The 72,089-nt window shown below is 37.8% G+C and overlaps 1 protein-coding gene and 1 pseudogene across 1 annotated transcript; one reads left to right on the forward strand and one right to left on the reverse strand.

Moving 5' to 3' along the window:
- The first annotated feature begins 2,496 nt into the window (after nucleotides 1-2,496).
- LOC123255850 lies at nucleotides 2,497-15,211 on the forward strand (annotated as a pseudogene).
- Nucleotides 15,212-17,108: 1,897 nt separating this feature from the next.
- Nucleotides 17,109-52,747, reverse strand: TOP1MT (DNA topoisomerase I mitochondrial). The gene is made up of 14 exons (XM_044658316.1): nucleotides 52,579-52,747; nucleotides 51,232-51,347; nucleotides 49,298-49,419; nucleotides 42,636-42,758; nucleotides 41,469-41,656; nucleotides 40,947-41,091; nucleotides 37,138-37,281; nucleotides 36,336-36,521; nucleotides 28,251-28,319; nucleotides 27,333-27,447; nucleotides 23,614-23,741; nucleotides 19,448-19,542; nucleotides 17,747-17,896; nucleotides 17,109-17,280 (listed from the first exon to the last, which is right to left on the reverse strand). The coding sequence occupies exons 2-14, from the start codon at nucleotides 51,317-51,319 to the stop codon at nucleotides 17,178-17,180; spliced, it is 1,656 nt and encodes a 551-aa protein (XP_044514251.1). The 5' UTR covers nucleotides 51,320-51,347; nucleotides 52,579-52,747; the 3' UTR covers nucleotides 17,109-17,177.
- Nucleotides 52,748-72,089: the final 19,342 nt, after the last annotated feature.

A 72,089-nucleotide genomic window follows, 5' to 3' on the forward strand; every position in this document is an offset into this window, starting at 1 on the left:
ATAGTCCCACCATGTGTATCTAAGGTCCAGTCCAAAACTAACACTCCATGATTATATATACTTTCATAGAGTGCCCAGCACCCACATTCTTTGATTGAACATTCTCAATTTTGATTTAAATCCCTAATGGCCTCTTAATGCCATCTTTTCTCTAATCTCTTGGAACTTACTCCTGGCAACTTCTCTACCTTCTTTGTTGTGATTTATAAGTTGTACTATTTTGTTACTATATAAAGATTATTTTGTTCATTTTCCTTGAGATTTTGATGACTTGTATTGTAAGAACTGTATTGCTTTTGGGGTGTTTGGAAATAAAAGTTGCCAGCATTTTCTTTGGGATCTCTCTCTATGCATGTGCTATGAGATAACGGGTTCATGATAATAGCTTGGGCAGCAGGATAGAATGCAGTAGTCCCTAATGCCTACCACATTTGAGGTTCTTTGTTTGGGCTACGTTGATGGGGAGGCAGATAAATACAACTGCAATTCCTATATTGGGAGAAGTATTTATGTTCTCAAAGATGATCTTTCACACCACAATGAAACTTGCCCATCCTCTCCATTAAGGGCTCCTTCCAGAAGTTGAGAACAATAGTTTAGCATTCTTTGAGCTCATCTAGTTAATTGGGAAACTCTTCTGATTAGCTCCCTTTGGCATGGAAGTCACCCTGGCTTTTTGAAGGAAAACCCAAGTGTAATACAGTCCTTGGAAGGGCTTAACAAGCTGAAGAGGCTTCAAATTTGGTTCTGGCAATGGACAATGAGTCTCATGCCATGAAGTTAGCAGCTAATAGGTGGAGAGATTTTAATTTGAATTAAGAGAGGCTTTTGTGATGATGAAATGCTTTTGGAATGAGAGCATGAGAGATGCACCAAGTACCATGTGAAGCTTGAGGAAGGAAGAATTATTGTTTGTTGGAGGGTTGGGAGGGGGTGACAAAGATTTCATGGAGAGGTAGCATCTGACCTGGGCAGGAATGGAGGGATAAGAGACAACTAATTCCATCCATTGTATTTTGATTCTTGCTAAAATCAATTTAGAGGAAGAAATTTCTCGACTTTGTCCCCAGATTCAGAATTTATTCTACATGGAGAGCCACGCCCTTGTCTTTGACTACAATGGATTCCATTTTAATAATACTCCTTCATTTGTATATTGTTTTGCTTGGTATAGTGGAAAGAGTGCTATATTTTAAGCAAGGAAACATGGATATTAGTCTTAGTTCTGATGCCAGATGAGTGGCCATGGGAAGTCATTTAAATATTTAAATTTGCATTATCTTTGGGTTTTTTTTTTTGCCATCATCTTCATTTCCAAATCTTTTCCTTTCCTTTCCCTTACCTGAGGAGAGATCCCTTGTAATATGAAAGGGAAAGGAAAAAGTAGGTTAGCAAGATAATTCATTTCATCTGAGTCTGACAGCATATTCTTCCTTCACAGTCCCCCACTTCTTCAAGAAGGGAGGTGTAAGAAGGAAAATTTAGGTATATATATATATATATATATATATATATATATATATATATATTTGTGTGGCCGCCAGGAATCAACAATTCAGGTTGATTCTGTAATTAAATCAGACCCAAGTCAGCATCGGGTTGAGGAGTTTATTTACAATCAGGTAGGTAAAAAGTAGGAATAAGAGAAAGGGAGAGGCTAGTCCAGGCCAAAGGCCTGGATGGAGAGAGAAGGTTAAAAGGCTAAATAAATGAAGCTGTAAGCCACAAGACCCAACAGCCAGATAGGCAGAGTTTAGAATTGGCCCAGCTAGGCCAAGGAAGTCAGCCTAACTTACCCATGTGACAATACAGAGTGTAAGTGTTTTGTGGTCTCAGGAGATGCTTCTGCTCCCAGTTCAAGACGGCAACTGCCCCACAGGAAGTTCACTAACTTACTTAAAGAGATAGTGTCTTTCATCACTTCCTGTGGTCCACCTCTAATTCAAATGGACAAATGGCAGTTTCTACATTGATTTGGACTGCCCTTTATTCTTGATTTGTTACTTATTGTCAGGTGTGGGTAACTCGTCTCCCCTCCCCACTAAGGGAGGTTAGGGTGACATCATTAGCAAGCCTAGGTAGAGTAGAATTTTGACTATTAACGGGATCAAGCTAATTCTATTTACACAGAGGTAAAGAGGTACATTTTTGTTAACTTTGTGTTAACTTGTGAGAGATTCACTTCCTTTGTTGTTCTTTCCATTTACTTTGTCATTGTATATATTTTTTATCTTTGGCTTACTTTACAAAGGCAAATTATTCTTTTAAGTTTTTTTGTAAAATGGGAATAAGGATATTTGCCTCACCTACATAGGAAAGCATTTTTACATGTAAAAATGCTATGTAAATGTGAATTTTTTATTATCTAATGGATCTTGTTAAGCTTTAAAAAATTTTTTTTCTCCAGAAATCAGGTGGCATTTGTGTGTAAGTTTATTTTTTCATTTGTTTGTTTCAGATTATAGATCCAGGACTAAGAAGAGTGGATTCCAAACCATGGCAGTTCCTGAAAGAGAATCCTATCCAGTGATGTCCAGATTTCTAAAAAATCCCCCACAGGGATTGAAATGTCATGAATCTCGCAAAAGTGAGGAAAGTCTAGAGATACAGAAAGATTCCTTGTTTGGGACAGTTTTTGACAAGAAAGTTCCTAAAGAGGAGAAAGAGTTCAGTTCGAGTTCAAATCTTGGTCCACAGCAGAGTACTACAGGACAGCTTCATAAATGTAACACATGTCGCAAAAGCTTCAAATGTTATGCAGATGTTATTAAGCATCAAAGATTTCATACTGCAGAAAAACCCTATGAATGTGGGGAATGTGGGAAAACCTTTAGTCAAAGCTCAGATGTTATCAAACATCATAGGATTCATTCTGGAGAGAAACCTTATGAATGTAGTGACTGTGGGAAGGCTTTTATTCACAGCTCACATGTAGTTAGGCATCAGAGAATTCACAGTGGAGAGAAACCCTATAAATGCAACGAATGTGGCAAAGCCTTCAGCCAGGGTTCAAATCTGATACGTCATAAGAGAATTCATACTGGTGAGAAGCCCTATGAATGTAATGAATGTGGCAAAGCTTTTAATCAGTGTTCATTACTTATTGAACATGAGAGAATTCACACTGGAGAAAAACCATATGAATGTAAGGAATGTGGTAAAACTTTCAGTCGATGCTCAGGTTTTATAACTCATCAGAGGATTCATACTGGTGAGAAACCTTATGAATGTAATGAATGTGGGAAAACTTTCAGTCGAAGCTCAGATATTATTAATCATCAGAGAATTCATACCGGAGAGAAGCCCTATGTATGTAAAGAATGTGGAAAAGCCTTCCGAGGTTGGTCAACCTTTGTTCAGCACCAGAGAATTCATACGGGGGAAAAGCCCTATGAATGCAATGAATGTGGGAAAACCTTTATCCGAAGAACCCAGCTTACGAAACACCAGAGAATTCACACCAGAGATAAATCTCTTAATAATCCTCCCTTTTTATGAAATAGGGATCAAGGAGAGCTTTACATAATAGATTATCTACGTTAGATACATTTCTAAAACATTAGAAGCTGCTAGAGAACAGAAACTTTTTAATTTTTGTAATTCACATTGCACTCTTCCTAGCTTAGTGCCCATATAAAATGCTGGCACTTTTTTCATCAAGAAATATTTGTAGATTACTCAGCACTCTCATATCTAAGTAAAACTTGGAGTGTATAGTGATGTGGATATCTAGAGAGGAAAAAGTTTCAGGAAGAAAGGGATGGGGTTTTTTGGACATCGTGAGAAATGATGAAGGATGACAACTGGAAGAAGTCATTAAATAATCAAGTAATCTTAATCAGGCCTATATTTTATTAACCACAACCCAGGAGCTCAGTAAAGCAAAACAAAGAAAAACAAGATGGGAGTGAATGATGGCTTTAGAATCCAATGTTGGAACCTGTAGGACTCTTGGAGATTGAGTCCAATTCCCTCATTTTACAAATGAGGAACTTGTTCCTTACTCTGCCCCTCCTCATTCCTAACCCTACTCTTCAGGAGCAGAAAATGGTTCCTTAGTGAAGGAACACACAGTGAACTGAATATACTTGATGAATCCAAGTGATCCCCTTTGAAAGTTTTTGGATCTCAAGGACCTACTGACCATTCCCGCATCATCCCAAGAGGTGGCATCCTTTTACTTCAGTGGATGTCAACAGCTGGAGAATTGGTGGAAAATTGAGAATTCCTGTAGAAACATATGGCAGAATCAGATGTGCTTGTCCCTCCATGGTTTGAGAGGGAAGTTCTTGGGCAAGGTTTCTGAAGTCTAACCTCCTTTGCAAAGGGAGGATCTCAATTTTCTGACCAATGTGATCATAGAAACTAGGCTTCTGGTAGAGGGGGAGAATAATGGGTCAGTGTCAGCTTTGGAGGTTGCTTCCAGAGTAATCTCAACTTCGAGAGTTTGGCAATCTGATATCCTAGGGAGAGAAGAAAAGTTCCTGAGCATTGTGTTTCTCTTGGATAGAAAAAGATTACTCATGTAATGGGTAATATAATGAGGTGTAAGAGACTTAAAGCCACAGTAGAGAAGAATGGAAGTCTGGAATTTTGCTCCTGATTTACTGTGAGGAGTTAGGCCAGTAGCAGTTCAGTGAATGTGTTTGTCTTCTAAGGAGGAAATCTAAACAGATTGCTCCTTCCAGTTTGAGGGGTTCTGTGGGAGATGTGAGAAAAGAGGGCTTCTACCAGAAGTTTGTTAACTTCCAAGGGGAGCTTAGAGGTAACTGAGCTCTTTTAAGTATTTTCTGTGTTTGTTTATGGGCTCCTGAAACCTTTGTACTATCTGTATTTTTTGTCAGATAAAGTAAAGGCTATTTTTACCCAATATGAATTTATTTCCTTTAGTGCTTGTAGACCTGGGGACCTTGTCGCTCACATTGTGGAATCCTAGACATAAACATATTTGGAGATTTCCTAAATTCTGTTGTGGGGACATAATAAACCAAAGAAAACATTACCACTCCTTCCTGCCCCCAAATTTGGAGGGCTTAGACCATGAGTTAAATTATAGGAAAGAAAATAATACTAAAAAGCCCTGAGTAAGGATCATTCTTTGACCTGGAAGAGAGGTAATGAATCATAATCTCCTCCTTTAGGAGCTTTATAGATGGGAACTTTGCATAGTCAGTTAGGAGCTACTTCAGTAGATTTTATTTGTTTGACTTGTTACAAAGGAGCTTTTAATGGAAGTAGGGAGGTTGAAGTGGGAGTGTCAATGAATGAATAAAACATTTATTCTATATACCATATGCAAAGCACTGTGCTGAGGACTGGAGACAAAAGACCATCCCTGTTCTCAGGAACCCACACTCTAATGAGAGAAACAACATGTGGAAGGTTTCAGATGCAAGTCAGATGAGAAAGGCCCTTGGGCCTTGGAGTATGTCATTAGGAGTAGTAGGAAATAACTGGTATAAAAATAAAAGTCCTGGATTAAATTTTAAAATAGTGGGGATGGAGGTGAGGGTGGGTGGGTGATCGAGACAATTCTTTAATCAAGTTGAATTCACAGGGAGAGAAGTTTGGGTTTTTTTTAATCCTCAAAAAAAGTATTTTCCATCCCCTTCACTTCTGAATATAACTGTATCCCTTTGAGCCATCCTTTGTAAAAGAATTCTTAAAAGAATCAGCAATTAACAAGTATATGAAGGGGCAGCTGGGTAGTACAGTGGATAGAGCACCAGGCCTGGAGCTGGGAGGTCCTGGGTTCAAATATGACCTCAGATACTTCCTAGCTGTATGATCCTGGGCAAGCCACTTAGCCCCTATTGCTTAGCCCTCACTACTCTTCTGCCTTAGAACTGGTACTGAGATAGAAGGTAAGGGTTAAAAAAAAAACCTAAATATGTAAGATTGCTTCCAAATCCTCAAGAGAAATGTAAGTCAAAACAATTAGAAGGATTCTTACACTTAGCAAATTGGCACAGAGGACAAAAGATGAGAATAGTTATTGTTGGTAGAACTATGAAATGGCCCAATTATTATAGAAAGCAATTTGGAATTATTCTAAGAAAGTGACTAAAATTTTTTATACCTTTTGAACCATATATCTCACTGCTAAGTCAAAGTGACAGTCAGCTGTCATGTAGTGCTAAGTACTTTACAAATATTATCACATTCAATCCTCAATAACTGTTACAATCTTCATTTTATACTTGAAGAAACTGAGGCAAATAGAGATTAAGTGACTTGCCCAAGGTTACCCAGCTAGGAAGTGTCTGAGGTTGGATTTTGAACTGAGATCTTTCTGCTTCCAGGCCCAGATCTCTATCTGCTACAGATTTTGAAGGGCTTAAAAGTCAAACACAGGATTTCATAATTGATCCTGGAAGTGATAGGAAGCCACTGGAGTTGATTGAATAAGAGGATAACATGGTCATGTGTTTCACTTTTGACAGCTGGGTGCCTGGAGAGATGAGGCCTGGAGACCAGTTATTGCTGTACTTAAAGCATCAGGCGCTGAGGGCCCCCTCCAGGGTTGTAGTCATTCTAGAGGAGAGAAAGTTTCAAAGGTAGAATTGACAGACTTTAGCCAGTGATAGTTTATGGAGAGCCAGGAGTCAAGGACAACACCTAAGTTTCAAGCCGGGTGACTGGGAGGAAGAAGGTACCCTTAATAGTAACAGGGAGGTTAGAAATAAGAGAGGGTTTGAGGAAAAGTTCAGTTCCATTTTGGACATGTTGAGTTAAAAGATGCTTCACAAACATCCAGTTCAAGATGGCCAAAGGCAGATGGAGATGAAAGGATGGTAGTCGGGAGAGTGGAAAGGCCCGACGAACCTGATGGTCATCTATAGGTGAATCCACTGGGGCTGATGAGATCATCTAGTGAAATAGGGAAGAGAAGGCCCAGGAGAGAGCCTTGTGGGACACCAAGTAAATGGTTGAATATCTGATCAAGGAAATGGATGAATATCTGTCAAAGGGGATGGAGAAGGAGCCGTCGGGCGATTAGGAAAAGAACAAGGAGAGAGCAGTGTCACCAGAATCTAGAGGAGAGACTATCAAGGAGAGGCATTCAAAGCTGAGTGTCAAAGGTTGCAGAGAGATCAAGAACAGGCCATTAGATTTGATCATTAAGAGATCATTAGTAACTGGAAACCACATAGATCAAAACTCTGGTTTCAGTTGAAAGATGAAGTCGAGAGGCATCTTACGGACCGAGAGGACTGCCTTCTCAAGGAGTTTGTCAGCAGCGTTGTGGGTAGCTGCAAAGAACTGGAAACAAAGTCAATGTTTATCGATTGGGGAACGCTTAAACTGGTGTGTGAATGTATTGGAAAGAAATAATGAATATGAACACTTCTATGATGCATGTGAAGATATAAGAGGATGCAAATAAAGTTCACCTAACCAGGAAAACAACATACACGATGCATAAAGCAATGTAAACAGTGACAAAAACAAAGGCGAACACTATCATTAATAATGTCAGCTGTGGCTAGGGGAAACCACATGGTCCAAGTAGTGCCTGCTACATAGAGAAGGGAGAGAATTGCTTTTTAAAAAAATACACAATTTTAATTTTCCTTTATTTTTAAATATTTTTTTCATGGTTTACATGATTAAGGACATTTCCTGGGCAGTGCCAGACTTGGAGGTACTTCTCTAGGAACTCCCAAATTTGAGAGCTCCTAGACTTCTAGAAGGAGAACTTGAATTCCTGGGTAGTACCAGTCCCTCAGAGAAAAGAGGATCAGTTTGTTTTTCTTCTAAACCAGCTATGATTTGTAGGACTTTAAGACCCGGGGAAGTTGGACTTGCCAGAATAAGATCAGATTGCATTGCTTATGGCCTCCAGAGTCCTTTATTTTAATATTTTATTTTCCCAATTTCATGTAATAATTTTTGACACGTTTTCTGAAATTCCAAGATCCAAATTGTCTTCCTCCATCCCTTTTTCCCCCTCCTCCTTCTCCAGGGCCTTTTTCATGTGTTTTCCACTTTGTTTATAAGTTCCAGTGAGTCCTTCAAATTTTCTGTGGTATGGGATAAAGGTTGCACAGATTGTCAGAGCCCCATAACTGTTTCAGTAGATATGAACTATTTTTCTTTGATACAAGGGAGGATACTTAACATATGCACCATTAGCCTGGGGAGACTGGGACACAAGTTATATGTAACAGGCAAAATTATATTCTGAAATTTCCCAAGATAAAATAGTTGAAGTAATTTGAGCTAAAGAGAGGGATAGTTGGAGGATCAGATCTGAAGGAAGAATAGTTCAGACCTTTCAGACTCTTCATGACCCCATTAGGGGTTTTCTTGGCCAAGATACTTTTACCATAAAATGGTTTGTCATCTTCCTTCTCCAGCTCATTTTACAGATGAGATAAACAGTGTTTAAGTAACTTGTCCAGGGTTACACAGCTAGTGTCTGAGGGCAAATTTGCTCTCAGGACCACACCAGATCCTGCGCCACTAGCATGGACATAGGTTACAAAAATAACAAAGGCTGAATAAGTTATCTCTACATCCTGTGACTGTACAGAAGAGACTTGCAGATCTTCAGTCTCCAATAATGATATATCAAAAAACATTTTTGCAGAAATGATGCAAAGGGAAATTTAATTTTCTTCTCTGTTCCCTCATCCTGTTTCCAAGCTTTGACTCAGAGTCGAGTTGCATGACTTTAGGCACACGCTGTCCCCTGGCCTCAGTTTCCTTTTCTGTAAAATGAGAATAATAATTCTTGCGCTCCCTGCCTCCTCCAAAGAATCTCCCATCCAGTGGTCCTTCCCTCTGGGGCTCGCCTGCCCCTGGCTCCTCTCTTCATCCCCTCCCTTCCCAGGCTTTCAGCTCTGCCGACCCTGCCTCTTTCTCCTTTTCTCCTCTTCCACTCTTCCATCATTCTTTGTTCCTCTCCTAGGGCGTCCCTCTCTGCCCCTCCCCCTCCTTCCCCAGCTGAACCACAACAAAAGAGCCTCCTGCTGTTCTCGGGAAGCCCCCGGAAGTGTTGCGGGAAAGATCGGGGGACCCTAGGCTTAGCAGGTCCCCTAAGGGGGGTGGGTCCACTTCCGGCTGAGGGCTCGGCTCAGACTCGAGGCCTGTGGATGCTTGGTCAGTGTGTGCCACCCTCGGGGTCCGCGGTCCCACCAAAGCGCCTTTGGACCACTGTGGGGGAGCCCCTACCCCGTGTGCCTGGGTGCGTGTCCCCGGGAGACCCCTTTCGGCCGTGTCCTGGGGCCCTTTGGGGAAGGGGCGGCTCCTCGTCCTGCCGAAGGGACAGACAGGACAGAGCACAAGGACCTCCTTCCCTGGGGAGCGCGGGGGGCGAGCATGGGGACTTCTCTGACCTGAGGGAGGGAACCGCCCCGCCCCCCTCCACGGCAGACCTGAGGACGGAGTGTGGGGACATTCTTCGGTTGAGGGGACCACTTAGGGGAGAGACGAGTGAAGCTCGGGCGGGGACACTCCTGATCGGCGGACTGAGCTCCGAGATCCCCAGTCATCTGGGGAACGGACGGAACGGAACGCAGGGACCCCACCTTCCCCCGGAAAGCCCGACCGGAGAAACTCGGGGGCTCTTCTCTCACCGAGGGGCGAGCCATGCTGAGTGCTGGGGCGGCACCTGGGACTCCCTCTTATGTAGGGGGGCGGAGGAGTATGGAGCTGGGGATGAAACAGCCGGACGCCAGCCCTCTCCCGGGGCAGGCGATGGGCCTCCCTCAGCTGGGGGCGGGGGTGGGGGGTGGTTAGCAGCTGGCAGGGCTTCGGGACTTCCCTGACCTGCGGGTGAGGCAGGAGCAGACCCGAGGTGGGCATCTGAGGGCCAGAGCTAGAGGCGAGCCTTTGGCCGGGATTTTCTGGGCAAGCCCCTAAATTATCTGTGCTTCCTTTTACTGTTGTCTGCTAATGTGCCGGAAGGGTTTTCCAATCTCTTCCACTTATTTATCCTCGGAACTTCAGGTGTCTGGGCAGCATTTTTTTTTTTTAAAACCCTTACCTTCTGTCTTGGAAACAATAGTGTGTTCCAAGACCCAAGAGCAATAGAGGCTAAGGGAGGGAGGTTAAGTGACTCGCCCAGGGTCACCCAGCTACAGAGTGTCTGAGGTCACATTTGAACCCAGGACCTCCTGGGTCTCTAGGCCTGGCTCTCAATCCACCTAGCTGGGCAGCTTTTAAATGAGTTTTATCGGTAGTTCTGCCAGACTAGAAGAGAGTGCTCCCAGCTGAGGCCCAGAGAGGCCAGTGGAGCCACTGTAGCAGGAATGGATAGTTCTGGTAGGGACTAGATGATAATAGATAACCCTGGGACCCCCTTTGCTTCTGCCCCTGTTCTTAAATAGGGAAATGATTGGGAAAAAGATGAGAGGCACTCATCATTCCTCAAAGAGAAAAAAGACCTGAGTGTGAAGCCAGTTTTCATATTTTTTTATCCCCAGTGCTGAGTACCTCTTCAGAGTAAACTTAAAATAGGTGTTTGGAGCACTGTGCCATTTACATCAAGAAGATACTTGTTGGGGGCAGCTGGGTGGCTCAGTGAATTGAGAGCCAGGCCCAGAGACCGGAGGTCCTGGGTTCAAATCTGACCTCAGACATTTCCTAGCTGTGTGACCCTGGGCAAGTCACTTAATCCCCATTGCCTAGCCCTTACCACACCTCTACCTTAGAACCAATACCAATAGAACCATTGATTCTAAGACGGAAGGTAAGAGTTTAGAAAAGGGCTTAGAATCTAAGCCTTAGACCAGGGGTCGGCAACCTTTTTGGCCATGAGAGCCATAAATGCCACATTTTTTAAAATGTAATTTCGTGAGAGCCGTACAGTGCTCACAGTGCACTCCTGCAACAGTGCCTGAAAAAAAAATTGACTTCATGGCTCCTGCAGAAAGAGGCATATCTGGCCCTCAAAAGAGCCAGATATGGCTCAAGAGCCATTCGTTGCAGACCCCTGCCTTATACGATGGCTCCATTCATCATCCCTTTGACTTTCTAGGCTTAAACCAATCCCTGCCTCCCATCAGCACTTTCCTCTACAGGTAGTTTCCATTAGAATATAAACTCAAGGGCTGAGTAGGGGTCCTTCCATAACAATACATATATTTATATCCAGGTAGACTACAGGAGGAAGCCGAAAAGAGATTTGGGCTTGCTATAAGGAAACCTAACAAAACTGTGAAATGGACTCGTTAGTGGAAATCTAACCTGGAAAATCCTCTTTCAGAGGAGTCAGAGGGAGATTCCTCTCAAGGCCCTTTCAGGTTTAAGATTCCGTAAATTCTATTCCTCTTGTACTTATTTTCCAGAGGGCTAAGTATCCTAGCCTGAGCCCTTTGGCATTCAGACCTTTCCACCTCTCCACCCAAAATGGCCTCAAACTCCCAGAAGGTGAGGTACCCCAACGCAAGACAGTCTGTTTCCCTTTCCTTGGCTACTTTTGGTCAAGTAGAGAACTTAAGTTGGCCAATAGGTCTGCCAAGCCCTTTAAATACTCTCAGCCTTGTTCAAGATAGGGCCCTGGGGCAGGTAACTAGAGAGAATAACTGTGATATGCTGGTATTTACATGTTAGGACAGGGTCCACCAACCAGTCCAATAAGGCTTTTCCCCTACCAACTCTCCTATCTCTTGTGATGAGACGCGTGGGACACTACGAAGACAGGTCTTGGGCTTAATCACTAGAAGGAGAAGTGGTGGCCTAAGAGCCATCTCACAGACAAATCAACTGAAGGTCTCATTGGTATGGAGAGGAAAATCCCCCAAATTGGGTTTGGGTACATCTGGAGTTCCTGGAGACATATGGTCCAGCGAGAGTCATTGGGCTTACAGACTTGTTGATCTCATCCAAGAAGAGAACAAAGGCAAAGTTTTCAACTTTTGGTCAATCTACCCCAAGCTGAACAGACTGATCCAGATCTCAGAGACAAAAGCGATATACTATCGTTGGCCCCAGAAATGTGTTAGAGGCCAGTGAGTCTAAGCTAAAGGGAGGCTTAATAAAAAACCACTTTAATTATAGGCTGCCCTTGAGTGTTTTCCCCTTTCTTATCTCCCCCTACTGGGTTTCTGCATCAATGCTGGTTTGTAATTTCCTAAACTAGTTTTGGTATAGAATTTGAGCTGGAATTTTTAACCCCCTGATAATCTGATAATTGGGCAAAGTAACTGGCTCATTTCCTTTTTCTCTAAGCTCCAGGGAACAGATTCTATCCATACTTTACTTGGGGTCTTTGGGGATGTTTCTGAACTTTCTGACTTGGGATTTAGGGCAGAAGGGATCTGATCATTTGGTACATCTCCCTCATTTCAGAAACAAAGAAATGGACTCTGAAAGTTGGAATGACTTGTTCAGATTTGGAATTCAGACTGAAGGACTTTTTTTTTTTAAACAATTACTCTTGGAGTTTGGACTTCCATCATAATTTCCCTCTGATCTCTCCTTCTCACTTTACCAGGAAACCAGGAAGATCCTTCTTTCCTCCAGTTCTCTCTGTGAGCAACAAAACGAAGGTTCCTTGGGAATGGCAGCCCTGGACCCAGCAAGTGGGTCACCCACTCCACCTGCCATCCCAGTCTCCTCATCTGGAATACAGCTTGGACCCCACCAATACCAGGCTCAGCTTCACTTCTATCATCATCAACATGGTACTTACTAGTTACTTAGAATGATACTCACTTAGAATGAATGAAAAAACATTGGTTATTTGTTTACTATGGGTCAATCGATGTGCTGTCCACTGGGGATATAAATAAAAATGCAGAGTCCCTGCCAGCAGAGAGTTTCCCTTCTAACAGGGGAAGCTATGACATGTATGGGGAGTAGTGGCAAAGTGGGACAGATTGGTCCAGAAAATTAGAGAAGCCATTGGGAAAAGATTGACAAAGACCTTCCAGGAGCAGCAGCAATGAAAGATGTGGGGGGTACTAGAAAGACAGGACTTTGGCTTTACATATTTTATCACTGGAAGGAGTAGTGACCCTAGACCATTGGCAAGACAAGCCAACTAAGGGTCTCATGGGTATGGCATAGAAGACAAAAAAATCAGACATTCTCTCCTGCACATTCTCAGTGACTCTCGGGTAATAGCAGCCTGTACAGGGGTCCTATCTCAAAAGCCCTCTGCTCCATTCAAGTGTGGGCAAAATTATCTCAAACAGGCCCTAGTCTGTCCCAGAGCATCTGGACTAGTCAATCAATAACCATTAAGCACCTTCTATGTACCAGATAAGTGCTGAGGATACAGAGAAAAGCTCACACAAGCCTAGGGTGGGGAAGAGAATAGCTTACTCAGGTCACTCTAGGTCTGACCACAACATCATGGCTGACAATCTAGTCTTCCCTGACAAGAAAAGAATTTCACTTGTATCTTAGAGGGCTCTCCCTAATTCCAGCATAAGCCAAATATTTCTTCCCTATATATATAGTTTCCAGTCTCTAAACTTGAAATGATCTCACAACTGGAAGGAGGTGAAGAACTATGGAGCCCAGGGCTTCAGGGAGGAAAGCAATAAGAGGATTCAGAAGGTATTCTTACCCAGATAAGGACCAGTCACAGGAGGGGGAGAGCCAGGCCTAGAGACGGGAGGTCCTGGGTTGAATCTGATCTCCCTCTTGGAGAAAGTGAAAAAGACTCCAAGAATGTCTCTCCTTGTTCCAGGTTGTTAGGGAGAATAAAAAGGGAGTCAAAACAGTCTCTGCCATCTAGAAGCTCACATTCTAATGGGGTAAACGGCATGCAAGTAAATCTGCACAGAGGAGACATACTCAGTATAAATGAGAGGTAATCCCTGGGGTTGGAGAGGACAGATAGTTCTAGGAAAGTTTCCTTAGAGATAAGAATTTGAGCTGAGAAGTTTTGAGAAATAAACCAAGAAGGCCAAAAGGTGGCGATGAGGATGGGTCAGAAGCATCCTAGGCATGGCAAACAGCCAGCAAGAAGGCAGAGTCAGGAGATGGAATGTCATATGTTACCAGTGTCATTGGAGAGTTCAGGAAGGCAAGTAAAGAGTCAAAAGACTGCAAAGGGAGGAAGAGAGGGATTGGTTTGTGAAGGTCTTTAAAAATTAAATTGTCAAGGGTTTCAATTTATTAGTCTTCTTTAGTATGATGTCTTTTAGAAATGATTTCCTTCCCCGCTCTCCTCTATTAGATGACATTTGTATTTTGTTTTGTTTTAGAATATGAGACTGGTGTTAAGAAGGAAGAATGGACCATAAAGCAAGAATTCCCCAAGAAAGGAATACATCATGGACAACTGCCATCCTCAGGATTCCTGCATGTCCCTGATGGGCCAGAGATCCATGAATGTTGTAAGTCTGAAAGCAATTCAGAGAGACAGGATTCCTTGTCTGGAAAAATCCCCATAGGAAAGGGAGGCCATGAACAGAATATGTCTGGGGAAAACATCAATCAGAATTCAAACTTTGTTAACTCTCAGGGAAATGCCAAAGAAATGAAGCCCCATAAATGCGAGTTCTGTGGCAAAAAGTTCAAATACCATTCAGATATTATTAAACATTGGAGAATTCACACCAGAGAAAAACCCTTTGAATGTGAGGAATGTGGGAAGACCTTCAGCCAGAGCTCAGATGTGATTAAACACCATAGGATCCATTCTGGAGAAAAACCCTACGAATGCAGTGACTGTGGGAAGACTTTTATTCACAGTTCACATGTAGTTAGACATCAGAGAATTCATAATGGAGAGAAACCTTATGAATGCAAAGAATGTGGCAAAGCTTTTAGCCAGAGTTCAAACCTCATTCGTCACCAGAGAATTCACACTGGAGAGAAACCTTATGAATGTAATGAATGTGGAAAAACTTTCAGTCAGAGTTCTGATGCTATTAAGCACCAGAGAATTCACACTGGAGAGAAACCTTATGAATGTAATGAATGTGGGAAAACTTTCATCCATAGTTCAAATGTTGTTAGACATCAAAGAATACATCATGGAGAGAATCCTTATGAATGTAGAGAATGTGGCAAAGCCTTCAGGCAGAGTTCCAATCTCATTCGGCATCAGAGAATTCACACAGGAGAAAGACCCTACAAGTGCAATGAATGTGGGAAGGCTTTCAATCAGTCTGAATTACTTACTAAACACCAGAGGATTCACACAAGAGTGAAAACAAAAAAGATTAATACAAGTGAGAAAATACTCAGGCTTAACTCTGAAGTCACTAAACACCAGAAGATTCCGAGTGGAGAGATGGTCTTTTGAGTACAACTGTGGGGAAGTCATTAGTCAGAGTTCACACACTCCTCAGCAAAACTTTTTTCATGTGAATATGTAAAGGAAAATTCTTAATTGGATTTTCTGCTTTTTTAAGTTTTCCATTTAAAATGGCCTTAAGGACATGGACCCTATTCAATTGGTTCTGTGTCAGAATAGTCACCTGTAAAAAGGCAATTAATGAATGCTAAATTGATGATTTAGTTGATAGCTGTGTGCAAGCCTTCAGGGCCTTTTCCCTCTTTATTCAGGATAGATCAAAGGAATAAAGAAAAGAATTAGGAGAGCATGGTTTCATGGAAGCAAAGGGCATGGAGAACTAATCATCAAGTTTTAATTCTTCCATCTGTACTTCTTGCTGTCATTTTCTTCTGAGTTGTATCACAATTTTCTTTGGATGACTGCTATCTTTACCTAACCAATTCCCCTATTCTCAATCAGTCCTAACCCCCAACCATTATATTAATCTGACTACTTTTTAATCAGTCTTGCTCAGATTCTCCTAGTGGATTCCCACTGTCTGTAGAACGTGTAAACTAAACTGCTTACATGGTCTTGAAGACCCATGGTCCTTGTGGCCCACCATAGTTGTTTCCTTGTCATTGACATATGTATTTTTTGCTTCCGAGCCATCATTTTTGCCATCTGGAATCCCCTATCCCTTCTTTACTCTTGCCTATGTTAAAGGCCCACCCGAGGTCCTATGTCTTTTAGAAAGTGTTCTCCACCTATTCCAGTATTCAGTAATTTTTAATGTTTCCAAAATTAGTGTTAATACTATGCATTTGAGCATGTAATTATCTTCCTGTTTGTTTGCATGTCTTGTCATCCCTTCCTAGACTGGGAGCTAGTGTTACATGTGTACTATATCCCCTAAAGAACCATAAATATAGCAGTTGTTCAAAAAATATCTGTTGGTTAACTGTTCAGTCAAATATCTCGCCAGAGTAGCAATGTGAAATTTGTGAAAATGAGTCTTCTGAGTGGCCTATATCATCTTTAGGGGTGGGATTGAGTTTCTGATCTGGGCTCTACTTGAGGTCTGAGCCCTTGGGACAAAATGTTTGGAGCATACCACCCAAGAGAGAAATGGGATCTTGGCCTTAAGATACATTTTTTTTTCAGAACCTAGAGGTGTGAAGGGGAGAACTTGCCTTACTTGAGGATGGAGTTGAAAGGATGAAGACTTGAATTTTTAAGAGAAGAGGGAGGGGTCTAGTGTGGAATCAGGCTCACCTTCTGCCTAGATATCAAGAAGCACTTTAGAGGCATGAGAAAAGCTAACAATTTTCACTGCCCCACCTTCTGCCCCTCCAAGTGCTTGAGAGTCTTCTTTTCCTTTAGAGTATTTTCCCAAATGAGAAAATTGGTCGACCTGGTTTTTAAGAGCATAATGACTTAACTTTGCGAATCCATGGACGATGACAAGAGAGAGCTCTGGAATGGGAGCTCTAGTTCCAGTTGATGCATGTCCTTAATGATGAATGAAAGCTATCCATGTTTCTACCTAAGGATGACTAAAATATAAAGTCTCTTCCCTAAGGTAAAGAAATGTAGGACTTTGCAGTTTAGAAAACCTACCAAACTCTATTGAGTAAAAAGGAAATTCACAATGTCTAAAAACTTCCTTCTATATCTATCTTCTATATTTATATCTATCCATTTTTCCCTACAAAGGATTTGGCTTTGGATTTTCCCTTCAATTATTTATCAGTACCAATAAATTTGAGGGACAAATCTTAAAACAGAGATGAACTGGTGTCCCTGAAGCTAGAGAAGTCAAAAGACTGATGAACCTGGGCAGTTCACATTACAAAGGAGATTCCAGTTGTGTTTCAGACGAAGACACAAGAAACAGAATCAGCAATCATTGCAGAACCAAAAACCTCTTTAGTAAAATACTTCATTGTACAAAATTCCTCCCAATGTTCAAAAATAGATACAGAATTATAGCTTAGAATTCAAACTCTTCATCTGCCATATCAATTGCCCAGGCAAACTTCTCCCTCTGAGTCTTATTATAAATCTTCTCCACTGGCACTCCAAACTTCTTACACCTGTGGAAAGGTGCAACATATTGCATAATGAGTACATTATTAATGTTACAAGAAAAAAACGCTACATGAAATTAAAGAGACAAATCATTACAAAAGGTGAAGTAGGAAGGAGAAATTAGAAAAATATCATAAGAGTATTCTTTCCATTAGATTTTAGAGAGGGAAAGAGCTGGAATTAGTTCTAGGGCACAGGGACCTCAATGGCCAATTCTGGTTCTGCAAACACATTTGTAGAAGGTGGAAGCAAGGTCAGGGACTGGAACATGAATATCAAACTGTGATACCATCCTGTGAGCAAAGGTCAGAATAAGCTAAGGATGGTAAGTAAACCCAGTACCACAAATAAGGGCTTGAGTTTAAAAAAAAAATCCTGATTGGGGAAAAGAGGAAGATCAAGCAAAGGTCAAGACCACTATTAGGAACATCTAGAAGAAGGTTCCACCAGGCTTTTCCTGGATTTCCATACCAGGCAATGCTAATCCTGGGATCCAAGTAGTTGAGTTTGGATGTGCCCAGGGCAACTTGCTTGTTTTCTTCTTTGTCTGTGGCTTGGGTGTGCAGCTTCATGAGCTGTTCTTCTAACTTGGCCAGCAGTTTTTTCTTCTTGTCCACATTACTAGGAAAACAAGAATTAAGAACAAACTAAATCACCTTTTTTTACCTAAATGTCTGTCTGCCTCCAACCAGACTGACTCAATGAATAGGAATGGAAGAGTAATGTCTCCTACAACCTTCTGCAGGGGAAGCTGAGAGTGTTATAGTCAGAAGTCTAACAATGAAAAAAAGGATAGGCAACCCACAGAAGGCTTGTCCCAGGTCAGACAGTGCTGGGGTCAGAATTCAGCACACTGTAGGCAGAAAGAATTGGATTCTTGGATTCAATCTTACTGATAAAATAATGTAACAGAAGAATTAAAGAAACTTCCTGGCATCTCTCAATTCCTTTTCTTTTTCAATTGCAGTTCATTGATGGGGATAAAGGTAGGCATCTTTCAACCCAGTAGCAAACCAACAGAGTGAACGGGGCTTTCTTTCCCTTCCTTCACATATGACAGGTGAATAAGGGAACTTGCTAGTCAAAGCTGGGAAATAGGAGATATAATCCAAGCTTACTAGCTCAACACTGGCTGTGGAACCCAAGACTGCTCCATATGTTAACCTGACATACATAAATCTAATGCCTAAAATGTCCAGTGTGGATCTATGACCTCCAACAAACAAGAACAAAGCCTCCTTTTCTCCAGGGGAGGAAAGAGGTTACAATTCAGGAATAAGAACTGAGGGAAAAAAGGATTCTGCCCACCTTCTGGCCCTATATTCTCAGTCATGGAGAGAAAGGAAAGTCAGAGAAGCTATCCACAGGGCTCTATTTTGGCAAAGGATAGGACTGAGACTCTGTGATGTTGCCATTATTGTCTTAAAATTTTTTAAAAACTAATAATAAAAATCAATTTTGTCCCTTCACTCCATCCCAATTATCTGGAGGTCTTCAGTAAAAACTGAGGTACCTGGAAGATCCTGGGCTATATAAAATTATTCCTTTTCTCACCCATCCTTCCAAACTCTGGGCTTTCTGATATGACCAAGTATTGTAGTCTTGGATCCATCCTCTTGCTATTTCCATATCAGTCTCTTGGTTTCTCCGCTAATGCCAGTGTTTCTCTCTGTCTCTTTGCCTATTGGGGTAAGTTTTACATGAAGTTCTTAGAACCACATGAAGGGAGGACAAGATGGTGCTTGTGCCTTTCTGGATTTTCTGATCTAAAGGAAAAGCCTGGTGGGATCCCTACCTATAAAATGTCTTTAAAGAACTGAATCCAAGCCCATTATTCTATCCATGAGGAAACAGACTTGAGAGGGGAAATGACTTGATTTAGGCCACCCAGTAATGACTTCAAAGCCCAGCACTCTTCCTACCAAACCATCATATGTCTCAAAACAGCACCAAGTGATCTTAGACCAATTATTAATCGGTGTAGTGATAAAATACAGACCAGCTAAGACTTAACTGTATTTATTCATGCTTGACTGAATTTGGTACTATTGTCGGAAAACTATTCAAGGAAACATTTTAATTGCAATGAATTAATTCATCGATACTGGCAAATGCTAGATCACAATGGCCCCCAGTAGATGTATCTGTGGAGATTTGATGTGCTGTGCTTACCTCTCAGACTTGACATCCTTTTTCACTTTAGCATCAGCCTTTGCTCTCTTTAGCTCCTGCTTTGCCATGGTTAGCTGCTCCTTTTTAGCATTAATCTTCAAAAGAAAATTCAATTAGATATGCCCTTCCTTGGAGAAACCTAAGAGTTGGATGGTATCTCAAAGAGAGTCCATAAGATTCCTAACCAACAGTTACCCAGCCTCCATTTACAGACATCTGGTAAAGAAAAAATCACAAGCTTTTGAGGGAGTCTAAGTTTTCCTCATAAAAAAATAAAATGTGTAGCCCTGCACTTTTCACCCATCAGGAGCCAAGAAGAACAATGAGTCAAGTGTCCCTTCTCCATTACAACCCTTTAAACACCTGAAGGCCCAGCTGCTATCAATTCAGGAAAGGCCTTTACCTATTGCATTTAAGTCCTCTCTACTTTAAAAATGATCACTTTTTTATCCATTATGTGGGCATCCAATCAGAAAAATGAGAATTCATATATTATGGCATATCAGATGTGCCTTTCCTTGGAAAGATGTTACTGACCTATTATCTTGAATAAATCTGGAATTCTAAAACACTAAAATGTAGTCTAGTAAATCTTAAAAATTAAGTGGGATCTAGAAAAAGAACTATGGGAACAGAAATTCAGAAGAAAACATGATTTATCACTTGTTTATATGGGTATATGATTTGGGGTTTGGGTTTTAAAAGACTATTACAAAAATGAATAATGTGGAAATAGGATTTGAGTGATAATACATATATAACCCAGTGGAATTACTTGTCATTTCTGGGAGGGGGGAAGAAAGGAGAGGGAGACAATAAGAATCATGTAACCATGGAAAAAAATTGTAAGTAGGAATCATGCTCTCAATTAAGAATATTTTATTATGCTTCTGATTAGAGAAATACAAATCAAAACAACTCTGAGGCATCACTTCACACTAAGCAGACTAGCCAATATGACAACTGTGTAAGTGGAATTAGCTCATCCTCATTCATTGTTTAGACTCTAGCCATCAAAAATAATGTCACCCCACCCAATTTGGAATTAAGTGGGGAGGGGAAGGTCTGTTACCCACACATGACAATAAGTAACAAATCAAAAACAAGGGACTGCCCTTTGGGCAGTCCAAAACAGTGTTGAGGCTGCCATTTGTCCACTTGAAATTGGAGGTGGATGCAGGAAGTGACAAAAGATGCTATCTCTTAAATAAGATGGTAACTTCCTGTGGAGGCAGTTGGTGCTTTGAACTTGGTGTAGGAGGATCTCTGGCGAGACCTCAGACTGCTTCCCTCTGAATTGTCATGTGGGTAAGTTAGGCTGGCTTCCTTTCTCCTCCCTTGGCATTTCTGGAGGCTTTACCCTCAAGGAGGCCTCTCTTATTTGAGGAGGCCTTGTGGCTAGAAGCCTTGTTTAATTAACGTCTGTGCTCCTTTGCTGGGGCCTCTAAATTCTTACCTGGTCCAGACCTCTAGTCCAGGCCAGAGTTTCTCTCTCTCAATTTCCCTCCCTTCAACCTTCCTAATTGTAAATAAACTTCCATAAAAGCCATCCTGACTTGGGTCTAATTTAATTTGAAATCTTGTTAATCCGATTTCTGGCGACCATACCTTAAATATCTAGTTTTAACTATTACACAGTAAAGGAAAATAATAAATGCTAGAGGGAATGTGGCAAAATTAGGACACTAATGCATTGCTGGTGGAGTTGTGAATTGATCCAACCATTCTGGAGGGCAATTTGGAATTATGCCCAAAAGGCTTTAAAAGAATGCCTGCCCTTTGATTCCTGTAATACCACTACTAGGTTTGTATCCCAAAGAGATAAAAAAATGGGAAAGGCCCTGTTTGTACAAAAATATTTATATCCTTGCTCTTTGTGGAGCAAAATATTGGAAAATGAGGGGGGTATCCCTTGACTGGGGAATGGCTGAACAAATTGTGGTATCTGATGGTGATAGAATACTACTGAGTTACAAGGAATGATGAACTGCTTGATTTCTATATGAACTGGAAAGACCTCCATGAACTGATGGGGAGTGAAATCAGGAGAACATTACACACAATAATCAAAACATTGTGGGATGATCAAATGTAATTGACTTTGCTACTAATAGCAATGCAATGATCCAGGACAATCCCAAGGGACTTATGAGAAAGAATCTACATTGAGAGAAAGAACTGTTGGGGTAGAAATGCAGAAGGAAAACATTTGACTGATCACTTTTATGTATGGATATATGATTTGGGGTTCAGGTTTTAAAAGATTACTCTATTACAAAAAAACAAATAATATGGAAATAGGTTGTTAGTGATAATATATGTAAAACCCATTGGAATTATTTGTCAACTCTGGGAAGGAGGGATGGACAAGGGGAAGGGAGACAACATAAATCCTGTAACCATGCAAATATATTTTAAATATTAATCAAATTAAAATAAAAAAGAATATTTTATCATGAACATAAAAGCTGTACATTATCTACATTAAACAACAACTTTATAGTTACAAAGAAAATATGGCATTTCATTTGATTTTCTTCTTAGACCTAGATAGTAAGGGCAGGTATGAGTTTCCATTTTAAAGATGAGGAAACTGAGTGAAAGAGAGGTTAAATGATTTGCAAGGTCACAATGCTAGAAAGAATTCTGATGCAGGACTCAAACCCAGATTTTCAAGTCCAGCGCTCTTCCTACTCCAGACTCAGGTTTCTTCACTTAAATTTCCCATTTACAAAGGCACAAATGGTACTTGGTTCACAAAAGAGGGCTAAGGAAGCAGTCAAGCAGAGAAGAAAGTGCACTGGGTTTGGATGCAAAAGGCCTGGGCTGGAATCTCAATTTTTCCCCTTATTCTCTTGGCTCTGTTTCTTTACCTGTACAATGAGGGGGGTTTACATATGATGACCTCTAACCTAATGGCATAATATACCTGAGTTGACCACTTGATAAATATGAAAAATGATAAAGGCTGGTATAAATATATATATTAGTATTTTAATTAAAGCCATGCTGATAGATAAAATCATTAGACCACGCGCTTGTAAGCATTCAAACCTGCCGCCTCCAGAAGCGCCTACTCGCCAAAGAGAGACCACTTCCTCCTAACCCAGGAGATTTAAACCCTTCCCTGCATCAAGACGTAAGCCTTCCCAAGCCCAAAAACCGGAAACGGAAACCCGTTGGACCATGGGAAATGTAGTTTGATACATTTCCCAAATTTCACTTTTACACACTACCGCTTCCAGAAAGATTTCTTCTGGTCAGAAATCAGATTCCAAAGCTCTAAGTCTATCATGGTCAAGAGGGAGAGAGAGAATTTGGGGCTCAAGATTCTTTTTAAAATATTGGAAACTGTTTTTACACATAAGTAGGGGAAATTAAATATTAAATTAAAAGACTGATTAGATATCAATCAACTTTGGAGTGTGTACATTTTATATAAATTTTTGTACCCCTCTTTCCTTCTTAAAAGGAAAGTTTTGAAAATCCATTCTGGTCTCACTCCCACCCTTTGATTGGGATAACAGATACGAAAGGATGCCAGAGGCTTCCTGGATCCCTGGCATCATAGAAGACACTTGCTTCTGGTCCCATGTGACTACTGGCATCTGGAAGACCGGCCTCTGACCCAGACTGAGATCAAATCTGCCCAGCCAGGGAACCCAGAAAAAAGTGACAACTCTGGGATTATAAATTAGGGATTGAGGAAGCATGATGGTCTTTGCTAGAGAACAGAGATGCAAGGTGGGTGGCAAACTAAGATGAGCTAGATGACTGGTCATGTGATTATGTGCTTTTTCTCCAAACTGCTTTTACTATCTAATAAATAATTATAAATTAATATACAGTCTCTAGAGAATTTTAATCCTAACAGGAGAGACTATCCTTAGCTCAATGTGCAGGTACTTGGAAAAAGTCAGTCCCCCACCTACCTTAAAGGGGTAATTGGACATCAGTAGTTAGGTAAAAGAATGCAGAAAAGGAAAGTTTCCCTGAAAAAATAGCTCTATGACTTCTAGAAATCTGGCTCAGAGATGAGGGGAGGGGTATCAGTTACTTCCCATGGGGGCGCACACACACACACACACACATTCAGGACCACATTAGATGTAGAGATGTATTACTACCTCATTCATAATAGATATCAATAATCTTTACCCACTTACCTTTGTCTGGAGATTTTGCATGGACTTCTCAAAAGTCTTAGGTGTTGCCCGCTGATGGTTGCACAGAATGGCTACTGCTCGGTTTGCTCGGTTGTAGGACAAAATTTTTGCTGCTATATTGTCTTCAGCTAGAAGATGCACAGACACATTTATGAGAGCCAAAATACAGTAAAAAACTCTGAAAGGAGTAATAAGGATCCCAGGAGTGAATAGGAAGAATATCCTTGGGGATGTAGCAAATATACACTGATTTCCTTCTCCAATTCTTTGGGTTAATTCCAACCACACTTTCAAAAAGAGCCAGTCAACTGGTTTTTCCCAAAAAGAGGAAAGATCTCTTCTTGTGTAACAATGAAGAGTCTAACCTCCCTTCTCTGGGTCTCAATTTCCAAAAGGAAGGCCTAATCTCTAAAAGAGGGTGAGGAGGGTAAATAGATTGCGATCCAAACCAGTTCTAAAGTTCTATGAATAAAAAAAAAAATGGGCCAAATACTTAAGGCTATATAAATGAATCACTACCACTCATCCTAGAGGTATGGGGGATCAGCAATTGTACCCATTTCTCTGGGACTGGCTTTAGAGGCAGCCTTACCCCAGGAACTAATATCATGTGAGAAGGCACGATCCACCCTACTTGTCAACAAAACTTGGGCGAAAACAATAGTGCTTCAGTCTCTCATAACTATACTATGCACCTAGATGCCATATTTTTGAAGGCCTATGTCTAGGACATGGAACTGAACATCAGTCAAGAGCCCAGCACGTGTTGCAGAGAGGCAGGTTCTCTTCTAGGCATGCTTCGTTATCTCTCCCCACCTCCATGCTAACAGTAAGCAAAATAACTGGCATCAAGAGTTAGATATATTTACTGATCCAAACATCTGATCTGCCTTCATCCCCAATTTTTTGGTATTTGGAGAAAGAATGTAGGCTAGCACCACCGTTTGGGCACAGAGATCCCTTCCCCACAATCATTTTACCTATCCCTGAAATCACTTCACAGTCTCATTCATCCCCAATTGGGTCAGCCCTATATTTCTCTAGTCCCTGGTTCTTCTCTGCTGGGCATCCTATTCTTCTACCCTCTGGAACCTTGGTTCTATCATTAACAAACTCCCCTTCACCATTCTTTATCCTTCCTACCTGGTTTGTTCCAGAAGCTCCTACATCCCAAACTCCCTTCTCTAGTATCAATTATTCTTTTTTCATGCCTGCCAACACACTGAGGACAGAAGAGACATACTAGCCACTTTTGGCTTCTTAATACTTCCAGATCCTCACATTGATGAAGACACTCAGCAACCTTTCCCTTAAGATTTACTCAATGTGTTCTTATCATTTAGTTGAGCCAAGAATTTAGTATCTGAACCTCAGTCTCCATCCTAATCCATGTCCTTGTGATTTCGTATTTCAAAATACATGTATGACATCTTGAAAACCCTGGCCTTCAATTCCTCAGCCTCAGCTTTCTTGAGCTATTCCTTCACTCTACCTCAGTTACTCACAGAAATGATCAAACCTAAGATCTTAGCATCACTACTCATACCTTTATGATATTGGAATCTGGATTCAGTGATTATAACTTCCTGTCCTGTCAATTCTACCTATATCTTAACCTTTTCTATGACTTCTAGTCTCTTATCCTCAATCTTGAGCAATAAGTAGCAGATACAATTATACACAGTCCTCTATCCTCAAATCCCTTTACTTTATGTTTTTACTGTGGTTCTAGCTTTGCTGAATTCTCATTTTCTCTCTCCTATTGATCTATTGACCAATATAAGACAAAACCACACAACTCGGGTCACTACAAATTTGTTTTCTAATTTTAATTAAACCATTAGTGCTGTGTGGCAATCTCTCATGCCCTTAATAGTAGCATTTGCTACTATTTCTATTTTTGGCCTCGACCTACTCTTCCAGACTCATTCATTGGTAAATCTAGAGCAGTGGTTCCCAAACTTTTTTGGCCTACCGCCCCCTTTCCAGAAAAAATATTACTTAGTGCCCCTGGAAATAAATTTTTTTAAATTTTAATAGCAATTAATAGGAAAGATAAATGCACCTGTAGCCATCACTGCCCCACCTGGATTGCTGCAGCACCCACCAGGGGGCGGTGGTGCCCACTTTGGGAATCACTGAACTAGATGGTCAAGGTTATAATTGTTATATATGATTTTTCTTTCAGTAGGTTCCATGATATTACTATTTTCCCTTTAATCTGAATAAGTTATTACGTTGCTCATTTTGTTTGTTTCAGACCCTTGGAATCAATATATAGTATTGATTCTAAGACAGAGAGGTTAAAAAAAAAAACTGACAATGCCACCACCCTGGTATAGGCTGCTATCATCTCATACCTGTCAATTACCTGCTGTGGGTCTGCCTGACTCAAATCTCTCCCTACTCTAGTATATTCTCCACTCAGTTGGCAAACTGATTTTCCTTAAGCACAGGTTTAACCATGTCACTCCTCTATTTAAAAAAAACCCAAAAACTCAAGGCTTTCTATTACCTATAGGATCAAAGATAAAATTCTGTTTTGTGTTCAAAGCCCTTTTTAAACCTGATCCTTTCCTACCTTTTCACTTTTCTTCTTAAAACTTTTACCTTCTGTTTTAGAATCAATACAAATTATTGGTTCCAAGGCAAAAGAGCAACAAAGGCTATGCACCTGGAGTTCAGTGACTTGCCCAAGATCAGACAGCTAGGAAGTGTCTGGGGGCTAGTTTATTGGGGGGGTGGAGCACAGATTTGAACCCGGGACTTCCTATCTCTAGGCCTGACTTCTCTATCCATTGAGTCACCTCCCTGCTGCCTTCCACTTTTAGTCTTCTTACACCTTACTTTACTAGCCCCGCCCCCACCCCGCCCCATGTATTTTGTGATCCAGTAACTGACTTCTATGCTATTTCTTTCACAAGGTAATTCATTTCCTAGCTCAGAACATTTTCACTGGCTGTTCCCCAGGCCTAGAACACTCTCCTCATTGCTATATCTTAGCTTCCCTGGTTTCCTTCAAGTCTCATCTAAAGTTCAACCTCCTAAAAGAAGCCTTTCCTAAACCTCCTTAATCTTAAGTGTTTTCCCTCTGAGATTAAGCCTCATTTATCCACTCTTATCTTTTTCCTATGTAGAATATTTGCATATTGTCTCCCTAATTAAATTTGTGAACTCCTTGAGGGAAGATATATTTTTTTTTGCCTTTTATTGTAAAATCAGAACTTATTAGCACAGTGCCTGGTACATAGTAGGTCCTTAATAAATGCTTACTAACAAAAAACCGCTCCTATCACTAATCTACCAAATCTAAAGCTTTTTTAATTTGTGACAAGTCCACACCCAGTTTACAGTCTTAGGACATAACAAACTCTTCCCTGTTCCTTACCAGTTATTTCTAACCTTATCCAAATTTATATCTTCTCCTTTGTATCTGTTTAGTATACTGCAAAGAGCAGCCACTCAAATGATTATTTAACTGTGGAATATTAATGAGAGCAGTTTGTTGCTAGATCAATTTAACACAAGAGCCTTAGCAGGGCAAGGATCATGATCCCAGTGAAGAGATGAAGCATTAAGGCCCAGAGAGGCAGTGGCAGGACCAACATCCAAACCCAGGCACCACAGTGGTGACACTTAGAAAAGGCTGTTAAATGACACCATTCTTTCCCTCCTGACTGCTAAAAATTGAATTCCTTCTGTGGTGGGAAGCTCATTACCATTGGTCAGTGCTTTCAGTTGTTCCTGAAGTGTGATGGATGCATTATAAGTCCTGAACACCTTGGCTGTCAATCCATCCATCAGGTCCTGAAGATGTTTGTTCAAGGTTGATGTCTGGGGAAAAAAAAAAAGGTCTGAAACATATGTTTTAAACAAGATTTTTATGAAGGCCATAATTGCTTACTTTCTGTTCTCAATTTTTAGCAGATTGGGCTCTCATAAGAGTACATTATAGTAAAAAGAGTAACTGGGAGCCTTCCTCGGTTGGGCAGGCTGCAGACACCTGATTGCATTAAGCTCTTCTACCAGTCCTTGCCAAGAAACCAGCCTCCAATAATAGTTGCAGGGACAGAGTTCAACCTAGCCTGTACATTGTAGACATTTCAAATTAAGATTTTCTGTCCCATCAACCAACACTGATGCAATAACAAAATTCAGTGTATGAAGAATTAAAACATATTGTTTCTTCTCAAGAAACTATTTAATTTAATTAAATTAGTTAATTAGAAAAAATCCTTACCTTCCATCTTAGAATCAAGACAATGTACTGGCTCCTAGGCAGAAGAGTGAGAAGAGGGCTATGCGATGGGGTGTGTGTGTGTGGGGGGGGTGTTAAGTGCTTTGCCCATGGTCACACAGCTAGGAAGTATCTGAGGTCAAATTTGAACCCAGGACCTCCTATCTCTAGGCCTGGCTCTCAATCCACTGAGCCGCCTACATTCTTCCTTTCAAAAGACTATTTAAAAGCTATATTTAATAGACATGAGCCTATTACTTATGTCAATTCTGAAATACTATGCTCTGTCACCATTAGTCAGACCAATATTACATAAAAAATATACTGCAGAAGTATTTTAAACAATCAGTTTGAATTCTGTGACAAAGTTAATAAAATTATTTTTTCTAAAAATGCTTACATTAAGTCTATCAAACAGGTCATCCCCTGGGTCCTTGTTCTCCATGAAGAGCTGCAAATTCTTAAATACCTATAATGCAAAAACAAACCCAGAGCATTTATGAATACTATGGATAATTTCAAAACAGGCTCACAATAAAAAGGAATGTTGGGAGGTGAGGTGGGAGCTAGTGAGCTAAAAATACATTCACCTCCAAGTATATGAAATGGTAATGAGTCTCTCAGAACTTATCTAGATTGGTTTTTGGATGACAGAACTGTTGCCAGGCCCATATTAAAAGGCTTCCCAATTTGGCAGGACTGCCTGAACTTATGTTCTGTTGGCAAAGCCTTCAAGAACCCAGGGTTACCTCCAGAGTACAAAGAAACTGAAGTGTTACTAAGGCAAGAACCTGAAAGCCTTTAAGTAGTTTAGTCACTGCTGTTCAACAAAAAGAAGAGATTCAAAACAGAAAGGAAGACTGGTTAAATGAACAGGTGCTGGGTGTTGGACTTACTTCTGTACCACAGGGTAAAATATAGGAATCATAGGGTCCTGATCAATGACGAAATGTACCTAAAAAGTACTTATGAAAAGGCACTTCTTGAGACTTGTAAATCCAGTCAAAGGGGCTTTGAATTAAAGACAACAGGTTTATAGGAAAAAAAAGGAAAAGGGGCAAGAGAAAGAAGACTTCTTGTTTATGTCAGCTACATACCATGAAGTATAGCTACAACATAGGAAGAAGAAAATAGAAAAGATACTCAAAAATTCACTGAGGAAAATTCAAGAGGGCAGTAACAGATTCCACGGTCTCAGATTTCTATATGGAAATGCACAAAGAACAAGCATGATGAATTAGCTATCACAATGAGGTAAATGTGACCTCAATGACATTTGATGGTATAAGACGCATGATTAAAATATGAATTTGGTAACTACAGACAATATAAAATACTTGGGAATCTACTTGCCAAAACACACACAGGAATTATATGAACAGAATTACATAACATTTTTCACACAAAGTCAGATTTAAACAACTGGAAAAACATTAATTGCTCATGAGTATGCTGAGCTAATATAATAAAAATAACAATCCTACCTAAATATCAATCAAACTACCAAAAAACCATTTTATGAAACTAGAAAAAAATAATAACAAAATTCATCTGAAGAACAAAAGGTCAAGAATATCCAAATTAAAGGGGAAAAAATGTGAAGGATGGTGGCCTAGTGGTACCAGATCTCAAAATGAACTATAAGGCAGTAATCATCAAAATAATCTGGTACTGGCTAAGAAATAGAATGGTAGATCAGTGGAACAGATTGGGGTAAATGACCTCAGCAATCTTGTGTTTGATAAACCCAAAGATCCTAGTTTTTCAGATAAGAACTCAGTATTTGACAAAAACTGCTGGGGGAAACTAGGAAACAATGTAGCAGAAACTCGGTAGAGACCAATATTTCATACAATATTTCACATATATGATTTAGACATAAAAGGTAATGTTAGAAGTAAATTAGGGGGACATAGAGTAGTTTATCTGGTAGATCTATGGAGAAGGGAAGAATTTATGATCAAATGATAAAAAAAGGGGAGAATTTATGACCAAACAAAAGATATAAAATGAATCATTTTGACTACATTACATAAGTTTTTGTATAAACAAAACCAATGTAACCAAGATTAGAAGAGAAACAATTAGAGAAATATTTATAACACATTTCTTTGACAAACATCTAATTTCTCAAATCTATGGAGAACCAAGTCAAATTTATAAGAACATAAGTCATTCCCCAATTGACAAATGGCTAGAAGATATGAGCAGTCTTCAGATGAAGAAATAAAAACTATCAATAATCATATGAAAAAATGTTCCATTCTTGATTAGAGAAATGCAAATTAAAACAACTCTGAGGTCTCATCTCACACTTATCAGATTATCATACTGCCAATATGACAGTAAAGAAAAGTGATAAATGTTGGAGACAATGCAGCAACATTGGGACACTAATGCATTGCTGGTGGAGTTGTGAACTGATCCAACCACTCTGTAGGACAATTTGGAACTATGCCCAAAAGGCTATAAAACAATGCATACTCTTTGATCTAGTAATACCACTACTAGGTCTGTATCCAAGAGATTTAAAAAAAAAAGGTTGGGGGGAACCCATTTGTACAAAAATATTGGAAATTGAGGGGACATACATCAACTGGGGAATGTCTGAACAAACTGTAGAATATACTATAAGAAATGATGAATAGGATGATTTCAGAAAGAGCTAGAAAGCCCTATATGAACAGATGCAGAGTGAAATAAGCAGAACCAGGAGAACATTATATACAATAACAGTAATATCATGGAATGATCAACTGTTGAAAGACTTAGCTACTCTCAGCAATACAATGATCCAGGACAATTCTGAGGGACTTATGACAAATAATGCTATTCACCTGTAGAGAAAGAACTGTAGTAGGAATGCGGATGAATATATATGATTTTTCCTTTGTTTATTTGGATATATGTTTTCGGGTTTTGGTTTTATAAGAAGAGTCACATATAAAAAAACAAATGATATGGAAATATGTTTTGCATGATATGATAATACATCTATAACCCAGACCAAATTGTTTACCAGCTCTGGGAAGGGAGGAGAAAGGGAGAAAGTGAAGGAGATAATTTGAATTATATAAATTACAGAAAACTTATGTGGAAAATTGTTATTACATGTAATTGAGAAAATAAAGTATCTTTGAGAAAATAAAATAGCTTTACAAAAATAAAATATGAATTCTGAAGAGGATATCTTATAAAAAGAAATAGCTTAAGGGAAAAGGAACAGAGTGGAGCATCACTCTACATTAAAAAGTTAATAATCATATGGAGAAATTCAAGAACTTGAGCAAGGAAGCTTGGTAAGAAACATTTAGTTGAAGATCAATGGAGGAAGAAACACTCAATGAGTCAACAATTTATTAAGCACCTACTATGTGCAAAGCACTGTGTAAAAGTGCTGGGTACAAAACTGAGGCAAAAGACATTCTCTGCTCTCAGGGAGCTTATAATCTCATAAGGGAGACAAAACATGCAAATACATATTTATAAAACAAGCTATTAATATACAGGATAAAAAGGAAATAATTAACAGTGGGAAGGTACAGAGATTAAGAGGATTTGGGGAAGGTTTCCTAAAGAAGGTAGAATTTTAACTGGGACTTAAAAAGGAAGCCAGGAAGGTCACTAGTTGGAAGAAAAGAGAAAGACTTCTTCCAGACATAGTGAATATCCACAGAAAATGCCTGGAGTGGAAAGATGGTGTTATCTTGTTCATGGAAAAAGCTAGAAGGCTAGTTTTACTGGATCAAAGAATATCTGCTAGGAAGTAAGGTATATAAAGACTAGAAAGGTAGGAGGGGGCTAATGATGGGAAGCTCTGAATACCAAAAAGAGCATTTCATATTTAATTTTGGAGGCAACAGGGGAGCCACTGTAGTTTTTACTGAGGAAGGGGGTGGCACGACTGGACTAGTGCTTTAGGAAAATCAAGCAGCTGAATGGAAGATGGAGTGGGGAAAAACTTGAGGTAGGCTATTGTAATAAGGGCTTGCACCAGGATGATGGTGGTGTCAGAAGAGAGAAGGAGCATGTATAAAAGATGCTGCAATACTAAAACTGATAAGCCTTAGGAACAGATTGAATATAAAGAGGACAACAGTGAGGAATCCAGGATGACTTCTAGATTATTATTTTTTTAAACCCTTATCTTCCATCTTGGAATTAATACTGTGTATTGGGTTCCAAGGCAGAAGAGTGGTAAACGGTAGACAGTGGAGATTAAATTACTTATTCAGGATCATACAGTTAGGGTGAGGCCAAATTTGAAACCAGGACCTTTTCTATTCAGTGATGGGCAAACTATTCCCCACGGGCCAGATCCAGGCTACAGTTTGTCCATCACTGCCTTAAGCAATTCCCTAATCACTACGCCTCCAAATCCAGATGACTCCCAGGTTATGAGCTTAAGGGACTGGGAAGACAGTTTCTAAAGTAACAAGGAAAGCAGAAGGGAGGGGAGGGTTTAGGAATAAAGATAATGAGTTCTGTTTTGGATATATTATGTTTAAGATGCCTACTAGACATGAAGTTAAGATTAAAAGGAGGCTGCAGATGCAAGACTGAAAGAGTAGAGAAATTGGAGCAGAATAGGTAGATTTGAGAATCATCAGCATGGAGATGATAATTAAATCCATGGGAGCTGATGAGATCACCAAGTGCAGTAATTTAGAGGAAGACAAGAAGAGGGCCCAGAACAGAACCTTGAGGGACACATCTACGGTGGAAAAGTGACTTAAAAGAGAATCTGGCAAAAAAGAAAGAGAAGGAACAGTATGACAGACAGGAGGAAAACCAGGAGAGTGGTGCTCCAAAAACTTAAGAGCGAAAACAATTTCAAGGAGGAGAGAGTTGGTCAACAGTATCAGAAGCTACAGAAAGGTAAAGGAAAATGAGGATTTCTATTGGATTTGGCAATTAGGAAATCATTAGAAACTTTAGAGAGAGGAGTTCAAGATTGTAAGGTGCTAAGAACAGCAAGAGGAGAGAAAGTGGAGGCATTTTCTAGGCTTTTTTGAATTCAGCTACAAAGAATAGAAGAGATATAGGATGACAGCAAAGATGGAAAGACCAAGTGATAGTCTTTTTAGGATGGGGAGGCATAGACATGTTTGTAGGCAGTAGGGAAATAAGCCTATAGATAGACTGAAAATAAGTGACAGAGTGGGGATGACAGAGGGGACAGTCTGTTGGAAGAAATGGGATGGAATGGAACCTTTTTAGCAAGTATAGGGATTAGTCTTGGTAAGGAGTAAGTCCAGTTTATCATGTGAAACAGGGGTGAAGGAGGAGAGAGTAGCAGAAGGCACCCTAGTGATATAAGAATGAGGGGAGAAGATGGAGCTGACAAAAAATTGCCTCCATTTTCCCCCTATAAAATGAGACAAGGTTTTCCACTGAGAGTACTAAAGAGGAGGGAAGGCCATGGGAAATTTGAGGAGGGATGAAAATTTTGGAAGAGTCATTGTGGCGTTTGGGACAGGAGTTGATATGGGAAATATAGAATGACTGCCTAGTAGCAATTGCCCAGTTGAGGTTATGTAAAATAAATTTTTAGTGGACCTAGTCACAATGGTTGTGTGATTTTCTCCATTTTTGTTTAGCAGCAGATGTGTAGAAGTGAAGGTGATGAGTGATGGAAATAAGCCTTGGCTGTGGCTTAGTGGGGTGTAATCAGTGATACATGATAAAGGGGCTGTAGGGACTTAAGAAAGGAGGACATTGTAGAGTTAATTGGTTCATCAAGGGGTCAAGATGGAGAGAAGAGGAGAGTGCAGTAATGATAGCTTGGAAGAAAACTGAGGGGTCAAAGGATCACAAAGGTCATTATAAGGATAAAGAATAGGATTTTGTAAGGGAAGGCAGGAAAGGAGAAAAGCCAATAGATTATGGTCAGATAAGGGGAAAATCTTGAATAGAGAGGTTGGTGCATTTTTAAGTGATAGTAAAATCAAGGGTATGACCATCTTTGTGTGTATGTCTATGACAAAGTAGATGTTTTCCTATTGGAAAGGGGGCTAGATATAAGGAAGTTTCAGAACTAATTTACTGTTCAAACTCAAATAGATTAATGGATTGCTGCCAACTTTGGGGCTCTGGTAGTTGAGTGCTCAATAACTTCGTGCTTGGTCTTGTACTATTTAACATTTTTATTAAAGTATGTTTGCTAAAGGCATCTGACACCAAGATGGAGATCCAATGCAAAGTGGAAGTGGAAGAGGGATTCTCTCTGGATAGTGGGGTCCTCCAGAAACTCCTGTTTGCAGATGACTTTGTGCTAACTGCACCAAATCCCAGAACTCTGAAGAATCTTCTACAAGAGATTACAATTACTAAATTATGTTCACGTATGTATAGGGTGTACTAAAAAAGTCTTTGTTGTTGTTTAACAATGTCTGACTTTTCATGACCCAGTTTGAGATTTTCTTGGCAAAAATACTAAAATGGCCTGCCATTTTCTTCTCCAACTCATTTCACAGATGAGGAAATGGAGACAAATAAGGCTAAGTGACTTGTCCAAGGTCACACAGCTAGTTAAGTGACTGAGGCCAGATTTAAACTCAGGAAAAAAAGCCTTCCTGACTCCAAGCCTGGTGCTCTATCCATTGCACCACCTAGCTGCAAGTCACATAGCAGTTTGAAATTTTAATAGCTTTATGATATTATTTATTCTATATGACAATACAGATGGGAAAATTGGGCCCTGAGTTGAACCAGAGGAAGATAACAGGATAGACTGCTTTTTAGAAACTATGAAGCTCTTTAATAAACCCAGACATCCCCCAGAATCAAAGACCTAGCTTTCCAATTTTAACACACTGCCACTGTTTCTGAATGGTGTCAAGTTGTGGAATATAGTTTCTAAAGAATTAAAAATTACTATCACACAAATAGCAATGGAGTAAGTGTGAAGAGGCTAAAGGAGAGAAATAAAAGATGTCCCTAAGAAACTGTATAAGAAGAGAAAATGAATGGCTCAGTCACATAAGGAAAATGGATGACAGGAAGATGGCTATAGTCAGTGATGGTGAACCTTTTAGAAATTGAGTGCTGGGCCCTGCCTTCACCCCACCTACCCCCAGACTAAGTGCCAGGTACACACTGTTTCCCCACTTATTCCATACAGGGGAGGAGGAGTAAGCGCTCCCATTGGGCTGCTGCAGAGGAGCAGGTGATGTGAAAAAATGTCATCAGGTGTGGTAGAGAGGGGGAAGGGAGCATCTCTGAGTCCTCAGCCTTTCTAGTAACAAACCTGGGGGGGAGGGGGGGGAGGCAGGGAACAGCAGCTACATGACCACAGAGAACAATCTGCGTGCTATCTTTGGCACCCATGCTATATAGATTTGCCATCACTGGTTACAGCACATCACTTATGATATCGAGAAAATGAGAAACACTTCTAGGACACAAGTGAATTCCTTACTGGCAGAACTATGCAATAAGCCTTAAGACAAGAATCACACATGATGGGCAGGCATAAATGTGATGTAATCAGCATCACTGGAGGGATCACTCAAATCACTGCCATCACAAATCAATCTGAATATTTTGAGTACTAATAACTTGTGATAAACTATACTTATAGAATCAGAAGATAGAACGATGTGAGGAAAATGGAAGAGAAACTTAAGATTCAAAAACATCTTGGCAAGCTAAACCAGTAACAGGAAATAAAATTTAATAGTAAGAAATGTAAAGTTTTAGAATAGTATTTTTAAAAAAAGTTTCATAAGTATGAGATGGAGAAGACTAGATAGCACTTTGAAAAAGATTTGCCATTTTATTGAATTTGAAAGCCTGATGAGTTACCACTTCAAACATCAGGGCAATGTAGCAGTGAAAAAGTCAATGTAATCTTAAAGTACATTAGGAGAAGAATAGTGCACTGAAAAAGAGAAGGGAATAGTTCCATTGTTTTCTGCCTTCATTAGACTACTTATAGAATGTTAGATTTAGTTCCAGGCATATTTTAGGAAGGCCACTGATATGATAGAGAGAATATTAATTAGAGGGTAATGAGGTATCTATAAGGATGGACTTAAGAATACAGAGATCAGTTGAAGGAACCAAGGGTATTCAATTTAAAGAACAAAGAAAACTTCAAATATTTAAGGGTTATCAATTAGAAAAGGAATTCGATTTGTTCAATTTAGTACCAAAAGGCAGAACTCAAGAGCAATGTCTTGAAAGTTATAACAAGAATAGACATGAGAGCTTATTTTGTGGGTTATTCCTCACTCAAAGAAGACTCCACACAAAAGGCCTGAGGATCCCTGCTGGGATTGTCACAGGGGTTTCATGGTCAGGTTTAGGTAAACTTAGATGACGGTATCTGAAATCCCATCCAATTTGAGATTCTCTGAATTCTATAATGGAAGATGGGGCGGGGCAGAGCTGCCAGTTTCTATTTTCACTGTGACATGTCTTAACAAAAATTCAAGAAAATACCTCAAAAGTCTCACATTCTGAGAGTGCAACAGATACTCACTGGTTTTTCAACAGGTACTTTGTTGTAGTATCGGATAGAGTCCTTTCCAAGGAAGTCAAATTCGACAACATGTTCCTGCCCATCCAACTCATGGTGTAGTTGTATGTGTTCAACACGAAGAGAACAGCAGCCAACAGTGTCTGCTGTCTCTCCTTCTTCTTTCTCATTTCCAGCTCTCAGGGCCAGCTAGCAATGAATTAAAGAAGGAGACTTAGACTGAATGACTCAAACACATTTTGTACCACAGGCAACCCCATGTCCAAGTATTACCAATAATGGTCAAATATGCTCTTCCTCTATTCTAATAGTGAAATACTATCAACAAACACACAAAACTTTATGGCAACAAAAAACTTTACCATAATATTGCCTCTTTGGACCCTCTCAACCACTGAGGATGTATTATAGTTTGACAGAGTACAAAGACCACTAGACTTGGGAGTCAAAAGATGTGAGTTTGAATCCTACCCCTGATACATGCTAGCTATGAGATCATAGTTAATTCTTCTGATTCAATCTCCTCATTTCTAAAATGAGGATAATAATACTTATACTACCTTCTTTACAAGATTATGGTAAGGAAAAAGCATTGTAATCCTTCAAATACTATAAAAATGGGAGTTATTATTCCTACTTTACCTAGCACAAAGCTTCAATGTAAATGAAATAGTTAGATACCCAAGGAATGATTGAAGCAGTCTTCTAACAAATTCAATGGATTTCAGAATGTGGTGTTAATGATGAAAAAAAAAAGTATTTTTGTCTGATAGTAAATTCTACTAAAGACTCTAAAAAAACTTACCTTATCAATGAAATAAAGGGCAACAGCTCTTTGTCGTTTTTTCATTTCCCTTGATTTCCAGTCAAAGCGGTACTGAAAACGGATTTTATCTACAACTCCCTTGAGGCGTCGAGCAACTTCATATTTCTGCCAATCCTTCTCCCCCTGGATAAAATAATTTTTAAGAATCCTCATACTTCCTTTTGATCTTTACTTCAGATAATGGTTTGTAGTAAAAGGAGAAGAGGAAATCTTCAATTGCGTAAGGACCGCATTAATTCTAAATTTTTTGTATTAGACCAGTGATTTTATTGAAATAGGGAACATGTGGAGAGGAAACTCCCTCTCCAATGTAAATAGGCAGTTGCTCTGCAACTCATGCCTTAAAACAGGGGTTGGTAACGTATGGCTCTTTCTGCAGGAGCCAGATATGGCTTTCTACAGGAGCCATAAAGTCAATTTTTTTTTCAGGCTCTGTTGCAGGAGCGCGCACTGTAAGCACTATACGGCTCTCACGAAATTACATTTTAAAAAATGTGGTGTTTATGGCTCTCACAGCCAAAAAGGTTGCCGACCCCTGCCTTAGAAAATGGTCTGGTCAGTTTTCAAAGGAAGAAAGTCAAGCTATCAAAAGTCATATGGGGTGGGGTGGGGGGGAAGCGGGCCCGCTGGGTAACTCAGTGGATTGAGAACCAGGCCTAGGGACAGGAGGTCTTAGGTTCAAATCTGGCCTCAGACACTTCCTAGCTGTGTGACCCTGGGCAAGTACTTGACCCTCACTGCCTAGCCCTTACCACTCTTCTGCCTTGGAGCCAATACACAGTATTTACTCCAAGACGGAAGTTAAGGGTTTAAAAAAAAAGTCATATAAAAAAAACCTTCAAATAACTAATAATTATAGAAACAAAAATTTAATCAGCTCTGAAATTCCACCATATCTCCTCAGATTGACAAAAAAGGAAGATGACAAATGCTGGAGGAATTATGAGAAAACAGGGTACATTAATGCATTGTTGATAGAATTGTAAACTGTCCTAGCTGACTTAGAAAACAATTTAAAACTATGTCTCAAAAGTCACTAAACTGTATATATAACCTTTGGCTCAGTAATACTAATTTAAGGCCTCTATTCCAGAGATCAAAGAAAGAAGAAAAAGACTCATATGCACAAAAATATATGTTAAAAAATTTTTTTTGTAGTGGCAAAGAACTGGATAAAAAAGGGATACCCATCAACTGGGGGATGGATGAACAAATTACACCATATGAAAATAATGGAATATAACTATTCTATGAGAAATAACGAAAGAAATGGTTTCAATGAAACCTGGGAAGATTTGTATGAATTGATGCAGAGTGAAACGAGCAGAATAAGAAGAAAAAATTATACAATAACATCACTGCAAACACAACTTGGAAAGTCTTAAGATCTCTGATCAATGCAGTGACAAAAAAATTTCAGAGTAACCATGAAGTGGTACTTCCTGATAGAGAAATGATGGAGCCAGGGCATAGAATGAGACAATGTATTTTCTGGACATGACCAATGAGGTAATTTATTTTGCTTGACTATGCCTATTTGTTATAAATTTTGGTTTTCCTTTTTTTTTTCACCCAATGATAGGGGTGGAAGAGAAAGAGAATTGATGTTTGTTCAAAAACAAAAATAAAATTTAATTTCAAATTTTCTTTAGTGGAGATTTACCATCCTCCAGACCTCATCTAAAAAAAAAAAAATTCAATCAAGTGTGGAAATTGGGATTTTTGTTGTGTTAGGCATATCTAATCTGCACTACTATACCATCTTTCTAACAAAGGTAGACACTGTTGTGGGGAAGGAAGGGCACTTACTCTAAAATATCAAACCATTCAAGTTAGGTGAGCCCTGGATTTAGAACAAGGAATAGAAAAAAGTAATTCAAAACAGGAGGACTAAGCTCATAGTGTTAACAGGAAGCAGTTTTGGATAGGATAATAATTTGCAACAGTCTAAGACCCAATTTTTAGAAAAATATCTTGAGGTAATTTTATAGTACACTACCATGAGTTCTTGAAAAATGTACAGCTTCAGAACAACAGGATGGTCCCCTGGGTATCAGATGAGAAGTTGAAATAACAACCTGCAGGGTCAAGAGATTTCCAGAAGGGGAATACACTGGAACTCAAAGATGATTTCTTTAATTCTGCTGCCATTCAGTTCCCCTCTTTTTATTGCCCTCGTGTAAATATATATGCCCATCCTTGACTTCTACATTCCCCGCTTTTGAAGTTTTACTACTTACTATAGCAATACTAGAATCTCCAGGGTAACACTTAGTTATCTAACAACTTGATATGTATCTAAAATTGGTGGCATGTATAATCTACATGCCATTATATGAATACCATGTGTCTGAACAGACACCATTTGTCATTTTCAGATCCTCCGATAGGCAGGGAATATGGGATAATAGAACCAAAATAGGACTGGTCAGGAGACTGGAATTCAAAATCTGGATCACCTACCTATAAAGTATAACTTTAGGCCAGGGGTTGGCAACGTATGGCTCTTTCTGCAGGAGCCATAAAGTCAATTTTTTTTCAGATGCTATTACAGGAGCGCGCACTGTGAGCACTGTACAGCTCTCACGAAATTACACGTTAAAAAAGGTGGCATTTATGGCTCTCACGGCCAAAAAAGTTGCCGACCCCTGCTTTAGGAGATAATTTAACTTTCTCATATCCCATTTTCTTCATCTATAAGATGGGGAAGATAATAACACTTGTATACTAACAAATCTACAAAACTGTTGTGGATGAAATTTTTTATAAAACCAAAAATATTCCATTAAGTGATTTATCATTATTTTTAAAAAATTTTATTATTTGTTGCCCTAATATACTAAGTGACTTACCCAGGGTCATATAGCATGCATATGGCAGAAGTGAAAATTGAACCCAAGTTTCTTTGATGCCCAAATTGGCCTTCCATCTACTATATCATGTTGCCTCAAAGATCCTATGCTAAAAATCTTTTAATAAATGATGACAAAGAAATAGCATCTGATCTGAGTTACAAATTCAATTTTTTTTTGGTGGGGAGAGGACAAGACAGAAGGCACAATGAAGAATTTCAACTAACTGAAGGCCAAAGAACACTTACAAAGTGGTTGACAATTTCAATATGCCACTAAAATTATTTCCTAAAATTTTAACAGACTATTATCACTATTATTGGAATCATAACTTTATTTGTCCCAATTTTAATAGTTCCCTCATTGCAAATAACAATCCTTGCACAGGAATACAGTTGAACATAAGCCCCTAAGGCTGAAAATTCATCACCTAGCAGTCAATGTGGTTGATAAACCTCTTGAAGAGTCTGGTTCTTAAATAAAAGTCTTTTCTTTTTTGAAAAATTAACTGGTAAATTTTTAAACCCATACTTTCTAAGAAAGGCAAAAGAATGGTAAAGATTAGGCAACTGAGATTAAATGACCTGCCCAAGGTCACAGAGTAGAAATGTCTAGCTACATTTTAACCCAGGTCCCCCCAAATTCAGACTTGGGACTCTATCCACTGTGCTACCTAACTGACTCCTTCGAAGAAAACTTGAACATAAAACACAGAAAAATGTTGAAATCTATCTCTATTCCTGCACAAGGTCTAGTCTCCTTCTCTCCAGAACAGGAATATCTAGATAGGTACTTGTCAGTCAAATGAATAGATATAATTTATTGTTTGTTTATCTCAGACCTTAAGGTCATGTCCTTAGATTTCTAAAAACGATTGGCTTATAAAAGGGAAAGGTCTACACTTCAAGTACTCTCAATATACTATCATATACTGACCTTAAGCTTTGAACTAGGATTCAACATGATGTATTTAATGGAATTCTGGATGTTCTCAGTCCATGATGCCAGCCAAGTGACTGTGTTGTCAAAGCGTACTTCTTTCCACTTATGACCTGGAGGTGGCTCTGGTATTTTAGAGTCCCTGAAAGGAAAAAGCCACATCAAATCTCAGAGCATTACTTGTCTATACTACATATTCCAAATCTTGATGATATTCTGCTTGGTATCATTGTCTAATTTTTCATGTATGCTGCTGATTTTCTCTCTTTTATCTCAAAAGTCTTTAAGCTCAAACCCTAGAAAAGGAATAATTTTTTAAAATGATCTTCATATTTTAAGTCAGAAAAACAATCTTAGTCAAGAATCAACTCAATTTATAGTACTTAAATTTTACCATCTACTCTTAACGGAAGGGAACATCCCTTTGGATTTCCTCCTCATATCCTCCTATCTCTAATTTGAAACATCCTTTATGTTAATGATAGTAAACAGAAAAGTTTCATTTAACTAAAAACTTACTTGCTGCAATTTATGATTACATCTTCTGGCATTATTCTTTTCTTCAACATCCCCATTTTTGGATGATCCCCACGACCACGAAACAACCCTGGTGGTTCAGTCTTGAAATTGCCTATTTTCTCTCTGTGGCCATCTAATATGCAGTAGCCAAATTCTTCCTGAAGTCTTTCTGCCTCTTCTTTTAGTTTCTGAGATTATAAAACATTTTATACATTGTGGCGAGTAGATTAGGACAAGTTTTAAGTTTCTTAAATTGGAGTAAGTCCCCCTTTTAATTAGCCTAAACTGAATTCTTTACTTATGCCTAACTTTCCACCAGAAAGGGTCTCAAGATATCCAAAGTTTAAAGAAACCAACAAGTTAGAGTGATGTACAATTACTGGAGGATACAAGAAGAACTAAAATAAAATCCATAATTATCTCATCTCCAGTCATGTTAGAATGCCAATGAAAATAGAATTTTTCAAACTAAATTTAATTAAGCTAAAAAAGTCTATTTTTTTAAAGTTATGAGTTAAACTTTAGCCATCAATGCAACGATCGTTTAAAAACTCCCTTATCCAACTCTATTCAAAGCTATTTGTTTATGATAAGGAAAAGAATTATCGATCCTAAGGCACTTCTGTGAATTTCAAACAAACCAAATAAAATTATGGTAGATTTTTCTCAAAGGTTTGAAAGAATATTTATATAAAACATGCAAAAAATGAAAGCCATATTTCACAGTAGCCCAAATTATGTACAGCATTAATATTACCTTTTATTAATTTGTCCCACCCTTTAAAGAAGAAATGAAAAAATGTTACCAACCACATTACTCCCATTAAAGGTGGACCTAGTTTTAAGCAGTAAATGTGTTTCCAAATGTGTTCCAAATTCCAAGTATTTAAAACATCATAGCGGAATTTACTAATTTAAAAGAACCTTATCCTTTTATAAAAATGACAGTCAATAAAGTAAATCATCATTCTCTAATTTTATTTTTAAAATAAAGAAGTGCATGCAATTAAGTCTGCTTAAAGTACCCCATCTACACGAAATATGATTAGGAGATATTTTAAGTATACAGATTGTTTATGCCTTCTACCTCCAATTTTATATTGATAGTCTTGCTATGAAAATGAGTATACAAATGAACAACTATAACATTTTAGAATGCATCCTGACCTGTTTCTCCTCTTTGGGCAAAGCTTTTCGGGCTTCATTCTTATTAACAAAATACTTGTGAATCTCTGTGAAGTCACACTTGTCCAGGTGCTTGATTATCTTTTTCTCTTCTACTGTCATTTCCTGTGCCAAAAGTCAGAGTAACAGAGCCTTTCTTACTCATCAACTCCCAAATTTTATGATTTTATCATATGGGTATTCCAACCACTAATGCAGATACTCTAGCAAACACTCTTCCTAAAACTCATTATCTTATGAGTTGGGTGAAGAGGTCCTCCCAACAAGCTTAGCAAGCCAGCTGCTCAAAAAGAAACAGAGTTTATCACCAGTTCCATACTTTAGGCTTTTCTAGCTTGTTAGAATCTGCTAGAAGTATGCACCCCAATAGTATGGAACAAATCCAAAGCATAATGAATCATCAGAATAGACCACCTCTTGAATTCCATGTGAACTGGAAAGACCTCCAGGAATTGATGCAGAGTGAAAGGAGCAGAACCAGGAGAACCTTATACACAGAGATGAATATATTGTGACATAATCAAATGTAATGGACTTCTCTGCTAGCAGCAATGCAATGATCCAGGACAATCCAGAGGAACTTATGAGAAAGAATGCTATCCACATCCAGAGAAAGAACTGTGGGAGCAGAAACACAGAAGAAAAACATGACTGATGATGTGGTTTGATGGGGATATGATTAGAGTTTTGTTGTTAAAAGGAATAGGAATAACATGGAAATAAGTTTTGAACAATGATACACATATAACCCAGTGGAATTGCTTGTCAGCTGCAGGAGGGGGGAGGGAAGGGGGTAGAATCATGAATCATGGAACCATGGAAAAATATTCTAAATTTTAAAAAATTGTTAAAAAAAAAACAAAAACAGACTACTCTTATCTATAACTAAAAGGGCCAAAAAAAAAGCTGTGTTCCAATGAACAGGACACAAACTTGTTTATTGAGAGGAATGAAGGAATCATTTTTTCCAAAAAAGTAAGTGTAAGTATTTCTGAGAGACTAGAAAATAAGGGTGTATTAGATGACACCAAGGGCTAATAATTATTAGTGATGATCAAGTACATAAAAATATTAGTATCATCTAAACTTCATAATAAAGAATTAAGGTAAAAAACCAAGGCTGTTCTTTTTAGGGCCTTATACTCTAGGACCCATAGGCCAGTAATTTAGATAAGTAATGTAAGTGGAAGGGAATCATGTATTTAATGCCTATTGAAAGATTATAAGCTCCCACATTATGATCAAAGCAAAAACAACTGTTTTGAGATTACACTAATACATCAATGATTATTTCACTAGATTATAGTCATTTTTTAAATTTAAGTCTTTGAATGAGAAAGGTTAAGCGACTTGTTCAAAGTAAGCAACAGAAATAGGATCTTTAGATCATTCAGGCCTTCCTGACTTTCAACTTTAGTATTCTATACACTATATTATGCTGACTCTTAATATTTTATTAATTTTTTAAAAAGTTAACTCTAATACAATTGTCTTGCAAATGGCAGTTGTCAACAACAACAATAATAAACATTTATATAGCATTTTAAAGTTTGCAAAATGCTTTACACATATCATTTTCTTCGTAACAACCCTGTCACCATCCACAAGTGCCTACACTTACTCTTCTCTCTCTTAACTCTCCTCTCAGTTCCTCAGACTTACAACCTAAGTGTCATCCTCAAATCTTCACTATCTTTTACCACCTATATCCAATCTGTTCCCAAGACCTGTTGATTTTATTAATATCTCTTTTTTAAATTTATTTAGAATATTTTCCCATGGTTACATGATTCATGATATCCCCCTTCCCTCCCTCCTCCCAGAGCTGACAAGCAATGCCACTGGGTTATACATGTATCATTGTTCAAAACTTAATTTCCATGTTATCCATATTTGCAATAGAGTGACCTTTTAAGATTAAAACCCTAATCATATCCCCATCAAACCATGTGATTGATCATGTTTTTCTTCTGTGTTTCTGCTCCCATAGTTCTGGATGTGGATAGCATTCTTTCTCCTAAGTTCCTCAAGATTGTCCTGGGTCATTGCACTGCTGCTAATAGGAAAGTTTATTACATTTGATTGTGCCATAATGTATCAGTCTCTGTGTACAATGTTCTCCTTGTAATATCTCTTGATCACACTCCCTTCTAATTCCTCTAATACTGTCACAACCTGGATGAAGGCCCTCATTTCTTAATACCAAGACTACTGCAAGAGCTGGATGGTTGGTCATCTTGCCTCAAGTTTCTCCCTACTCAAATCTTATCTTCCACTCAGTTGCCAAAGTGATTTTCCTAAAGCATGGGGCCAAACCATGTTTCTTCAGCAGCTCCCTTTCAACTCTAGAATTATATAACATCTTCTGACTGAAATTCAAAACATTTCATAATCCATCCCTCTCACCTCCTTTCCCATTTTCTATTATCAGTAGTAAATGGAGACCTGGAAAGAAAAAACCTAACTACTGAGATTATGGCTAGAATAGATAGAAAAACACTATGGGATCTGTGAATTGGGTTTTGAATATCTACATGGCCTGTTAATAATCATTAAAAATCATTTAATTGTGCTGACAAGGTGGATGATTTCAGAAAAACCTGGGAAGACCTATATTAATTGGATTGATACATGGTGAAATAAGCAGAATCAGGAGATCATTGTACACAGTAACAGCAATATTGTAATGATGATTGAACTGTGAAAGATTAGCTACTCTTCTCAATACAATTATCCAAGACTATGAGGAAGGATTCATGATGAAAACTGCTATCCACCTCCAGAAAAAGAAGTGATGATCTCTGAGTGCAGATTGAAACATACTTTATGTTGTTTGCTTTTGCTGAGATATTGCTAAAATGGAAATAGCTTTTGCATGACTTCACATGTAAAATGGGCATGATATTGATTGCCTTCTTAGTGTGCGTGAGGGTCTGGAATGAAGGACAGAATCTGGAATTACAATTTTTTTTTAAATATTAAAACTTCAGACTTGATTTGGTCAGCTGCATGCATGTTGATGGAATAGTTTAGGAAATAATCCATTGGGGGGGAGAAGGGGGAGAGAATGAAAACAGATAGTCTTTTGTTTTCTTTCCAGGACCTGGTTTCATCCATACTTTTCCAGATATCTTTTCCGACCTTATTTTTCCATGACCATATAGTACCAAGTGTACCATTTTGTAAAGTGCTTTGGGAAATGGAACATTTTTTGAAATGGTACTCAGTCCCTTTTTGATATGAAAAACTCATTAATTAGAGTAGTAACTCTTCCATCTTCAGAGATACCATATAGAATTCTTCAGAAGTCCTGTCAGGAAGATTCAGTACAATACTATTAAGTAAGTAGGACCTAGCATAGGTCCACATAAAGTATTGGGAGAGACTATGACTTGTTGGGGATATGTGGTCTAGAGACTGTTCCACAAAACATCTCCTTGAAATTAATGTTTCTATAAGAAGAAGTCTGTTTTAACACTTCTACGCCCGGCTCTCACCCTAAATGATTCATATCTGGCTGCTACTTAACCTGTATGACTGTAGGCATGCCAATTAATTCTATAGGTTATAGTTCCCCACAGTCAAAGTGAAATGAAGAGGGGGAGAGAAAAAGATAGGATGTTTAGGGAGTCTATTCTAACTGTAATACTACAAAGAAAATTTTTCTTTACTGTCCTCCTACTTTCCTTTTGTTGTTACAAATTTTTAAAAAACATTTATTAATATCTTAATTTTATATCACAATCATTTCTGGAAATAAACCTCAGGGCCCTGAAATTCAACTATCCCTTGTTAAAAAAAAAAAGTTAAAGCAAAAACTCCTGGTAGAATGACTATCTGCTCTAGTAGCTCTTCATTTCTCTGCCAAGAAAGAAGGAATATTTCATTATCTGCTCTCCAGGACTAGTCTTGGTTTTTCAGTTACTCAAGAGTTAGGTTTTCTTTTAATTGATCTTTTAATTTGTTCTTTTATTTCTTCTTATTTCACTCTGTCAGTTGATAAAAATTTTTCTCCATGATTTTCTGAATACTTGTATAATTTCTTATTGCATAATATTTGATCGCCTTCATGTATCAATTTGTTTAGTCATTTCCCAAATGATGAGCATTCATCCTGCATCTATTTTGTTCCTGCAAAAGGTTTTTATTCATATTTCCTACTTTGTTTTCTTTATCACTTCTATCCCTTGTTTGGTCAAGAATTTTTCTCCATGACAGAATTTTTAAAATTCTTTCTATTCTCCTCTAAATTTTTAATGTGACTTTTAGTATTCAGATAGTGTATCCATTTGAAACTTATTATAGAATATGCTAGTCTAAATCTATTTTCAGTCAAAATGCATCCCAGTTTTTCTAGTACCTCATGTGATTGCTCCTGGTTTTTGCTTATTATGTTCTACTAAGTCACTTTTCTACTTTTCACTAATACAAATAGTTATTTTTAAAGCCCTTATTTTCTGTCTTAGTATCAATTTTAAGATTGAAGAGCTGCAAGGGCTAGGTAATTGGGGTTATGTGACTTGTAAAGGTCACAAGCTAGGAAGTGTCTGAGGACAGATCTGAAGCTAGGACTCTTGTCTCCAATTTGATGCTCTATCCACTTTGCTATCTAGTTAACCTAGTACCAAATAGTTTTAATGCTTATTGCTTTATAACATAGTTTGAGGACTAATAATGCTATATGATGTGACCTTCATTCTTACTTTTTTCATTATTTTAGAATTTTCAATCTTTTAAAGTTCTTTCAAGAAAGTTTTTTTTCCTCCAAATGAATTTTGTTATTATTTTTGTCTACTTCTATATAAAGTACCTCTTATTGGTATAGCACAAAAACAACTTAGGTAATATTACAATTGTCCAACATGAGGCTACTTCCCTTATGTTCACTCTATATCACTAACTCTTCTTACCCCAGAGAGGCTTATCCCATAATGCATTATGTAAATATAAATTATTGCCATTATAACATACATTATCATAATTTCAACCTTCCCTCACTTAAACTATTCTCAAGGTTTAAATTAATTTATGTCTCCGACTACATTTTGGTGAGGAACTAATGAACAGTAAAGAAAGAAGGCCCCACATGGTTTGGAAGGTGAGAAAGAGCAAAAAAGGTGCATAATACAGAAAACGGACGTGCAGTTTAGAATAAATGGAAGTATTCCATGATGTGAAAAGGCATTTAGGACCAGTTTATAAAATAGGAAACAAATTGTAAGTCATCACTTAAAATGTTTCAGTGATCTAATGATCAAAGGAATGGAGACAACTTTGAGCCACTAGCTCATATCCATCAAAATGGCAAAAATAACAAAACTTGTTGTATGAATACCTGGGGAACAGGAATGCTATTAAATTGCTATTGAAACTACAAACTTTTTTGGGGAGGGAATGATCTGATAATATTAAAAATGAGTTTTAACTGATGGCACTATCTGAATTTGTAATTTTATGTTATAATAAAAGACCGAAGCTTTTGGACCACGTGATTTTGGGAAAAGTACTATTTCTCAAAGGGACTTAGTTTCCTCATCTATAATATGAGATTGTAGTAGTTGATTTTTAAAGTCACTTTCAGATTGAAATACTATGATCTCTGACTAAAAATATGAAAAACATTTTTTCATCTGGATCTATGATTTCATTAATACTTGAATTCCTTCCAACAATACTGATCACCAACTCAATCAGAGTTACCTGGGGTACTTGTAAGTTAAGTAACTTGCTACACAGCTAGCATATGTCATTCCAGTTCTTCCCAATTCCAAGACCAGTCATCTATTTATTATACCAGACTGCACATATCAAATATTCATAGCTACCTCAATTATCATAGTAAAAATCTGAAAAAATTTGTAGCTAACTGTTTCAGAACGGTTGAACAAGCTGTGAGAGATTGTCAATTCGATTCAATAAACATTTATTAAGCATCTACTATGTACCAATTTTAACCCATCAACATAGCTTAAAGGGGAACTCCACCTAGATGTCATATACTTCAGTGAATAGTCCCATGATATATTAAGAGCCTTCCACTCTATCACTTCTTCCTCATAACCCATAACTAGCAGGCCTAGATAAGAGGCTTGACCTAATACCAAATCATATCAGTTTAGGGACCATCACTAGGATGCCCAGGGCACTTTGCTAAGAGTAGATGTCTAGAGGATAGATAGTAGATGGGCTGGTTGCTATATGTCCAGCAGCAACATGATCAAGGGGCATGTCAAGAATTTGGAGTCCACCAATGAGATAACACACTGATGTCTGGACTAACCAGGCATATAGGATAGAGCTGGGCAATGAAAGGAATAAAAGCTATACTCTAAGAGAAGGTTCATGAGCTTCAGATCATGAGGAAGATCTGGGATCCTATTTGTTGGAGGGAGACAGGTTCCTCTAAAAAATATTTGCTCAGAGTTCTGCCTCAGTTGTTTTATGGCGGATTGGATGAATTTCTGAGGTTACATATTTTATGACCTACATTAGGTATATTCATATTGGGATCTGCATTACTGTGTCTGTTTTTTTTTAATAAAAAGTTGTTTATAATGAATTTACTAAAATGGAAAAAAAGACAATTTGGTACAAGATCTTTTAAAATTCATCAATCATATACATACACACTGAAGAGAAAGTACCTTTCGCCAGTCACTGAAGAAGTTATTTTGAAAAACTTCCTTTGTCGTATATTCATGATCCAACATTTTCCCATAAAACGTAGCAATCTCTTCAGTTGCTAAACTCAACTTCATAGCTTTTCCTGTGGAAATTAAAAGGCCAGGTTCACTTGGCATGTCTGCTGCTTATTCTGGGCACATTTCCAATGTCAATGATCCCAACATTGTTACTTATGTGTTCACTTTATCTCAGTATCAAGAAGTTTGTATTGTGTATCGAGTGGGGGAAGGGGGGGAAACCTATTTAATTTTAATTTAATAAGACTTAACATTTGAAGAATAATTTATAAATGTTCATCTGTAGAGAATGAACTGAAAAGTGGAAATATGAAAGACATAATCTATGTATTTTGTCAGATAATGCATTCTGTGGTGTGGAGAGAGGAGGAATAGGCTAAATAAATAAATTTTAAAATAAAAAATGGTAGAATAAATATATTTTTTAAAAAGGCATAGTCTTATACATATCAAATGCTCAATAGATACTTGCTGAATTTAATGGTCAAAACCATGAATCTTGATTTAAGAATATCTGAACTTTCTGGTTTCACTAGTTACATTTACAAAGCTAGATTTAAGACTTCAGAGCAGGGAAGAAATATATATATATGGCCAATTGAAAGGTCTAAAAAAAAAAAGCCCATATGAAATAAAATAGCAATGAGATAAAAGCAACAATACTTCTAAAAACAACTGAATCTTCAAAAGTATGTTTAGAAATAAAAAGGATATTCCAGGTTCTAAGAAACAACATAGCTTAATGGACAAGCAATATGAATTGTTATGGGCAGTGATCCCAAACCACTCAACATTTTGGTGCCTTGGTTTTACCCTCCTGAAAACAGGTATTCTAAATGAATAGCAGCTCAAAAGAAGCTATTTTGGCTCCTTAAAGATAGAAACCAAGTCTTATTCATTTTTTATTCATTTCTATTGCTCATCACAATAAACCCCTATGTATAAAAAGTATTCAATAAATGTCTGTTGAGTCAATATTGTTGTTGGACTGAATTATCAACCAAAAAAAGCACTTACTATCTGTACTAACAGAGGTAAGGGCAGAAAGAATACTATCTAAAATAGCCAGAATTCAATTGGCAATACAGAAGGAAAATAATACAAAATAAAAAAAACACACATTCAATCTTTAGTGAGGACAGTAAGAGGTTGCAGAATGAATGGAAAAGAATGAAGACATGCATAACACAGGAGAAACTTTCCTCAGATATTCCTGCTGCTAGAAAGAGCAGATACGGCAAACAGAAACTGTGTAGGATCTTTCATGTCTGCTTAGGGATGCCAGAAAGTGGAAAAAAAGCTGATGTTCAGGAATTGGAGGTATGAATCAGTTATTATAAAGTGTATAAGGTAGATGACCTATAAAACCTGAACCTTAAAGATGGTGGTAGTACCCAGAGCTTTTGGTCCTAGATTCTCTCATCTTGTGTCATCGCTGTGATATTTGTGGGTGTATACAGGTATTTGTCAGTTGGGGTTATGTGGTATATAGCTACTGAGCACACAAAAGTATCTGCCAGGATCATTCCTGAGATAAACATTTTTTTGTGATAGCCAAGGAAATACAAAAACTGGATCACAAAGCATGGTTTTCAGCCTCTGGAACCTAACTAAGATAGCTATGTGACTTTGGGAAAGTAACTTCACTTTGGATAATGTAATTTACTGTCTCACTCCTGACATGATCTAATGGCTGATACATGTACTTTATAACAAAGTTAGCTATTATTTTGGAAGAAGAGACACGCTAAAGGAAAAAGCATTGGACTTGGGAGTCAGAAGAACCAGGTTTAAGCCCAGCTGTGCTAACTCACATGATTACAAAGGAATGTTTGAGACACTATATAGATGTGGGATGTTATAATTTATTATCTTACCATCATAATAGAAGTGAACTTCATCTGGAAGTGGTTCATATAAGGGTGCAAAGTATGGTCCCTTATGTTCCAATTGTTTCCATTTCATGCCATCTTCACTCTTTTCCTCTTGCCACCTAAAGGTAGGTCACACAAATAAATTCACTCTTTCATGGAGACAATCCTTTGCAGTCAAAAGTATATGATGTGGGAACCAGCTTACCTCAGGTTTCATCCTGGCTCTCCCCCAAGTAGCAAAAGAGCTAAGAACACACCTATCTTTGGCCTCAATTTCATCCACTGTTAAATTAGGAAGTTGAACTAAATGATCTCTAGGTCTAAGGTTCTAAAGATAACGGATTTAGAGACATAATTAAAAGGCTCTTTGACTATAGAAACAGTCATGGCTGCTGTTTTTAATGGTGAAAAACTAGAAACAACATATATCTCATATGTAGAATTAGGGAACAGCTGACCAAGTGGATTACTAATGTGACACAATACTACTATGTCACTTTCAAAGGCCAGAAAAATTAGGAAGAAGTTATTACTATAAGCAAAGGCTGTTAAAACCCTAGTATTGCCCTATTTATATTTATCAAATGCTCTCCCATCATGTAAGAACTAGTATTAGGCAGAAAGTATTGTTTTCACTATAATCTTATCACATTTAAAGACTATCTATTAAGGAACCTAGAAAAATTCTCTTCTGTTTAGAAATGTATGGGTAAGCAGATCTATGATTCTTCTGGATTTCATTACGACCTAAATTGTCTAAAACAATTACTTCATAATTAATATTGTTGTATAGCTCAAATATATGTACTACTTTATATAGACATATATAACAATGCATCAAAGGATTTTCTTAGAGATATAAGAAACATGAGTTATAAACTAGTAAAATTCCCCATTTTTACAAAGAACAATGAAGTGGAGGGAAAATGACATGCCCAAAGTCGTCATAAAACCTCTGGATCTCAAATCTATTCCCCTATCACCATGGTCACATTACCTCCTAAACAATTTGCTAAATCTTTTCCATTTCTTGATCCTGTAAATTCTGAAGTAACAAGTATTATTATAAAACACAAAAATTGCAAGGGATCCTACAGAGCAACAAGCCCAACCTGTTCATTTGACAAATGAAGCATCTGGAAACAAAAGAGAGTAAAGAACTTTGAGCAAGTCATAGTTACTTAAGGGCAGCACCAAAACTAGAACTCAGGTTCTATGTCATGTAAGTAACTAGGGGCTCAGAAAATATGGACTGAATCCATAATGTGTGTGTGTTTCCAGAAAGCAGCCTCAAAATGGGCTTGTCCCAAAGAGTAAAAAAGGACCAGAAAAATCTCAATCAACACTTACCTAGATCTTTCAGATCCCTCCCTTCTCCATGCTGCCCCCAACCCCAGGCACTGCCTTCTCCAGGTGTTCCAGGGAAAACTAGTTTTAGTGCCATAGCACAGGCTGGGGGCTACTATTTTAAAACACACTATACTTCCAATACTATCTGCATCCCAGAGTGTCACAGCAGAGAAACCATGCTACTTTAATCAGAGGCCATATTGGAAAACAATAAGATATCTGCAAATGCCAGTTGGTGTTGACCTTTCTCCCGGAAGAGATCTGAATTCCTACAGACACATCCCCTTTGGCATCCCTTGTGCATGTAGAATATGGCATTCTGGGAAATGTAGTCCTAAGCCTGAAGGCCACACATGCTGTATCTTTATCTACAAAGCCTTTCCACAGCTTTTCCTGATGCCAACACTATAGGTTCTCACTTTTTTGTGTATCAGAGAACCTTAGAATTAGAACTGACAATCCCTAAAGGCTGTTTCCAACCCCTTGAAGGAGAAAAAAAAAAGAGAAACAGGGTACATGACCTGTGCAAGGACACATAGGTAGTAAAGTGACAAGGCAGGATTTGCACCCAAGTCCTCTGATTCCAAAACCAGTGTTTTCTCTATTTTATGAGGTCTCTCCTAATCTTAGGTTCCATTTGATTCCTAAATAATATATTAAGTGCTGCTAGAAAAGGTGTCTCAAGCTACCTCAGAGAAGACAGTAGACAGAATCATTATAGGACTTTTAATCAATAGCCTGGCCCTCCCAGTTACTTATATGACATTAATCAAGTTTCTTCCCCTCTCTGGTCTTAGTCTCTTCTCCTATAAAATGTGGAGATTGCCTAAGTGTGCCATTCTCTGGTTCCTTTCATTACTAATTGTGCAATCATCAGTTAATCATTTAAACTCTGAGCCATTTTTTTAATCTTTAAAATGGGAATAAAAATACTTGCTTATCTACCACAAGGCTACTAGGTATATAAGAATATTATTACATAAACTGCCTTTTAGGATCAGATCAACTAACAAAATAGATTTTAAAATCACTGTTCTAATTTATTCAATGATCAAGGGTCATAGCTAATTGAAATTTTAAGTTTTCCATATAGAAATTACTCATTCAGTTTATTCTTAGTTTATCCTGACACCTAGTGGCTAAAAAGCATTGGCACACAGTCAATTCAGCTAGAGAAATTTGTTTTTTCCCAGGCCTTCCATGACTATTTTTGGCTATCATCAGTACCTTTGAATGATGGAACACCAGACCTAACTTTTTAAATGCAGGTAACGTATGTGATTCTATATTAACTTGCAAAATTAATTAGAGAGATTTTAAGCTATTAAATCCAGGACTTCAAAGTTTGAAAAGTTCTCAGAGGCCACCTAGCCATGGTCTATATCTGACACAGATCCCACATCACAAAGCATCTATTCTAGACACCCCCATTCCTCCTCTTGCCCTGGGAGCTGTAATCAAACAAAATAAATATTACCACTGCTTCTGGAAAAAGTAATGGTCATCAACTGCCCAATAGTCCCACTCACAATTCCCCACATAAGCCCCTAACTGACCACTATATCTCTATTAGTAAGTTTTCTGAGGACAATGACTGTCTCAGTTTGTTTTGTATCAGTTTCCTCCCCAAAAGAGTAGGTACTTAATGCTTTTTTCATTCAATCATTCATTATCAAGTCATATGCTCAAATTTACAGCTGAGGAACTATTCACCTGATCATCATTCCTTCTACCCTCAATTCTTCTCAGGCCATCCTCGGCTATGCTCTCCTTCCTTTCCTATCTCATCTTATTTCATTTAGCTATCTTCCCCCACTATCTCCTCTTTCATTTGGTTCATCCTTGGTCCCCTACTCTCATTCTCCCCATATTATCCAATTTATTGTCAAGTCTTACTGTTTCTCCCTTTACAATATTTCTCATAAAGATCCCATCTCTCCACTCAACAAAGGAGATATCATAGTTCAGACTCTCATTACCTCTTGCCTGGAATACTACAATCATTTTCTAGTTCATATATATGCCTCAAATCTTTCCATTATAAGACATTATCTACTAATTTACCAAAATATTTTTTCTACTCTCCTACTCTCCTAGATCAATAAACTCTAGTAGGGAAGGGAATGAGCATTTATTAAGCACCAACTCTGTGGCTGGCACTGTGCTAAATGCTTTATAAATATTATCCTATTTGATAATAACTCAGCTGGGGGGGTGGTGCTACTGTTATCTCTATTTTGCATTTGAAGAACCAGAGGCAGACAAAAGTTAAATGACTTGTCCCCAGACACACAAATCTAAGTCGCTGAGGCTGGATTTGAACTCAGTTTACTGACTCAAAGTTCAATGCTCTATCCATTGTGCCATACTACTACTTTTTATCCAGAGTCAAATATACAGTCTACCACCATTTAGAGCTCCTCCCTATATTTCTAAAATTCTATACTATATTACCTTTACTTCTTTTCCCCATTCTACATTCCAGCAATATTGGTCTACTCATGGTTCCCTGAAAACTCCATTTCCCATCTTCCTCTCTGTACTAGCTATCCTCCATGCCTGGAATATTCTCCTTTCTTACTTCCCTAAGTTTCCTTGGCCTTAAGCTCAGCTCAAATCCTACCATCTGCAGGCTTTCTCCAGTCCAACTACTGCTAGACCCCAGTTTGTGAAAATAAATGAATGTCTTGAAAGGGTTACATTATTTGAATTCTCAAAACACATTTCTATTGGGCAGGAATCAACTGTCTTGTTTTACATAATTATAACTTCTAATAGTATGAATTCAAATACATGGAACTACTTCAAGGATTTCTTTTTTCATATTAATTAGGACCTAGTTATATTACCTGCCCTCTGAGATTATCTTTTCATCTACTCTGTACAAATTTTATGGCCTAGTTATTTAGTTTGCCCCATTTATCATGTAAGCTTCTTCAGGGCTGGGACTCTTTTTACTTTTCTTTGTTATAAACCCCTGTGCTAGGTAGAAATCCTGGGACATAGTAAATACTTAATAAATAATTGCCAATCAGTTGGCTCAGTTTCTAGATGACCTCTAAAGTCTTCTAGTTCTAAATCCTATGATCCTTTGAGTTTTCTAAAACATCCACAAATGTATAGAGGTGCTTCCCCCCCCCCCCCAAACCCTTACCTTCCATCTTAGAAACAATACTATGTATTGGTTCCAAGGCAGAAGAGTGGTAAGGGCTAAACAATGGGGGTTAAGTGACTTGCCCAGGGTCACACAGCTAGGAAGTGACTGAGGTTAGATTTGAACCCTAAGGCCTCCTGTCTCTAGGCCTGACTCTCAATCCACCACTGAGCCACCCAGCTGCACCCTGTAGGGGTGCTATTAAATTTTTGCTTATATTATTGAAGATTCTGGAGTTTTCTTAGAAACCATAAAGTCAGATATTATTGGGTACTCTTGCATATCTATAATAGACTTAATGATGACCCTCAGGCTATTAAGATTCTGAAGCTGTTTATGTTTAAAACTATACTATAGGGGGCAGCTGGGTAGCTCAGTGGATTGAGAGCCAGGCCTAGAGATAGGAGGTCCTAGGTTCAAATCCGGCCTCAGACACTTCCCAGCTGTGTGACCCTGGGCAAAGTCACTTGACCCCTATTGCCTACCCTTACCAATCTTCCACCTATAAGTCAATACACACAGAAGTTAAGGGTTTAAAATTAAAACAAACAAAAAAAAAACAAAAAAAAACTATACTATATTCTGTTAAACGAAATTTTAGTGTTAAATAATCTTGTTATATGCCCTAAACATGGCAAGCCACAGACAGATATAGCCAATCTATTCAGCGGACTACTGGATTAACCTGAACATCCCAATTCCCAGCCAAGGTGGGAAATGTTGAGTTACCACCTGCATTAATGAGCTTCTTTTAAAAAGCTACACTGATTTTACGTAATATTTTCTGCTACAAGATCCAATATAGAAAGTCAGTTGTACTTTCATTTTCAAACACAAAAATATTGCTTTTGTTTGAAATCTGTTCATAAGAATTTCAGTCCTATGGATTTTAAAGGTCAAACCTATAGTCAAGTGAAACATACCATTTCCATTTATTTTCTTCCTCTTGCTTTTTCTTTTTTCCCTTTTCATTTTCTGCCTTTGGAGTTTTATTCATTTCCTTGTCTTTTCTCTTTCTCTTGGAACACTGTTCATTAACTAATAACTCTTCCTTTTTCACTTTATCTTTTGTCCCACTCTTTTTAACCAGGAATTTATTTTTAGCTTCTTTCTTGCCTTTTAGATCCTTTTCTCCTATGGATTTATTCCTATCTTTTAATTTTCCTTGTCTTTTTTCCCTTCCATCATCATGGCTGCCTCTCAGCTTTTCTTCCTGTGTCTGTCCACCTTCCTCACTTTCAGTCTTTATATCTCTTCCTTTCTCTCTTTGTCCTTTTTCCTCGAGGTCCCAGTGTTCTATCTTTCTTTCCTTTAGCTTGTGCACACTTTCCTCTTCTTCCTTGTCTTTCTTCCTTTTCTTTTCTTTTTTAGAAATCAAAGTTTCTGATTTAATCTTATTCACCTGTAGCTTCCTCTTCTTTGCTTTCATGGTGCCATCTTGTGTTGATGCTTCATTCTCTTCCTTAATTTTTTCAACCCTCAGTTCTTTTTTCTCTTTATTTTCATTGTTTTGCATATGTTTTCCTTCAAAAGAAATTTGTCCTTTGGGGTTTTCAATTATCTGATTTTTCCTGTCAGTGTCCACTTCCACAGCAACCATTTTGTTATCCTCTTTTTTGCTCTCCAGTCCTTTCTCATGATCTCCTCCCATTCTGCTGAGATAATCATGTTTTATTTTATTTGTGTTTTCCTTTTTCTCAAATTCTTTTATGTTCTCTTTTGCATTGCTGTTTTCCTTTTCAGTCTTTCCTTTCAGGGCATCTGGAGCATCACCATGGTTTCTCTCAATCATTTCAAATCTTCCTACCTTTTCTTTTACTACCTTGTATTCACTGATGAGACCTTCCTCTACTGGCTTCCCTGCCTCCTGAGATTTCTCAGTGTGTTTTTGCTTATAAGGTTTTTCTTCTCTTTTTTTGGAGTCCTTTCCTTTAAGAATTTCTTGCTTATTTTTACCAGTCACTTCTTTTACCTGGTTGCTTACTATTTGTTTGTTTGCTTCTGCCATGGTTCTCCAATGTAGAATGCTCACATATTTCCCAATTCTCTTTTTTCTCACAATGGCACCTTTATTTAAGGTCTCTTTACTTGCTGAATACTTTCCATCTTCAGAGATTTCCTGATTTCCACAATGAGGAACTTCCATCTTGCTTTCATGAACTTCTTTTAGCTTTGTAATCTTACCAAGAAAAAACACACAAAAACCAAAAGGAAACGTTAGATGGCACTGGTAACATAAGACATTTTTAAGTGTTCAATTCAAATCCATATTCATTTACTAAGAACCTACTATGTGCAATGTACTGAAGTTCATATAAAGTTTAGAAAAGACACTATTACCCTTTCCTCTCATGAAGCTTACAGTGTAGCAGAGAAAAAAGACATCAACATATATTATTATAACTACCCATTATTATAAGTACATTTAAAAGGTACAAAACAAAGTACTATATGATACTCAAAGAAGGATACTATTTATAAAAAAGAAGGAAGGAAGAATTTGTGATCAAAGGGACATCTGAGGTATGTTTTTGGAAAACACTATTTCAGGGATCGGGAATCAGGTGAGCAATGGCAAAGGTCAATTGAAGGGTTTAAGTACATGGTTCAGAATAGGTGAAATTAAGGCTAGAAAGACAGGGAAATAATGATTATTTAGGGTTGTAAATGCCAGACTAAGGAACTTAAATTTTACTCAGCAGGTAGTAGCCACTGAAGGATTCTGAGTATTAGCACTAAACAGAAGAGAGATTAGTTTGGAACTAATAATAAGGATGATTTGCAGGTGAATAAGTGCAGTAGGAAAGGGGATGCAAAAAGACGTGTTAGGAAACTATTTTAATAGATTAGGATGGTAGTAAAGAAGGCTATACTAAAGAAATTGGCATTGAAATAAAGAAAAGGGTTTGGACAAGAGAAATAGAAGAGAAATTCAACTAGTAGCACAGAATAACAATTAGCTGGATATAAAATGAGAAAGAAACAAAGTATTGATAGAATCACAGAATCTAACTTAGAATTAACTTCAACAGTTGATTTAGTCCAATCCAAATGCCAAAAAGAAGTCTTTCTACAACATACCCAAGTGGTCATTCAGGGTTTGCTTGAAGACTTCCAATGAAGTAAAACACTTCACTTCCTGAGACAGTCAATTACTGTATAGCTTTAAATCCTAGGAAAGTTTTCATGATATCAAACCTATGTTTGCTTCTTAACAATTTTCACACTTTGCCCCAGATTTTATTCCTTAGACAAAGAGAACAAAGCTAATCCCTTTCCCATATTACCCTTCAAATACTTGAATAAAACTATAATGTATCCCCCCCCTAAGTATTTCTTCTCTAGACTAAATATCCTTAATTCCTTCAACTAATCTTCACAGGACATAACCATTCTCCTTTCAGCTTATCGACACTGTTTTTGTAATGTGGTACACCAATAATTACAAAAAATCATTAATAACTTAGGAAAGAGTAGTTTCAGTTATGACTGATTAGGCTGAAAGACAGATGCAAAGTGCTGAGAAACAAGAGACAAGAAATAGCATCTTCTAGAAATTTGGCAGTGAATGGGACAAGAAAGATAGAATCATCACTTGAGGGGACAGTCTAGTGGAAGCTTTTAGAAAATATAGAAGAATCAAGAATGTTTGTAGACAGGAGAGGAGAAACCAGTAGTAGTAGAGGAGAGAATGCAGCCCTTATATGTGGTCTGGCCAGGGCAGAAGACTCAAAAAAATCAACAGTTCTTTATTCCCAAAAACTCTGCCTCTGGGAATCCTACAGAGAAAGTAATTTTCTTCATTGCTGCCAACTGAAGAGAAGGAATGGGGAGGGAAATTAATATCCAACTAAAGTGGTGTTTGATAATAGGAAAGATGGACTCCTGGCCAAGCAATCAATTAACAAACAATTATTAAGCTCTTGATGAAATGAAATGAAATGATGAAAGCTGGTAAAAATAATATACCTATAATTTTGCCAATATGATCATAAAGATTTTAAACTGAAGATGGAGAGATTAGGAGGAAACTACTATTGTGTCTGTCATACACAGAATAGTAGATAACAATATATAAGAAAAATAATGGACCAATAATTCAAGAAGACAATATTAAGAAGAAAGACAACGATAAAACCCATGGCTTCTTATGCCTTCATGCTATTATACCACTATAATAAGCAATGAGGTAAATCTGATCTCTTAGGATACTCAGTTGTTGAAATGGCGCTAGAAAATGGATCAAGAAAGCTATGCTTCTTCAAAGAATCAGGAAAAAAAGGCTGGTAGAGTGGAAATGTATCAAGAAGACATATCCAGGAAAGTGACAAGATGGTCAATTTTTCATCCTTCCTCAAACTTTCAACATGATATTCTCTATGCCACCCCTCAATCAGATAAGAAAATCACCTCCCACTTTACTGAGAAAACAGAGATCATTTGCTGTGAGTTCCTTTTTCTCCCATTCTCTACATTTCAATACTTCTCGAAATCCTCTCCCATTCATTCTCTTTTCTTTTACTCCAGTATTTTGTGAAGCCACATTTTTCCAATACCAAAGCAATGTCATATAGACTATCCTCACAAGTATCTTGTCTCTTTCTAATCTCCAATCTCTCCTGATCAACTACTGGTTCTTCCTCTCCTGTCTACAAACATTCTCAATTCTTCTATGTTTTTTAAAAGCCCCTACTAGACTATCTCCTCAAGCGATGATCCTATATTTCTTTTCCCTTTCACTGCCAAACTTCTGGAAAATACTATTTACTGTCTCCACTTCTTGTGTTTCTCAACATTTTGAAATCTGTCTTTCAGTCTAATCAATCACAACTGAAATAAATCTTTCCAAAGTTATTAATGATTTTTCTTAATTGTCAAATTCTATGGAAAAAGTTAACAGAACAGTTAAGTAGAAGGGAATTAAGGATCCAAACAAAATTATAAAGACTAAATAAAATAAATAAGGATACCAAGTATACCTGGTTTTCTATCACTGCATGAAATTTTTACAGAAAGTGGCCAGAGGTACAAACTTGAAATTATAGGATATGGACTCAAATCAAACCTCCATTCTTAATACCTGTGTGACCTCAAGCAAGTAATTCAACTTTTGAAGGCCTCAGTCTCATTTGCAAAAGAAGAGAGATAGAAAGGATAAACTCTGAAATTCTTTTGAGTTCTAAATTAAGATCCTATGATTACACATTATATAGTAATAGCTCAAATGAAAACAGAATGACAAATATTAAATGTGCCACAGACCATAAGATGATAAAAACTAATTAAGGAAGGAAATATGAACAAAGTATGGAGACTAAATAATATTATCCTAAAGAATGAAACAAAGGATAAATCATAGAAATATGTGATTCTATTAAAAAGAAAGTCAATTACTAGACAGTATATCAAAATTTAATGGAATGCAGCTAAAATGGTTCCTAGGTAGAAAATATTATCTCTAGACATGTATGTAAATGAAAGAAAGTAGGAGGTAGCTAGGTGGTTCGGTGGATTGAAAGTCAGGCTTAGAGATGAGAGATCCTGGGTTTCTAACTGTGTGACCCTGGCCAAGTCACTTAACCCCCAATGCCTAGTTCTTACCACTTTTCTGCCTTAGAACCAATACACAGTACTGATTCTAAGACAAAAGGTAAGGGTTTAAAAAAAATAACAACCACAAGAGAATACCAAGGAACTGATCATATAGCTAAACCCTACCCCCCAACTGAGAATATGAACAAATTAATAGTTCTTTCAAACAAACACCAAAGTAGAAATCTTAAAAACTGAAGAGATAAAAAACTGAAAATAAAGACTTTTAAGTATCTAACTAAAAGATATTTTAATAGTTCCAAAAAAAGATAATAGATTTAGCTCTTTGAAGAAAAAAAAATGGAACTGCAAAAATTAAAAAACACAGCACTGCTCTTTGTGGTGGCAAAAAATTGGAAAATGGGGGGTGTCCATCGATTGGGGAATGACTGAACAAATTGTGGTATATGTTGGTGATGGAATATTATTGTGCTGAAAGGAATGATGAACTGGAGGAATTCCATATGAATTGGAAAGACCTCCAGGAATTGATGCAGAGAGAAAGGAGCAGAACCAGGAAAACATTGTACACAGAGACTGATACATTATGGCATAATCAAATGTAATAGACTTCTCTACTAGCAGCAATGCAGTCATGACCCAGGACAATCCAGAGGAACTCATGAGAAAGAATGCTATCCACATCCAGAGAAAGAACTGTGGGAGCAGAAATGCAGAAGAAAAACATATAATCAATGACGTTGTTTGATGGGGAAATTATTAGGGTTTTAATGTTAAAAGATCACTCTACTGCAAATATGATTAACATGGAAATAGGTTTTGAACAATGATACATGTATAACCCAGTGACATTGTTTGTCAGCTCTGGGAGGAGGGAGGGAAGGGGGAGATCGTGAATCATGTAACCATGGAAAAATATTCTAAAGAAAAAAGCGTAGTCATAACAAATGGAGAGAAAAAACTTAAAAATCTGAAACTTTGGATTTAAGTTATGATATTCTTGGGAAATTTCATTTGGGGACTGCATTCAGGAGGTGACCAGAATATTCTTTCTATTTCCACTTAGCTCTTCAATTCTAAGGTATCTGGGAAGTGATGACTTTCAGGTAGTCCAGTGGTTCTCAATTTTCTTCTCTCCTCAATCTGTATTCCAGATAGGTTATTTCTTGCTATGAGGTACCTTATATTTTCCTCCATTTTTTTCAGGTCTTGACTATGCTTTAAAACATTTTTTTTTTTTGCCTCATGAAATCATTAGCTTTTATTCTAATTTTCAGGGAGTTTACTGCTTGGGCATGGTTTCATACCTTGTGTCAAAGCTATTTTTTTCCTCCTATATCTCATTTCTTTTCCTATTTTCTTCCTCTAGAGCTCTCATTTCATTTATAAAAGCACTTGAAAATTCTTTTAAAACTATTGCTTCATCTTTTCTAGGAATTCTAGTTGAATTTGTGTCCAAGCTGGGTTTTGATTTGAGGCTTTGCTTGCAGATGTTTTGTAGCCAGGAAGGGGAGAGGATCAAAGAGGGAAAGACATCCTTCCCTTGTGGGCTTAAAAAAAAAAAAAAGCATATCCATATGGAAAAATATAGGAACTCTATGGGAAAATGTAGCAGAAGATTCTTAGGTAAAGATTAACAGAAGAAATAGAAGCAATCTTGTCATGGAATTATACTGCAAACATGCCTGACAGAAGAAGGAATTACAAAAGGAATTTAAAAAATAGATCACAAGGCAGGGAAGTGTGATACTATAGTATGAAACATTTCCAAACATCTCCTAGAATTTTTTTCACTTAAAGCAGAGCAACTGATAAAACTCAACTTGCCTTGGTGACTTCATTTTTTTCAAAGGATATATAAACAATAAGGGGGAGGTGGCTATATTCTTGATCTGGTTCTGACCAAAAAACAAAAATTGCTAAAGTAGAATTGACAGGAATTTGGGACAAATGATTATTCCAAGAGAGTTTGTGATTGCAGAGCCAGACAGTCTGGCTACATGTTAAATTTTTTGAGAAATGAATTTAAAGAGTTCACAGAAGAAACAGGTATCCAGAATTGGTTTTTTCACTACCAGAGTTAACTTGGCATTCTTGCTATACCTGAAACCAAAAGACAAAAGGAATTTGCAGCTAAATGAAAAGGATGATAGTTGGTTAAGTTATAAGTGGATAGCACTTACTTGGCATCAGTTAAAACCTAATTCCAAGCCTGCCTCAGACATCTGCTGGTTGTAAGGCCCTGGGAAAGTCATTTTGCTTTTCTCAGCCTTAGGTTTCTCAAGTGTAAAGGGGGGGGGGGGGAATACCATAGCACTTCCCCTTCCAGGACTATTGTGAGGATCAAAGGAGATCAATCTCTCTCTTTCCCTTTCCCTCTCCCTCTCTCACACAGTTTTACAAACTTTTAAAGCACTATGTAATTGATAGTTATTAACAACAACAAATTTTATCACAGATTACCAACATTTCCTTTAAAAAGTATAAGTAAATTACAACCAGTCAGCAAACACTGATCTCTTTATTTCCTTGCCAAGAGGAGAAAACATATTCAAGGTCAACAATGATTCAAAATACAACATTGTTTGCAAAATATTAGAGGAAAACTGTTGAAAGCTTAAAAACAGCACCACTTAAAAAATGATTAGTGGGTAACAAAAAAACAACAGTTTATGGAAAGCTTGGTGAAAAACTGAATTAAGTTCGATCATTCCAAGATCATTTTGTGATAATGAGATTAAATCTACCCTGCCCTTGCTTAGATTTAATCACCAAAGATGTAAACACCACCATTTAATTGGGAGGTCTGTGACCCACATGTGCTAGAGTGATGAATCAGAATTGACTGACTGCCCCCTAGGCAGTCCTAAGAAAAGCATCTGTTGTGATTGGACACATAAACTAAGAGGAAGGCACAGGAAGTGATGAAAAAAATGGCCTGGATAAATTAAGAGGACTTCCGGGGCTCAGCCCTTTTTGGCTTTTTCTTGTTTGTGACTTGGACCTGGAGGAGCTCTGGCTCATATACATATATAAAAAGTGGCCCTCCGACCCCTGCTTGAAGGTCACTAAGGGGAGAGGACCCACTACTTCACAACACAATCCATACTGTTAGGAAGTGTTTTCATACTTCTTTGATACTATCATACCTCTTTGCAACTTCCACTCAACTGGTTCTGACCTCTGAGGTTAAAGAAAGCAAGTCTAAACCCTTCCTTCCATATAACAACCTTCTTGATATTTAGAGACAATAACTATCATTTCCCCTCCTAAGACCTCTTCTCCATGCTAAACAGTCCCCTAATCTTCAACCAATCCTCATATATTATGGACACAAGGTCCTTTCACCATTCTAGATACTTCCTCTGTATTCTTCCCTGCTTAACAATGTCCTTTTTAAATTTTTCTTTTTTTAGTCTTTACCTTCTGTCCTAGTAACAGCTCTATGACAGAAGGGTACAGGCTAGGCAAACGAGGTTAAGTGACTTGCCCCAGGTCATACAGCTAGGAAATGTCCAATGCCAGATGTGAACTCAGGTTGTCCCAACTTAGGCCTGGCATTCTATCTACTGGGCCACCTAGCTTCCTTCCATCCTCCTTAAATTATGGTTCTTGGAGCCATATCCCAGACAAGGTCTGATGAAGTCAAAGTATAATGGAGACTTACACTTCCATACTTCTGGAAACTAAGCCTCTTAAAAGATCTCAAAACATAGCATTAGTTTTTTTGGCTGCCACACTATTCTTCAGATTCATATTATTCAACTTGCAGTCTACTAAAACACCCACTTTTTTTTTCTAAAGCAACTGCTATCTAACCATTTTCCCCCCATTTTGTATGAGTGAAATTGATATTTTTTATATCTAAGAGTGAAATAAACAGAACCAAGAGAACATTATCTGCAGCTACAGATTTAATACTTTTAAGAATAACCTGTGGATAGCACATCCAAAGAATGAACTGAAAAATGGAAACGAAAAAGATATACTCTATATATACATATCTGTTTGCCATATGATGCAGAGAGAAGGGGCTGAGATTCTTTGTTAATATAAATTTAAAAACTAGATAATTTCAACAAGGAAAATGACAATGAAAGAATACATTCAAATTTTCAGGATGCATCCAAAGCAATATGAAGGGGAAAATTTTTTATATCTAATGATGTTTATTAATAAAAGATACAATGAAAGGATAAATGAATTGAGCATTTAACTAAAAAAAAACAAAAACCTTCAACTGTACACCAAAACAGAACTCTAAAATTAAGAGATCATGAAATTGAAAGCAAACGAGCCATTTAGTTTCTAAATAAAACTAGGAATCATTTCCTTCTAAATTGTTCAAATTGTTTTAAAAAAGAAAAATTAAAATAAATTACCAGCATTCAAAAGGAAAAAGGAAGAATTCACAACAAAGGAGGAACTTTTCAGAAATTATTTTCCCTAACATGCTAACAAAAGTTATAACTTAGATAAAATAGACACTTGTAAAAATAAAAAATACCTAAATTAACAAAACAAGAAAGATAATTTAAATAATTCCATTTCAGATAAAAGAAATTGTACAAAGAAAAATGAACCCTACACCTCACGAAAAGGCACTGTACCAGGTGATTTTACAAATGAATCCCAACAAAAAACAATTTGAATACTATATAAACTGTAAAAATAAAAAAGAGATCCTGTCAAATTTCTTCAATGATTTAATTATATCTAAATTTGAGGGACAGAAATCAGAGAAAGGAAAAAAAAACCAAACCAGTAGCCCTAATATATACTAGCACAAAAATTTAAATTAGATACTAGCACAGAAGTTAAAACAACTTATTAGAATATTCTATTCTATGAGCAGATTGGTTTTATGCCAGGGTTTTTTCCCTAACATAAAGAAAACTATAAACATAATATTAATTTAAAAAAATTTTAATCACATGATCATATCGCAAGATGAAGAGAATACTCTGGATAAAATACATCCAATTTCTATTAAAAAGAAATAAAATTTAAAAGTATAGAAATAAATGAACCACCTTAATGTGGTAAAACAGTTCCATCTCAAACTAAGAGCCAACCTTATGTATGAGAAACTTTTTAGAAGCCTTTTCAGTAAGGATTGTGGACAGGATATCCATTAGGACCACTATTATTTGCTATAGTGCTAGAAACGAGAAGTATATAAAATAGGATGAGAAAAAGAAATTAAAATAAGCAAAGAAACCAAAAAGTCAAACTTTTTAGATGACGCTACAGTCTATGTAGAGAACTCTAAAGAATCAGCTAAAAATTAACTGGGGGGGTGGGGGGGCAGCTGGGTAGCTCAGTGGATTGAGAGCCAGGCCTAGAGATTGGAGGTCCTAGGTTCAAATCTGACCTCAGACACTTCCTGGCTGTGTGATCCTGGACAAGTCACTTGACCCCCCATTGCCTACCCTTACCACTCTTCTGCCTTAGAGTCAATACACAGTATTGACTCCAAGACAGAAGGTAAGGGTTTAAAAAAAAAAATTTTTAACTGAGGGATAGCTAGGTGGCTCAGTGGATAGAACACCAAATCTAGAGACAGGAGGTCTTGAGTTCAAACCTGACCTCATACTTCCTAGCTGTGTGACTTTGGGCAAATCATTTAACCCCACTTGCCTATAGTTCTTAGCACTCTTCTGTACTGGAATATATACTTAGTACTGATTCCAAGACAGAAGTTAAAGACTTAAAAAATGGAGAAAATAGCGTTAGCAATTAGCAGGATATAAAGTAAACTCTATATAAATATATCATTTGCTTTTTGTATATAATTAACAAAATTTAGCCATAAGAGAGGCAAAGAGTCATTTAATTTAAAATAACTACAGAACTGAATAAATTATTTGCGAATCTGCCTATCAAGGCAGACAGGAACTAAATAAATACAACTACAAAATACTTTTTACAGAAACAGAGATCTACCTAAGTAATTGGAAAAATATTAATTGTTTATAGCTTGGGCCATGACAATATGATAAAAAAGACAATACAACCTATTTTACTTATTGAATGCCATATCAATTAAACTGCTAAAACTTAAACTTTTAAAGTTAGATGGAAGGGGACATTGCAGTACCATATATCAAACTATACTAAAACCAGTTATGAACATTACTTGATATTGGTTAAAAAATTGAAAAGCTGGGGGCAGCTGGGTAGCTCAATGGATTGAGAGCCAGGCCTAGAGACAGGAGGTCCTACGTTCAAATCTGACCTCAGACACTTCCCAGTTGTGTGACCCTGGACAAGTCACTTGACCCCATTGCCTACCCTTACCACTCTTCTGCCTTGGAGCCAATACACAGTATTGACTCCAAGACGGAAGGTAAGAGTTTAAAAAAAAAATTGAAAAGCTAATCAGTGGAACAGATTAGGTATGTAAGATAAAGAAGTATATAATTAAAGTAATACAGTATTTGATTAACTCCAATATCCCAAACCACTGGAGCAAGGATTCACTACTCAACAAAAACTTTTAGATAACAGGAAAGCAATATACTAGTTTAGACAAACATTTCACAACAAATAGCACAATATAGATACTGGACATATAAGGTCATATCAAAGTCAAATCAGAATAGCAATAGCAATACCACCTTTCAAAACTATGGCTATGAGAAGAATTTTTTACCAAACAAGGTAAAGATAAAGATCATAGAAGATAAAATAGACAGTTTATTCACATAACCAAAAGTTTCTGCATAATCAAAACCAATGCAGGAAACAGTCAACTCTGAAAAAATATTTTGCAATAAAAGTTTCTCTCATAAAGGCCCAATAGCCAAGTTATATAGAAAACTGATTTAAATATATATATGAACAAGGACCATTCTCCGACAGACAAATATTCGAAGGACAGGAAAATGTAGGTCTCAAAAGGAGATGGCAAGTTATAATTAATATAAGACATGATACTCCAAAATCACCAATAACAACAGAAATACAAATGTATACAATTTTGAGGTTCTTCCTCACACCCATCAAACTGACAAAGATGACGAAAAGGGAAAGTTATACAATTGTTTTAAGGATTACGGGAGGATAGGCACTAATGTATCACTGGTAGAGTTATCATACAATCCAACCATTCTGGAGACCAATTTAGAATTATACTCCCAAAAGACACTAAATTTTGGTTGGTTGTTATCCTCTGGACTTGAAAAGGATCAAAACGACATCGCTGGTCATGACATCTTTTGACTTGCACATAAAATGGATTTAAGTGAAGCAGAGTTGTAAGACATTAGCCTTACTCTCTCTACCAGAATCATCTAAGTTCAGTGGTAAGACAAAACTCAAGACTATTAATGATGGTCCAGGATGCAGTGGATGGCTTTGGCTCTACTGATGTCTGACCAAGTATAAGCACTCCACAGCATCTGATTCAGCTCACTTCATGGCTATTGGAACAAACTATTCTTTTTTTTTAATTAAATTAAATTATTATTTTTTTTTTAAAACCCTTACCTTCCATCAAGCCAGAAGAGTGGTAAGGGCTAGGCAATGGGGGTCAAGTGACTTGCCCAGGGTCACACAACTGGGAAGTGTCTGAGGCCAGATTTGAACCTAGGACCTCCCCTCTCTAGGTCTGGCTCTCAATCCACTGAGCTACCCAGCTGCCCCCTAAACTATTCTCTTCTACTACTTCTGCCAGAGCAAATCTTCACATGCTTGGAGCAGACATATCACTAAATCACCAATGGGTTTGAGGTCTGTTGGTTACTCTTAACCTGGTTTAGATTGTCCGCTGAGATGATTTACCAGTGTATAGCCACTGCAAATACTATAGCTCAGTGAGGGCAAACACAGCACCAAGATGGCATGCAAAGCACTTTCCGTGGGCGCTTCATGAAGGATTTCAGTAATGACAAATCATGAAGGTATTAAAGGTATACTGCTGATGCCAATGAGCAAGGTGTTCTTGGATCAGACTTATCTGGATATATTTTTAATATTTCACACAGTTGATATATAATGGAGCTATATATTCCATTCACTCCATATAATGGAATATATAATTCAATTGGATTGGGGTATAATTTTTGGACTTAAAAATTAAGCTTCAGCTGAAATCTGCAGCTGGCAGACAGGCTGAAAAGATCGTTTTCAATTTCTAAGGCTTACCTTTAACATCTGAATCAGTTTTGACCAGGATTTCCAGGAAGAGAAAGGTGTGACTTAAGTCAGGAAGGACTTCCAAATAAGCTTCTTCCTTGCCACCTGACTGAATTACTGTTTTATTATCTTTGTAATTGGACTTGTAATATTATGTAAAAACTTCTGGCATTTCCTTTGTTTGAAGTATACCCCAAAACCCTCAATGATGTGAACAATATAATAAATCGGTCAGAGACAAGCACACTCTCTCTCTGTCTCTCTGTCTCTGTCTCTCTCAGATTTGTCTACCTGACTGACAACATGCTGGATCTTTCTGTCTTTTTTGTCTTATGTTCTATATGTATTTATTTCCCCTGCCATAAGCCCCTTTCCCATCTGTTTTCCCAATCTTTGGTTTCCCTCTTAGGTGATTAGAATCCATGCTCAGATTTTTGGAGGGGCTGGACCTCTTCACTACGCCACTCTCCCTTCCCACCCCCAAGGGTTCATTACTAGAAAGGCAGAGGGACTCAAGCAGAGGTTCTCCCCTCCCCCTCTCCACTGTGTCTGATGACATTTTTCCCCATCCCCTACCCCTCTTCCCAGCAGCCCAATGGGAGTGCACTGGGGTAAGGTGGGCAGCTCATAAGCAGCAGAGTTGGAGGGGAGCAGAGCGCTCAGGGAGCTCTCCTCCCCTTCTCTACACTCACTGAGGACATTCCTCACTTCACCCCCCCACGCCCCGGGGGGGGGGGGGGAGAGAAAGGCAGGGTATATTTAGCACATGGGGGTGGGTGGGTGTAAGGGCCTGGCTCTCCATATCTAAAAGGTTCGCCATTGCTGCTAGAGCTTTTTGGAGCCACAGTGAGAGCTGGGTGGCAGGTGAACACCAAAGAAAGCAGTCCTGAAAAGGGCTCAGCAAGCCTTCATACCAGAGGTACTAGTTTTCCCTGAACACCCCATACACACCTCACTAAACTTTATATAACTTTGATATAGTTATAATACTATTAAGTTTATACTTGGCTAAAAAAAAACAAAGGAAAAAGATATATAAATGTATAAAAATATTAAAGTAGCACTTTTTGTTGTAGTAAGGAATTGGAAAATAAAGGAATATCCACCAAATAGGGAATGGTTGAAAAAATTATGGTATGTAAAAGTAATGGAATATTACTATGCCATGATAAAATTATGAAAATAAATTCAGAGAATCTTGGGAAGACTTGCATGAACTGATGCAGTGTATTAAATGAGAACTGAGAGAACAATTTATACAGTGACTATCACATTGTTAAAAAAAAGCAATTTTGAAAGATTTAAGAATAAAGATAAATGCAATGACCAATCATAAGTTCTGAGAAACAATGGTTAAGTAAGCTCTCTGCTTCCTATAAAAAAGGTAATGGATCAGATATAGAATGATACACATTTACAGACAATGTGAAAATCTGTTCTGCTTTAGTAAGCTTATTTGATGCAAAAAAAGGATTCTTTTTTAAAACTGGGAGAAATTGAAGGAGATCGGAATGAGTGATACTGGTACTAATGTACAAAAATGATATTCTATCAAGCATAGAACAAAAAAAATTTTTTTTAATGTCAAAAAAAGAATAACAATTCAGAACTGGAGATCACATAAGCCCCTTGCCATATTAGTTCTCCAGGAAACTAATATCAAGAACTATAAGCAACAACCTGTATAATATGACTGCCTTAGTCATATGACTTTATCTTTGATTAAAGTGCAAGCTTTAGAGGGTTAATGGGGTTTGAAGAATATTTCTCCATCCTCTAAGTTATAATTGAGAATCAAGTATTCTCTAAAACAATGTAAAAATAAAGAAAAAAAGGGGTATGAGTGAGTAAAAAAGGATCCTGACCTATGTCAGAAGACTGAAGGATAGAAGAATGTCACATAGAGAAATAGCAGAAGGATTACTGAACTTAAATAACAGATGTTGAGGCTCTTCCAGAAAAGGAATGGACTAATCCCACTGAAGATGAAGCAATTGCTTGTACTCCAGGAATGATACATATCCAAAGGTATTATTAGGTGAGTGATCATGCAATGATCATGGTCATGGGAAGTTCCTGGCTTCTGTAGCTACTTCCAATTCTGTGAGCTTATAAATGGTGTCCTAAAAGTCTTAGTGTGATTTTTAAGCTAATTAAAGCTTAAAATTGCACTAGGGGTTTTGGGACATCCTCCAAATCTAAACCACTTTCCAAATAAAGCACTATACAAATGTGAGTTATTGTATCTTCCAAGAATTAAAGTTATATCTGATAAGAGTGTAAGTTGCAAATGAATATATCCATAATTTAAAAATACTTACTTTGCCACTTTTTTTCTTTGATAGTTTCTCATCATTTTCAGGTTTCCTCTCTGGAATCACCTGTTCTGACCTAGAATATAAAATTTTATAAATTTCTATTCAACTGTATCCACAGTAATACATTAAATTTTACTGACACACAAGACAGGCTACTAGCACGAAGAAAATAAAAAGGGAGAGAATGGGACAACAATGATCTAACAATTCAGAGTGACCACCCTCCTGACCTTTTTGTGTGTAGAAGAGGAACATTTGCTAACCAAAAGCCTCTTTAGCTTAAATATGCCAAGTGCTAAAGAGTAGAGTGAGAAGAAGGCATCCTAAAGGAAATACTTGCTTAGGCA

The sequence above is a fragment of the Gracilinanus agilis genome, chromosome 1 (assembly GCF_016433145.1).
Source record: "Gracilinanus agilis isolate LMUSP501 chromosome 1, AgileGrace, whole genome shotgun sequence".
In the NCBI taxonomy this organism is placed as follows: domain Eukaryota; kingdom Metazoa; phylum Chordata; class Mammalia; order Didelphimorphia; family Didelphidae; genus Gracilinanus; species Gracilinanus agilis.

What these genes read in the sequence shown, in the direction of transcription:
- TOP1MT (XM_044658316.1), bottom strand. Translation starts at nt 51,319, where the DNA reads ATGAAATGGAAACAATTGGAACATAAGGGACCATACTTTGCACCCTTA. An exon ending in ATCCTAGTTCAAAGCTTAAG is followed by an intron (nt 37,282 to 40,946) that starts GTCAGTATATGA and finishes TATTTTATCCAG; the next exon opens with GGGGAGAAGGATTGGCAGAA. An exon ending in AAGGATGTCAAGTCTGAGAG is followed by an intron (nt 17,897 to 19,447) that starts GTAAGCACAGCA and finishes TTGTTTTCCTAG; the next exon opens with TAATGTGGACAAGAAGAAAA.